The 72,089-nt window shown below is 38.3% G+C and overlaps 1 long non-coding RNA gene, 1 other non-coding gene and 1 pseudogene across 3 annotated transcripts; 2 read left to right on the forward strand and 1 right to left on the reverse strand.

The window, feature by feature from the left end:
• Nucleotides 1-22,991: 22,991 nt before the first annotated feature.
• On the forward strand, nucleotides 22,992-41,535 carry LOC145095803 (callose synthase 9 pseudogene; annotated as a pseudogene). Its single transcript, XR_013703729.1, has 4 exons — nucleotides 22,992-23,049; nucleotides 40,013-40,671; nucleotides 41,050-41,123; nucleotides 41,324-41,535. The product of XR_013703729.1 is annotated as a callose synthase 9 pseudogene (transcript).
• Nucleotides 41,536-49,565: 8,030 nt separating this feature from the next.
• On the forward strand, nucleotides 49,566-50,383 carry LOC145094702 (uncharacterized). The gene is made up of 2 exons (XR_013703501.1): nucleotides 49,566-49,677; nucleotides 49,812-50,383. It is a non-coding gene; the product is annotated as an uncharacterized LOC145094702 (long non-coding RNA).
• A 1,431-nt stretch (nucleotides 50,384-51,814) lies between these two features.
• TRNAH-GUG (transfer RNA histidin (anticodon GUG)) lies at nucleotides 51,815-51,886 on the reverse strand. The gene has a single exon. It is a non-coding gene; the product is annotated as a tRNA-His (tRNA).
• Nucleotides 51,887-72,089: the final 20,203 nt, after the last annotated feature.

Raw genomic sequence — 72,089 nt, forward strand, 5'->3', positions numbered from 1 at the left:
TCGGCTACAACGTTAGCCTTGCCCGGGTGGTACAGGATCTCACACTAGTAATCCTTCACCACATCCAACCATCTCCTCTGGCGCATGTTCAGGTTGGGCTGATCCATCAAAATAGTTCAGGCTTTTGTGGTCCGTATATATGGTACACCGAACCCTATACAGATAGTGACGCCAGATCTTGAGGGCGAACACCACTGCCCCCAACTCCAGATCGTGGGTAGGATACCTCATCTCATGAGGCTTCAGCTGCCTAGATGTGTATGCTATCACATGCCCTCTCCGCATCATCACCGCTCCCATCCACGATATCGATGCGTCACAATACACCAAAAAGTCCTCCATCCCCTCCGGAGGGCTAACACTGGGTCTTCGCACAGTCTCTGGTGAAGTGTCTCGAAGGAGGCCTGCTGCTCTGGGCCCCAAGAAAAAGCAACACCCTTCCGGGTCAACTTGGTGAGTGGCACGACGATCTTGGAGAAATCCCTGATAAATCTCCGATAATAGCCTGCCAATCCTAAGAAACTCCTGATCTCGGTGGGGGATCTTGGCACCTCCCAACTCATCACTGCCTCAATCTTGGCCGGATCGACCAATATCCCATTCTGGTTAACGAGATGCCCAAGGAATTGGACCTCTCGTAACCAGAAATCACACTTGGAGAATTTGGCGTAAAGCCTCTCCGGTCTCAAAACTCCAAGGATCTCCCTCAAATGCTCCTCATGCTGCTCTCTGGATTTCGAATACACCAATATATCATCGATGAACACGATCACCGAGTGGTCCAACATCGGCCTGCACACTCTGTTCATGAGATCCATGAACACCGCCGATGCATTGGTGAGCCCGAAAGGCATCACCACGAACTCGTAATGCCCGTAACAAGTCCTGAACGTTGTCTTCTGGATATCCTCATCTCGCACCCTCATCTGATGATATCCAAACCTCAAGTCAATCTTGGAGAACCAAGATGCTCTTTGTAACTGATCGAACAAATCGTCGATTCTTGGCAACGGGTAACGATTCTTGACCGTCAACTTGTTCAACTCCCGGTAATCATTTCACATCCGTTGTGAACCATCCTTTTTCTTTTCAAAGAGGATAGGCGCTCCCCACGGCGAACTGCTCGGCCGAATAAACCCCTTCCCCAGCAGCTCCTGAAGCTGCGAGGATAACTCTTGCATCTCTGTAGGTGCAAGGCGATAGGACGCCTTGGCGATAGGTGCTGCCCCCGGAACCAAATCGATATGAAACTCCACCTGCCTCTCAGGTGGCACGCCTGGCAACTCCTCCGGGAAAACATCCGGGAACTCTCGCACTATCGGAACCTCATCAACTGACCTCAGCCTCCCTGAATCAACCCTCGTATCCATCACATATGCCACAAACCCACTACAACCCTGCTTAGACTCTGTCTCGCTCTAGCGGCCGAACAAAATACTGACCCAGAATGTGTACCCTCGCCGTACACCGTAAGAACTCCCCCATTAGGGTCTCGTATGGTCACCAACTGTCTCTCGTAGTCGATAACCACTCCAAATTTTCTCAACCAGTCCATGCCCACAATGACACAGACATCTCCCATCGCAATAGGAACTAAATCAATCGGAAACTCAATGTCGAAAATCTTGAGTACACACCCTCAGATCACCTCGGTGGCATGCACCTCCCTCTCGTCAGCTATGGAAACTCTCAGAGGTCGACTCAACGCCTCTCGGCTAATACTGATGTGCTGACTAAAAGCCAAAGATAGAAAAGACCGACTCGCACCCGAGTCAAATAACACCAAGGCAGGTACAGAACTCACAAGAAACGTACCTACGCATAACATAATCTAAACACAATATCTCAATAACCAAAATAATTACATGAAAGAATACATACCTGCAACGACATCGAGCGCTACGCGGACCTCCTCCGCGGTCAATTGGAAGGCTCACCCTCGTGCCTTCGGTGCCTCGGCCTTTACGGGCCGACTGTCTGTAGCTCTCACTATAGCAGGGGCAGACCCCTGAGATGCTCCCTGAGCTGTCCCTCGCAACTGTGGACACTCTGCCTTCTGGTGTCCGGTCTGGTTGCAGTGAAAACATACTGCAAACCCCTTGGGGCAATCCTAGTCCATACACCCCTCCTTGCCAAACTTGTAGCAAGACCCCGCTCTGCATAACCCATCCTGGCTCTTGTCGCACTTGCCACAAGTGCGGCCCCTCTGACTCCCAGATCTCGAATCAGCGGGCTTGGCCCGCTTGGCTGCCGGCTGAGACTGTGCCGGTCGCCGATCTCTCCCCTGAGACTCAGCCTCCTCCCTAGTCTGGGTCTCCAGATCAATCTCCCTCTTCTAGGCATTTGCCTGAAGCTCAGTAAATGTCTGGTACGTCGAGTTCGCCACGAACTCTCGTGTATCCCTCCTCAAAATGCTTAGATATCGGCTCATACGTGCCTGCTCGGAGGACACGTGCTCTGGGCAGAACATTGCCCACTCATGAAACATCCTCGTAATCATTGTAACAGACTCAGTACCCTTCTTGAGGTTCAGAAACTCCTGGGCCAAACGCTCCCTCTCCACCTAGGGAACGTACTTATCTCGGAACATAGCAGTGAACCCCTCCCAGGTCACTGCAGCAAGCTCAGCAGGCAAATAATGCGCTATCACAAACTTCCACCAGTCCTTCGCTCCCAAGAGAATATGGTTGAACGCGAACCGGACTCTCAGATTCTCTGGAGATGAGCAAGTGAAGAAACAAACCTCGATATCTGAAATCCACCTCATCGCTGCAATCGGGTCCTGGGTCCCATCAAACTCCGGTGGTTTTGTGTTGCTGAACTCCCGGAACAGCAACGCATCACCACCCTGCGGCCTAGACGTAGTTATGGCTACAGTGGCCACAGCAACCGAAGCCTCAGAAAGAGCAGTGTATCTCTCGTCAAATGTCTCCATCAGGGTGGTCTTGATAGACCCGAACATCTCTGGTATCTCTGTCCTGATGACCATAGCCACCTCCTCATGAAGGATCCTACGGATCTCCTCATCCCTATCACTGCTGCTCCCTGGTGTGTAGCGTGTCCCAACCATGATCTCCCTCTGAAATACGACATAAGAATATTAGGGACTCGCTCGATTATAACCACACTCAATGACTCCACCCTACTTGTTCATTGGTACTCTAAGGATTCTTACTTGGGCTGCGCACTGACTCGGTGCCTTCGGTAGTACGGGCCCAATACTACCGTCCACACCGCATCAGCATTCATCCCAAGTCCTCCTCCCAAAGTCCCAAATTCCAAGCACTCTACTCTCTTCAATCATATGCTACTCACTAGCAGATCTCTCATAAGCTCCTTGCTGCTATCTAAACACTTTCAAGCATCCCTAGCAACAAAACTCCTAGACTAAGGCATCATATATCAGGCCACTCTCGTCCTAATAAGAATACCTAGTCTACTCTAGCATGCATAGTATAGCTCATCATATAACATAACATAATATATCTCATAACACTTATTGCAAGGGTATTTTGGGAAATCACCGTTCGAGCGCTGGCTGATCGTACACATGGCTCTGCTCTGTTTGTCTCAAAACTCTTTTTACTCTTTTAAAACTATTTTGTTATCAAAATTTTTCTCAAATCCTCAGTTTGAGTTCAGATGCGCCCAAAAATGCATCTGAATCCCTCAAACCAAGGCTTTGATACCAACTTGTAACACCATAAATTTTAAAACAATTTTTCGCTTTTTAAAACCATACAAATTCATTCATAATTACTTTTAAGAAAACATTGTATCAACATTATCTCATTACAAATCCCAAGATCAAATCATAATAAACTCCACGAGTGTGTGTACAGATCATGTCGGCGCCTTCCCGCGATCATCGTAGGTACCTGAGACACATAACACAAAACAATGTAAGCACGAAGCTTAGTGAGTTCCCCAAAATACCACTCTAACACATATTAGCCACTCAAGGCTATAACTCTGCTGACCCTCTGATCAGTGTGTCTCAGTGGGACCCTCCTGCCCCAACTCTCTGTGCGCCCTCTAGCCCTAACTCTATGGACCCATTGGTCCTATCTCTGGAAACTCTAAATCATGCATATCAGATATCACAATAACACATAAATAGCATGCAGATACACTGTCACATAACTCAACAGTACACTAACACATAACTCTGTTACCACTCTAGGTAAAGTATAATGAGAAGACTCACCTCATCTGTCTCGGTAAATCTATGACTCGGTAGAAATATGATCTAGCCTTCGCCTTATCACATAAAGTAAATACTCTGATAAATATAACTCTCGACACTAGACTCAACCCTCTCTTGGCACCCTCAGAAGGGTAAAAGACCATCTTACCCTCACTTGACACAAAGGCCCCATTGTTGTCACACCCCCAAACCAAGGATGGCGGAAACGTTTGGGGGTGGAGGACTTCATGTAGAGTATCACAACAACGAGTATAATAGTGCTCTAGTAAATACAACCATCATAAATATAATTGAAAAAGTTACACCAAAGTATATGTTTACATCTTTCAAAATCAATTACATTATGATGACAAAAATAAATTGTTGACGGTTTAATGTCCCATCCTCAAAGCGCTGAAGTTTTCCTGTTTCACTGATTTCCTGAGAATACAAGTAGTTTTGAAAAAGTTTCAACAATTAAGTTGGTGAGTTGATAAGAGTTTTGTTTGAAGTAGAAACCGTTTTCCTTGTAAAATCGATAGAGTTTGATTTCCAGAAAATCCAATATTTTCTTAGTTAAGTGTGAACAGAATATTCCTATATGATGTGTTAATGAACCCCAGAATGACCCGTAGATTTCCCCTATAATCGTCCAGCGTATATAAGTTATATAAGATTTAAGTTAGATAAAACGTTGAATATAATGGGTCTGCCCTAGGTCCACAACCCAACGAGGAACAGGAGATGAGGCGGGCCCACCAATTCTAAGCCAATCGAGACTAAATTCTTATACAACTCAAGCATATACGCTCAGCGATTATAGTTGAAGTCTATCAATTCTAGATGAAATATAGTTTTAATATAATAATAACTATTTTATGTGAACCTGGTACTTTGTATCTGTACCCCTTTTTGTAATAAAAACCCGGTACTTTGTATCTGTACCCCTTTTTGTATAAAAACTCGGTACTTTGTATCTGTACCCCTTTTTGTATAAAAACCCGGTACTTTGTATCTGTACCCCTTTTTGTATAAAAACCCGGTACTTTGTATCTGTACCCCTTTTTGTATAAAAACCTGGTACTTTGTATCTATACCCCCTTTTTGAATAAAAACCCGGTAGTTTGGAATGTACCCCATTTCGTGTGAAAACCTTTTGTAATGTAAATGATCATAATCTATACATATTATAGTTTATCAAAATGTTTGAAATGTATATGCAACCTAACTATACTTATTATAGTTTAGTATGATTATTTGTGGTGTATAAGAACCCTTTCTATGTAAGTCAAATGTATAGTACAATATAGCTATGTTTATCTTGCTTTGTTTTGTACTAATGGTTATCATGGAGGATTCTTATAAATTCAGCAAGTAATTTCCTATTATATAAATATATCATTACAATAAATACATGTAATATATGAAGTCATCAAAGATTTAACACTTTGCTCAACATGTTACAAAGTGTTTTGAAAGTTATAAGTTGTTAACTAAATTTAACCTTTCCGCACTGTTTTAGAAAAATCATACGAAGTCGAAAACTAGATCCGTAAATTCTGAGAGTTCCTAAAATGTGTCTAGTTTACTCATAATTTTTATCATGAGTTTTGGAAGCCTTTAACTTGTATTAAAATTCTCATATTCACAGACTGGTTCGGATTTGTGTTTGAAAAGACAGGCTGTTTTGTAAAAATCACCATAAATTGTAGAAAAATCGTGTGGAGATGTGCAAGTAGTCATTTTAAATCTAAGAAGTGGAACTACTTGAACCTAAAACATTTTTGAAAACTAAAATGTTTAAGTTGTCCAAAACAGTCCGTGAATGGAGTTGAACTTTTCTGATGAAGGCTGTTAGAAAAAGTTTAGTTATGTTCTTGGTGTTTTAACTTGTATTCCCCCCCCCCCCTAAATACTTGAGAAAAAATGAAAATGTAGGGGTATGAACTCACCTTGAGTGATTTCAGAAGATGGATGATGGAGAAAAGAAGTGTTCAACTCAAGAACACTTGAAGAATCACTTGAAGGTTCGAAGATCTAACAAGAATGTGATGATGTTTGTGTAAGAAATCAATGATTTGAGTAGAATGAGGTGTAATAATCACAAGGAGGATGAATTATACGTACCAAGAGAAGAATAAAGCTTGAAAATCAGCCTTGGAGTCTTTAAATAGAGAGAAAAAGTTTGAGAGAAAAGTTGTGTTATATTTTTGGTGAAATGAGAGCAAGTGAAAGAAAATGAGGAGAGAGGATGAATGTCCAGCTCTCAAAACGTGGGAATGACTTGTGAGAGAGGTAAAAAGGACAAGGAAGTGACAAGGTATGGTGGGGAGGAGTGTGGGTTAGTAATGGAGTGGGTATGGTGGTTGTTTGTGTCATAGAATAAAGGAAAGTCAACACTCCACCTCTTGTACTTCACCCACTCTTTTTGGATAATGTTTTATCCTTAAAAACGTGATAAATCATTAATTATGGGTCCTTATATGTTAAAATAAAGTTTTCGGTGAAAATCCCACGTTAAAATAATTAAAAACGAAGCTAAAATGAAGTCGTAGTCGAAAACCGGAAAGAAATGAATTTCCAGCGAGGCTTCTCGGAAAGGGTCGGAGGTTCGGTCCTCCTGAGGCTGGGTCCGAAGCGAGGCGAGGCAACAAGGAAGAAAAGGTCAAGTTCGGTCTGGAGAGCGTCAGAAGCGAAATGGACCGAAGTGAACAGTGACTTCGGGTTCGGGTCTTGTGCGAGGTTCGGGCCCAAGAGGACCCTTCGGGTTTGGTTCTGAGAAGGCTTTCGGGTTCGATTCTCAGCAGGTTCAGGTTCGGCTCAGGAGGGTTCAGTCCCTAAGAGGACTTTCGGCCCTAAGAGGGGTTTTGGGTCCTTAAGAGGGGTTTCGGGTCCTTAAGCCTATTTTGTCCGTTTTTGCCCCGTTTTAAGCCGTTTTTGACCCGGTTAAGGGTCGGAATGACCCGAATGACTTCAAAAAGTTACGGAAACTTTTGAGAGAGATTTGGGAGAGATTTCACATTCTTGGAGAGATTTCTCATACAAAGAGAGATTTAGGAGAGATTTCACATTCTTGGAGAGATTTCACATACAAAGAGATATTTGGGAGAGATTTGACATTCTTGGAGAGATTTGGGAGAGATTTGACATTCTTGGAGAGATTTCACATATAAAGAGATATTTGGGAGAGATTTCACATACTTAGAGAGATTTGGGAGAGATTCTCGATAAGAAGAGATAGAATGAAAACGATTGAGAGCGGTTTCGTTTGTGACTTTTTTGAGTGTTCGGCTTCGAAATGCAAGGTCCGTAAACCCTGTTAAGCCTTGTTTAAGGATCTTACACACTCCCGATGAGTATGCAACATTGTTTTATCGGTTTGGCTTGACACTTACCACAGTTTTAGGTTAAGGAGATCTAGATGTACGTATTTTTCGATTTATGATCTCTCATTAGAATAGCGAGTTGTTTAGTAAATACATAACGTAAGCCCTAGTACACAAGGGTTAGTTGAGTTGACCGGTTTGACTTGTTGACTTTATTTGACTTTGAATTGACCAGAATTTGACGGTTGTCACAATTGTTGACCAAACCCTCAAAGTCAACAAAGTCAATGGTCAAACTTTGACCCGACTCACCGAATGCACTTGGGCGACTCGGCGAGTCTACGTGTGTCCAAAGATCCTCTAGACTCGCATGACACGTCGAATCTTTTCCCAAATCGACGGGTTACACCTGGCATGAATCGCGGGGCCACCCCGATCAACTCGCTGAGTCCCATTATGAACTCGACGAGTTCCGCCTTGAACTCCAGTCCTCTAATTCCCCTCTGACTCACCGAGTCATTCCCCCAACTCGGCATGTACTCACTGAGTGAACTATGGGGAAACCCTAACCCTACTCGTCGAGTCTGCTCTTGGTATCGGCGAGTTCATGCCATGCTGGAACTCAAATGACCTCCTGAGGTCAGATCCGTTCCTCTAACTCATAGATCTGGCCTCCTTAAGCAATAAAAACACATAAAGTTTGGATATTGATGCCCATGCAAAGACCCAATGGCTCTATTTGAAGAAATGCCCTCCATGTGTCACCTAAGCTCATAATACCCAATGCCACCCCATAAAGATCAAGGGGCTTAGGTCTTTGGACCTCTTGGATCCAGATCCGAAGCCTCAACACAAGAAGGGACCAATTGCACCATCATTCATACTCTAAATGGGCTAGAAACCCTAACTCTCAAGGACTAACACCCAAAACTGAAGAAGGATCGAATATATACCTCAGAATGAAGTCCTTAGGCTCTGAAATCCATAGAATAGCACCTTCTTCAGTTCCCTCTTGCCTTGGTCACCTTCTTCTTGCAAAACACCCACACAAGGATCAAAAATGGCCTTTCCATCCTCACAAACGCTCTAGATCGCTAGGGTTTCACTCAGGGGTCTGGTAGCCGCAAATGGTGGCTATAAGCCCCTTTAAATATGCCTCAAATCCCGGGGGATTAGGGTTTCATTAAACAGCGCGGACTCACCGAGTCCACTAATCGAATCGCCGAGTCTGGTCATTAACCGGGATGGAATTCGCGACTCTACTCGGCGAGTCCGGTCATTAACCGGGATGGAATTCGTGACTCTACTCGGTGAGTCTAAGCATCAACTCACCAAGTCTCTCCAAAATAAATGAATAAATAATGTACCTGGAAATCCGGATGTTACACTAGAACACGAAATGAACCATGTAAGGAGGTGTTCTTTGTTTAAAAATGGAAAACAATGGATTATGGAAGATGACGACTTACCAATATGGGTGAAACTTTGATGAATTCCTCTTGAAACATCCACAAACTTGTGAAAATATGGGGGCGATGGAGGAGTTCTTATAGAGAGTTTGAAGTAGTTTGAAATGAGAAAAAGATGGTAATGGTGTTGGGGCCGAGAGTTTTTAAGGAGGAAGGGAGGAGAATAAGTTGGGCACTACATGGGGGTTTAGGGAATTTAGCCTAGATACATGGGATTGGATGCTTGGATTATCTCTAGATAATAAGGAGGTGGCAACTCACAAATTAACCTTTGTCATATTGTCTCTCTTTTTTTGTATTATTGTTGTTGGGCCGAGATTGGGCCAAAAGAAAAGGAATTTAGATAAGTTTGGGCCCTATCTTGACTTAGTTCGAAATTATGAGGCCCAATTAATATATTTTTTCGGCTCATTAGGCTCTTAAGGTGGTTCACGGCCCAATATGGTACAAAGGAATGGGTTTGTGGTCCATTAAGGCTAATTAATTCATTTATGGCCCAGCAAGGCCTGTTAGAGACAACCAGACCATTTTAGGTCCACTAAGGGTAAAATGAACCATTTTTGGCCCATATGGCCCAAAAGGTTGAGTTTTATGAGTGTGGGTCCATTTAGAACCCAATTAGGGTCTTTAGGCTCAAAATAGTTCAAGTTGAAGGTTTATTGGTCCATTAGGCCCAATAAGAAAATCCTAGTCCATAGTGAACTTGAACCGGGATGTCTAGGGTTTTTCAACTCATAGATGAACATATGAGATGTATTGTATTAGGTTTTGACCTTCATTCAAGAGTTTGGATTCAAATGGATGACGTTGATTGAACATAGGGTATGATATTCACTTAGAGTATAAGCCTTATAATAGATGATATTTTTATGAGAATAGAATTCCCTAGATAAAATTGTTAGTTGTGATGGTATACAGATCTGTTTCTACTAGGCCCCATCTGTCTCTGGGCTCCGCCCGCTATACGCATACAAAAAATAACATATAATTATGCTAGTACTTAACAGTCAAGCACAACTGTGACAATCCGAAAATTTTTCCGTCACGGTATCCCGTTCTCGTCAGTAAAACCGTTTGTCTTGCAATTTTTCCATTAACATTTTGGATTAGGTCATTTTATTTAAGACTTTTATTATGACCTCTTGAGTATCCAAACCCGTTAGAAAAACGTGAAAACGCCCCAAATTATTATTTGGAAAAATTTTAGTTTTATTCCGTCGGGTTACAAACAATTAAATCGGGTACGACCAAAAGCCTCGTTTAACGTCAGTGTCGGGTAGATTTCCACCGGGCCACAAACTCAAGCCTTATATAAAGGATGAGTGAACTTCAATTTTGCTTTTTACCACCACCTCATAGCTTTCTCTCTCTCTACTCTCTCTCATCAAATCCAAGTTTTCAAGCTCCAAATTGGTAAGAAATCCATCCTAGCTCATAGTATAACATGTTTGGCTTTCAAATTCGTGTTTAAATCATGAAATAGGACCAAGAACTTGTGTTTACGGTCTAGGAACCTCCCAAAACCGTGAACACCTATAAATGGGGTTTTGGAGCCCCAAAACCCTTCCAAATCACTTCTAGTGCTTAGATAAGGCTTAAGAACTTGCATGTACGAGATTTGAACACCAAAATCTTACCATTTGAGGATTAAACATGAGTTTACGGCCCAAGACCATGCCTGGACCGTAAACCCTCATTCATAGAACATAAACTCCTTTTAAGTTGTTAGATTGCCCCTTAAACACCTCCAAAAGCTTCCATAAGCTTCCATGAGTGCATAGAACCTTATATTCCTTCATGAGATGCACCATAACATACACAAATGAGTCACACTTGAGTTTACGGCCCAAGAACATTCTTGGACCGTAAACACCCTTCCTTAGACCATAAACACCTCCAAAGGGTGTTAAATTGCCCTTAACACCTTGTATAGCTTAGAATTGGACCTAGAACTTTGTATGCTTAACCTACAACCACCAAAACACATGATTCATGGACAAACATGAGTTTACTGCCGTAAACTCATGTGTTTAAGGTATTAAACTCACCAAGAACATCTTCATAAACCGTAAACTCCTTTCCAAGGTCAATTCAAGTCCCGATCACTTCCTAAGCCATGGAATCAACCCTAGAACCTTCCCTTGTGCATTGTCAGACCATTTAGCATCCAAGAACACACCACCCATGAGTTTACGACCGTAAACTCATGGGGATATGGTCATTGGACCGTAAACTCCCCTAAGGGCATACTCTTGAAGAGTAAACTCCTTATCTAGGTCCTACACACCTTTAGATGCAACCCGGATCATTCTAAACACTTGATATGAAGTGTTTACGCACCTCAGAGTGTATATTCTTATTTAATTAGTAGTTCAAAGTCTAATTAGATACATTTATGTATCTCTTCATATTACATAGGAACCTCGTGTGTACTCAAGCCCCGAACTGACGTTTAGCATCCAAACCGTCAAATTTCTCGTCCGGTGACTTCATACCCCTACTCATTTTTCCGTGTTTTTCAAATATTTTCAGGGGGAATACAAGCAAAAGTACAAGGAAATGTTGTACTCAAACTTATTATTTCAGTTCAAATGTTCATATTTTGTATGCTTTTAATATCGACAACCTTATTAACCAACAGTTTGACTTGCAGAGTTAGCTTTCAGACTAATTGTAGATTTCTTTATAAAATGTTATAATCTATGTTACATTTTATAATTTACGAAGGATTCATGCTAATCATAAATTAGGATTATTACTAATAAAATACGCCTCCGAATAGTACCAGAACTTCGAAAGTACAGCTAGTGCACGCCTTTGGATGGCACCAAAACTTCGAAAATACACCTAGTGTACGCCTTGAGTGTCACCAAAGTTTCGGAAATAATTCGAAAGTACGCCTTTGGATATCGACAAAGTTTCAAAAATATACGCATTTGGATATTGACAGAGCTTCAGAAATACGTCTAAAATGCGCCTTTGGGTGTCACCAGAACTTCGAATATACAGCTAGTATACATCTCTGAGTGTCTCCAAAGATTCGAAATTTCGGATAAGTATAGTAGATATTCGACATTCGTGTATAGGATAACCAGGATTTTAGAATACTTATCTAATACTTCAAGTATGATAGATACTAGTACATTGCATTCCGAACCAAGAACTAACCACGACTTTTAGGAAAATAAGGGTTTTTCCTGGGATAACATAACTGCTCTTAACCACACTATGTAACAAACGGATAACTAAACTTTGCTTATAAGAAAATATGGGATTTTCTTGGATAACGACTTTTTCATAAAAACCAAAGGAAACTTGTTCTTTTACGAAAATAAACCGCTTATGAACTCACCAGCTTTATGCTAATTTTCAAACTGCTTGTATTCTCATGTCCGCATTAGACAGGTACCCTGCGATCTTTTGGAGAAGACGGAGCATATAGAAGACTCGTCTTAGCTTTTGTTCATATGATATATATATATATATATATATATATATATATATGTATAACACTTGTAAAACTTTGTTTTCAGACAATGTAAATATTTCTATGAAATTTAATGGTTGTGTTTACTACGCTTACTATGTACATTGGTTGCGATACTACATGACGTCCTCCGCCCCGGAACGTTTCCGCCATCGGTTCCGGGGTGTGACAACAACACTATAAATACTAGTGTCAAGGACTCGCCTATCCTGGGCTCCGCCCCTACTCTACTAATAATGAGATATGGAACCCCGTCCATACTCATCTAATGATGATATACGGGACCCCACCCACAATCACCTCCCTACCAAGAACATACAAGTATCACAAAGACAACAATTATAACTAATCATGCATTCCTTCCTTGGGTACCACTCGGCATGGAACAGTAGTTCGGAAACATACATATAAACTTCCTTGGGCCTCATCCGACAGTAGACCGAAATCAGGAAACATGTAAGCTACATCAGGTTATCCCCGACATTGGATCTAATCCGGTATACACTAACATACATAAACAGGTCGAAATTGGTGTCATCGACCCGTCCCTACTGGAGAAAACTCACCTCACAAGCTGACTACAAAACTCAGTGAATAACCCTCTTGCTGCTAGCTGGCAGATCCCTGAACTGTCGATCTCTCAACTCTCTGAGCTATCATTACCAACATAATACTTAGTCAAGAACTGATAATCCTTCTTAGGGTAAAATGACCATTTTATCCCTGATCAAAGTCAACATTCTGGTCAAAGTCAATAATTGGTCAAAGTCAAAGTCTACCCTAAGTTGACCCAACTCGTCAAGTCAATCCCTTGACTCGTCGAGTTCCCACACTACTCACTAACAGGACATGACGAGTCAACTCGTCGAGTCCTTCTACAGACTCGTTGAGTCCTGTCCTTCACAGAATCGGGACAAAGCAAACCGACTCGTCGAGTTCCCCCATGAACTCGTCGAGTTCCTCTGTCTGTGGCTTCATCTCAAAGGATTAAGCCCCTAACCTTCAAATCTAAGCTCCATACTTCACTTGTACCCCGAAAACGTCCTTTTAAGGGTAAAGTTTCCAACTTTACCCATTAATACCTTCACATAAAGGTTGTAGCTCAAACCCTAACTCCTTAGGACCTAGATCTTGGTCCACAAGCTACCAATACTTCAAACTAAGGCATATTCACTGAGATCTATACTCTAAGCACTGCCATAACATGTAAAGCTTTTGCTTTTTTCCTCCATGCATGGCCTTTTAGTCTTAAAAGGCCAAAATGACATCTTAGAGCTTGCATGGGGGCTCCTGTGGCATAAAGGTTGCACCTTTATGCCATAATAACCCTTCGATGTCCTAGATCAGGAAGAATACCCACTTGGTCGTCCATTCTCCACATGTTAACATACTTGGACCAAAAACCCTCATAAAAATGAAAAGAACAGATCTAAGAAACCATTGAGCAAGGTCGGAACTTTCATACCTGAAAATGTAGCAAATGATGTGTAGTTTCTGGATCTACTCTCTCCCTCTTGAGTCCTCTAGCTTCCTTTTCTTCCACAAGCTTCAAAAGTACACAAGGATCACTCAAAATGGCTCACAACCTCAAATAAAGCACTAGGGTTTTGTGGATTAGGGTTTGGGACTTGGGGGCTGTAAATGAGGTTGAGGGTGGGGATTAAGATGCTCAAATAGGGTGCAAAACTCCGAATCTAGGGTTTCACAAACCCAGACCAACTCGTCGAGTTGGTCCTCCCCAACTCATCGAGTTGGTCCTCCCCAACTCATCGAGTAGGTCTCTGTACCCGCGTCCAACACTTATTCCTACTCGTCGAGTTATCCCCCTTGGACTCAATAAGTAGACCTTCAATTTTCTTAATATCTTTCCTTAATTAGCCTTCTGGTTTCCAGGTATTACGGTTACATACCTTTATGCTATGATTGAATAAAGCAATCTACTTTTCTTCAAACCATCCATGGAAAGCATGCACCAAAAGTATGATTCCTCTAATGGCTCACATACAATACCCTAGAAGGCTATGAACGATTTGGATATATATATATATATATATATATATATATATATATATAGATAAAGAGAGAGAGAAAGAGAGAGAGAAGGGTAAAGGAATTTTCGGCTATGGCTTCATAAAGGAACAGTGGCCGAAAATCGTAGCCCTAAAGGTCCTATTTATTGCTACTAGGAAACCAGGATAAACCCTAATTTCAATAATAAAATATTTTATATTTATCTTATTCAAGTGGTTATCCTTATGAGCTAAGGAAGGCTTCCAGATATGAGCTAAGGAAGGCTTCCAGAACCCTTTAGAAACCTCTCTAAAACCATCCACCGTATGGAAGGTTTTGGAATTGTCTCATTTGCTCAACTACTGAACAATTACAATCCAGCCCTTGCACCTATAATTATTTCTAATTAATCCAAAATTAATGTTCAATTAATTATGATTAATTTTCAATTTATTTATGAATTTCTAATTAATTAATTTTCCACAAATTAATTTCTCACACTCCTAAAGTTGTTCCTAGCCATTTCAAGTTATTGACGACAACCCAAAAAGGACTTTGTTTTTATTCACGAGCTTATACCAATTTAGTTAAAACATTAGACATCTTAATCCAACAGTCTCCTACTTGGATAAATCGTCAACAACAATTGCAAATATTGACTTTGAATAACCAACAAAGTGTGGTCTCCAAAGCCACTGTCAAACGCTGATTGAAATCAGACATTGGCCCAAAGATAAGTGACTATTCATTCGTTCTACAAGATATTATACGAACACGATACATGAATATAAATCAATTTTATAGCCTAAGATTATGTTTCTCGATTTTTGATTCATGATTACCTTATTAGACTATGAATTGAACACATCAATTTAGTCCGTGATGGACCCAAAACTATAATGTCAACATCAAATCACAGATGGGCCCAATACATCGCTTTTCCTTAAATAGGAAAAATGAACAAATAAAATTTGATTACTTAATTACAACCTTTACTCATCATGACATACAAGGAACTATGTTTCATAACATCAAGTTACAAATGCGTTTAAGTAATATCTAAGTGTGGGTTTAACGAATACTTAAAATCCTTATTTAATATCTAAGTGTGTGTTTAACCAATACTTGAAATCCTTATTTAAGAGCTCATGAGTATAGCAACAATCTCTATGTCATGTCCAGTCACCATGGACAATCTACTAATACTCCTTGACAGTCTATAATTGTTACTTACTCCCTAAAAGTATGACTGACTATGATATTTTGAATAAATTAATACTCAAGAAAGAAACATGCAAAATAAAACCCAATAATAAATAATTGAAGAAGGTAGTAAACATACTCATAAATAAATCTCCATTATTAATCAGCAAAAACAATTACAATTTTTTTTGTTACATGGTTTCAAACTATCAAGTAACTACTAAAACTAATATTATCTCTTAACCCTATACTCCTAACATGTTTGATGTGCCCATTCTTGCTTAATGCCTTGTAAAAGAATCAGTTGGATTATCCCCTGATGATACTCGATTAAGCACAAGGTCGCCATCTTCAACTCTATGTCGGAGAAAATTTCTATAGGTTCTTCGATTGATGAAACAACTCCTCGATCACCAACAAAATTCTTCAGCTATGTCACTTCTTTTTCCTCCTTTCTTGATGCGATGTACTCTCACTCATAAGTAAAATCAGCCACCAATTTCTGCTTGGAACTCTTCCAAGTCACCACTCCACCATTCAAAAGGAACACCCATCCAGATTGTGAGAAACGTTTGTCTCTATCTGTTTGAAAGTTGGCATTACTGTAACCACTCACTCTTAACTCGTCTATGCCACCTAGAACTAAGAATAATTCTCTGGTTCTCCACAAATACATAAGAAAGTTTTTAACTGATGTCTAATGGTCTTTGCCTGGATTATCTTAAAAGCGACTTACCATGCTCAATGCATAAGACACATCAGGTTGAGTACAAGTAATAACATACATGATCGATCCAATAGCTGAAGCATATGGGACTAAACTCATAACACCTACTTCTTCATCACTACTAGGACATTGAGTCTTACTCAACTTAACAGTACGATGAATAGGCAAATCCTCATTCTTAGAATTCTTCATACCGAAACGTTTCAATCTTTTATCAAATTATGTACTTTGGCTAAGTCCAGTTAGTCGAATTTTCTATCCCTGTAAATCCTTATCCCAAGAATGTATGTCGCCTCTCCTAAATCCTTCTTAGCGAAACACTTTCCAAGCCAAGACTTTACCTCTTGCAAAGTTGGAATATTGTTTCCTATAATGAGTATGTCATCAGCATACACAACTATAAAAGTCACAACACTCCTACTAGATTTGATATACACGTCAGACTCATCTTCACTTCTAGAGAATCCAAACTCTTTGACCTTCTCATGAAAGCAAAGATTTCAACTACGAGATCTTGTCTTAGTCCATAGACTAACTTCTCAAGCTAGCACAACTTATTAGGAAATTTGGCATGTTTAAAACCTTTTGGCTGACACATGTAGATGTCTTTAGTAAGCTTCCGGTTCAAGGAAGTGGTTTTGACTTCTTTTTTCCATACCTCATAATCAAAAAAGGTTGTTATGTCAAGCATTATCTTGATTGATTTGATCTTAGCTATTGGCAAGAAAGTCTCATCATAATCAATCCCTTAGGTTTGAGTGAATCATATCGCAACCAACCTAGCTTTTAACAATTGTACATTCCCATCCACTTCAGTCTTCTTCTTGAACATAAAGTTTTAACCCACCGTCTTCCGACCGGGTACACGATCAACTATAGCACACGCATTTCTCACTAGGCATTAATTATAAAATATGTATTTACGTCGGTCGACAATTGTAATCTTTTATGAAGAAATTAAAGAGAACTATTTGAATATAGGTTTATATATATTATGTACGTGGAAATTGGATAAATATTATGTGTATATAATATTTGTGTAGAAAATAATTTTTAAAGCTTAATAAATAGGGATAAAATAAACGTTAAAAATAAAAGAATATTTAGGATTATTGATATAAAAAAGCCATAGATATCATCATTACGCACTCGTGCATATAAAAATGCCAAAATCTGACTTCGTGTGAGGATATCATCTACAAAATATCGTCCACGAATTATCATCCACAAAATATCATCCATAGAATATCATGTGAAATACGTATAGTTGCCATGGGCTCCCCCATGGTCTGTACCAGGAATGCCATGGCCCCCCCCCCCCCCCCCCATGGTATGATGTCTAAGTGCCATGGGCTCCTCCCCATGGTCTTATATCCAAATTCCATGGGCTTCCCCCATGGTCTTATATCCAAATGCTATGGGCTCCCCCATGGTCTTATATCCAAATTCCATGGGCTCCCCCATGGTCTTTCATGCAAGTATCATAGAGAAAACTACCATTCCACATAACAAGTAATGGGCCGACATTGGTGCCTTCGACCCATGGATATAGTGAGAAGACTCACCTCACGCTGCCGAATCACACAAACGAACCCTGACTACTGGCTGACAAATCCCCAAACTGTCAACCATCAAAACAACACCCAATTAACAATTGGGTGCCAAAGCATAAACATAAACCCATACTTGGGGTAAAAGACTATTTTACACCTAACCTATCATGGTCCAAGACCAAGTCCCAAACTCAAACTCCGGAGGCCCAAAATATGGCCTTCCAAATCGGGCCCAAACCCTTACATGGGCCTTACCCTAAAGGCTATCCAAATATCCTAGTCCATACACTTGTTCTCAGATGTCCCAACAAGAATCCAAACACCTAAGACCAACTCGAAGCCCAAACATGATTAGGGTTTTCACATAAAATGACGATTATGGTTAAGTAAAAATACTCAACCCATTAAGGACTTAATACATTAAGTCCATCGCTCTAATAGCTCAATAAAACTACATGGTCGGGAATAATTCATAATTCCAATCCAACGGTCCAAACCGCAGGTCCCGACAAATTTGTCACACCCCAAAACCTGAACGACGGAAACGTTCGAGGGTGGAGGACGTCATGTACAGTATCACAACAATGTATAATAGTAAACAAGCAACAACATCATACATTGCATTAATAATATAATTTTAGTACAAGTGTGTTCTGTATAGTTTATAAGACACCAAAAATATGAATCAAAATAAGAGATCAGTCTTGAACATGCTCCATCTTCTCAAAAACCTGGTCATCGGTACCTGTCTACTGGTGACCTGAGAATACAAGTTATTTTGAAAGCGTAGATCAACATTAAAGCTGGTGAGTTCATAAGTATTTTAGTGTCGTTGCTTGTATGAAAGTGTTTGTAAATGTTTGATGTAAATGTTTGTAGGGATTTGTAAATGTTTGTATCTCCTAGAAAATCCTATATTTTCTACTAAATAGTAGCCTTCTACCAAGGACGAAATGTTTTGTGTGTTGTGTTGTTTGTAAAAGTGTATCTTTCCCAAGTATGACTATCATTACCAAAATATAGTTTACATTACTGTTTATCTGAGAAGATCACAATGTGAATGCAATGGGAAAATAACAGTGTACAGTAGTATTGTATATAAGTAACTACCAATGTACTAACTACCTTAAACCAGTTTGTTAATTAAGGTAAAATGTGATATGATTGTAACCATACTTGATCGACTAGTATAACATGACGCTCTAAGGCATCGAAATGGTATGACATTAGTCACCCATAGACCTGCAGGTCCCACTGTAGCTAGCAGCAAGGTGTAGGATAGTCAATCTCGTATAGATCTATAAACCAACTCACGGTCTCCCTCCAAGAGACTCTGGTTGCAAAACATGACACAGCAGTAGATTGCCATGCCATGAAGTAGTGGCCACATTAATGTTATAGTGTTCTAGTGTTTGTATAGTATGCTCTAGTGTATTGTATGTTCTCTCTGTGCAAGTGTATTGCATGTTTTCTTGTATAGTGTATGTTCTCTTTGTTTCTCATCATAGTATGTTCTTTTTATTTCTCATAATAGTATGTTCTTTCAGTTTCTCATAATACTATGTTCTTTCTGTTTCTCATAATAGTATGTTTGCATTGACTCGTGAATGAACTGACTCTTGTATGTTTCACTGTTCTAGTAATAGTATTAGAGACTTCTTAAACTATACCTATTATAATTTACTAGAAATGTTGTTTGTATGAATGAACATGTTTGTACACCTTTGCTACCTTTGAAAGAGTTTAAGTAAAGAATTTAATATGTAAAACAGTTTATAAAGCAAGTTAAAGTAGTTTGGTTGATATCACAGTTTTGAAATATAAGAAAGCCATTTGCTTCATAGTTATTAATCACATGTGATTGATATATTAACTATGATGTTTCTACTTGTATCCCCCCCCCCCATAAAAGCATTTAAAATCATTTAAAATATAAGTTAAGGGGTATGAACTCACCTATAGTGAGTGATACGAATGTAAGACTGATTGTAGGATGCTAAGTGTCAAGTGAAGGCTTGAGCACAACGAATCCTAATAAGCATATAATGACAGATATATGTATATAATTAGCATTTATACAACTAATCATGTAAGGAAAACATCCTAGGACTTAGGAAACACTTGGATTGAAGTGTTACAAGTACAAAGGGTTGCATCTAAGGGGTTTAAGGCCACACTATGGTGTTTACGACCATGTGTTCACAGCCCTTGAGTTTACGGCCATAAGGTTTACGGCCCTTGAGTTTACGGCCATAGGGTTTACGGCCCTATGAGTTTACGACCGTAAAATCATGAAGTCTTGTGCCAAAAAGGTGATTTAAAGTACTTACAAACATCGAGAAGTGTTCTAGGTTCATTCCAAGTCTTAAAGAAGAGTTTATGTCCAACTAGTAGCCTTAACAAGGGTTTACGGCCAAGGGAGATGGTCATGGACATAAACTCTTGGAATTCATGCATTATTTGATAACTCGAGGCTAGAAATCAAGAGCTTAACAAGCCTAACTATGAGATAGAAGATATACTCATGTTTTTGAATCTTGGGGAGGAGGGTTCACGGTCCATGAACTAGTAGGTGTTCTTGGTGAAATGAAGAACACTTGAAGATATAACCAAAAGAAGAGATTTCATGGATGAAATCATGTATCTTCACTTGACATAGAAGGATATCTACTTGAAAATGGAAAGATTACTTACTAGATTGAAGATTAAGATGAAAGTTCTTGATGATACTTGAGAGAGAAGCCGAGTTATTGAGGTGTAATGGAGAATAATGAAGAAAAGAGATGGAATATCATGTTTAAGTACATGAGTTTACGGTCGTAAACTCATATGGTGTGGCCGTAAACTCCAAATGATGAAGCTTGTGGCTTGCTTGGTGCACAATGGACTCAAGCAGATACTTCTTAACACCCGATCCTTGGTGGTACTAGGCTTAAAACACCCTTAATGACTCTAAATAATGCTAGAAGACACCAAAATGAGTCCAACTTTGATTGATTTGATTAACTGTACAGGATAGAAATTTCGGGTTGTCATAAAATCCCAAACTAAAGTCTCCAGAATTAGGGTTTTCTAATCCCTAATTAGGGTTTCCAACCCAAGCACATGCCACAAGGTCCAAAGTTATGTTTTTAGGTCAATTAGGGTTTCACTAGGTCGGGCACCACCCACCGCCATCTCGTGCGGTGGTGCTCAACGGCAGATCACGGCGGTAGCCACCACCTCGCGGCGGTGGTGGTAGTTTTCGAGTCAAAATCCATCATCAAGCAACCAATACATTAATTTATGTAGAAAAGCACACAGACATGTTAGCTCATGCACACAACCACCTAACACGGCGGCCGGTGACTATAGAAAAAAAATGGCGGCAACCACCATGGTTGGCTACCATGGTGGTCCTCTTGTTTTCCGGCCAACAACACCCGCCCAGCCACGCTGAAACACACACACACACATGAGCGAGAACACCCACCAAACAGTTGCAATTCATTTTTGGGGGAGTGCAATGGCCGAGGGACGGTGAACGAATGGTAGAACCAACAGCGGCAACGGCGGTGCCAACAGATGGAACCAACGACTACAAGACTATTGATCGGTGATGTCGGTGGCGTGGAAGACGGCGAGTCGGAGGGAAGAAGCATTGTGTGACCGAGAAAAACAGCAGTGGCATCTACGAGGTGTTCCTCGACGGTTCAGCGGCGGCTTCTGGCTCCAACGATGGAGAAGCGACGGCTAAAGAACTCCACAATGGTGGCGGCTGAACAAAAAGAGTTAGGTTTAGGGTTTGTATCAAGGAAACGAGGGGGAAGGGGGAACCGGGTTTATCACGTGTTCTCTTTCAAACATATGACCATATTTACAAGTTTGGCCCTCCTCCACCAAATCGTTTTCAACTTAACTCCAATATTTACCAAACATCTCCTAACTACGGAAATTCTTTACAAAAACTACCCTGGGAATTACACTTTAAGTCCCCAATTCCAAAATTATGACATTTATCTCACGTATCCAATACCCTACTAAATTATTATGGATTTAGGGCTACAATAAAATAATATAAAATATAAATTTACATCTCAGGGTTTAGGGTATATTATTTATTTACTTAATTTCAAACAGAATGTTTCAACTCTCCCCCACTTGAATTAGATTTCGTCCTCAAAATCATTCCTTACCTTTCTTGACACATCCAACAACCTGAGCAACACGACCACAACCCCGAGCATACCACCATCTTTCCAAGGCAACTGAAGCCAACCCTCGTAGGGATCTCCAACCCAAAGATGAACAAATCTCATCACCATCCATCGGTAATCCCTTACAAATCTCATCACCATCCATCGGTAATCCCTAATTAGGGTTTTCTAATCCCTAATTAGGGTTTCCAACCCAAGCACGTGCCACAAGGTCCAAAGTTATGTTTTTAGGTCAATTAGGGTTTCAATAGGCCGGGCACTACCCACCGCCATCTCGTGCGGTGGTGGTCAACGGCAGATCACGGCGGCAGCCACCACCTCGCGGCGGTGGTGGTAGTTTTCGAGTCAAAATCAGTCATCAAGCAACCAATACATTAATTTATGTAGAAAAGCACACACACATATTAGCTCATGCACACAACCACCCAACACGGCGGCCGGTGGCTATAGAAAAAAAATGGCGGCAACCACCATGGTTGGCTACCATGGTGGTCCTCTTGTTTTCCGGCCAACAACACCCGCCCAGCCACGCTAAAACACACACACACACATGAGCGAGAACACCCACCAAACAGTTGAAATTCATTTTTGGGGGAGGGCGACATCCGAGGGACGGCGAACGAATGGTATAACCAACAACGGAAACCGCGGTGCCAACAGATGGAACCAACGACTACAAGACTATCGATCGGTGATGTCGGTGGCGTGGCATACGGCGAGTCGGAGGGAAGAAGCATTGTGTGATTGAGAACAACGGCAGCGGCATCTGCGAGGTGTTCCTCGACGGTGCTTACTTCATCGACAACAGTGCAGCGGCAGCTTCTGGCTTCAACGATGGAGGAGCGGCGGCTGAAGAACTCCACAATGGTGGCGGCTGAACAAAAAGAGTTAGGTTTAGGGTTTGTATCAAGGAAACGAGGGGGAAGGGGGAATCGGGTTTATCACGTGTTCTCTTTCAAACATATGCCCATATTTACAAGTTTGGCCCTCCTCCACCAAATCGTTTTCAATTTAACTCCAATATTTACCAAACATCTCCTAACTACGGAAATTCTTTACAAAAACCACCCTGGGAATTAAACTTTAAGTCCCCAATTCCAAAATTATGACATTTATCTCCCGGATCCAATACCCTACTAAATTATTATGGATTTAGGGCTACAATAAAATAATATAAAATATAAATTTACATCTCGGGGTTTAGGGTTTATTGTTTATTTACTTAATTTCAAACGAAATGTTTCAACTCTCTCCCACTTGAATTAGATTACGTCCTCAAAATCATTCCTTACCTTTCTTGACACATCCAACAACCTAAGCAACACGACTACCACCCCGAGCATACCACCATCTTTCCAAGGAAACTGAAGCCAAACCTCGCAGGGATATCCAACCCAAAGATGAACAAATCTCATCACCATCCATCGGTAATCCCTTACAAATTAACCACAACTACTCAACCTGAAATATGAAGTCTCAGGATGGTCTGTCTCCCTGACAGGCCACCTATACCGAATCATTATTGAGTCCATTCCACATAATTTTCCATCTGACTACTAAACTTATGATACATGAGATTCCCATTAGAAAACATAATCAGAGACCAAACATTACTGCTGGAAACTTATGCTTGGCAAAAGGCTTGGATAATCTTTCGAGTGGGAGACTTATCCCTGCAACGGTTAGAGTTATACGAGAGTTGTGCAACATGAGTAAATCATCTACTCCGAGATTATCCAAACCTAACTGCGAGTGACCTACCATCTCCTTAGAATAACAAGCTACTCCACACTCGAGTTACCAGAAAACATGATAAATACTTTATCAAATCATTTCCTGAAGAAATGTATTTTATTCATTTTAAAACATTTGGGATGTCTTGGTCAATACAGACGCATAAGCATAAATAGAACTTACATTTATTTACTCTAATGATTTACATCTCCTTTAATCTCTTAGTGAAGTACGTCTTTGTATCGATACCTGTGATACAAAGAAAACTGAGTGGGTCAGGCTTGGGAGCCTGGTGAGCATATAGGGTTTTCAACCCACAATAATACAATTATTATATTCAATCATCCAACAATCAACCCAATTACCCATCCTCATTATATGCTTTATTTCATAAGGTTTTACCCTAAGAATCAACTATCCTTCATTCATTTATTCCTAAGGATTGACCTAAGGAATTTATCTAAAGCCCATGGCTACCACGGTTCATACAACAGGCACTACGTTACATAGTCGCCAGGGTTTATACAATAGGCACTACGTCACATAGTCGTCGGGTTTACACAATAGGCGCTACGTCGCATAGTCGCCAGGGTTTACACAATAGGCACTACGTCGCATAGTCGCCAAGGTTTACACAATAGGCACTACATCGCATAGTCATCAGGGTTTACACAATAGGCACTACATCGCATTGTCGCCAGGGTTTACACATACCATCTCTCATCACACACCAACTATTCCATCAACCCATGTTCTACCCAACATATTTGTAGATATAAAATACATATACATGTTAACTCATTTAAAAACCTATATAAAACATTCATTCCACCCATATCAAATAAAAAACAATATATAAACACATAGCACATATTTCATAGCAAATGATTCGTATTTATGTGTTAGAAGAACTATACACTCACTTGATTAGACGATGCTTGGACAACACTACGGCTCTTTAAAGTAATATTCTCCAATGGAACCTGGATATCTTCTCAAAATCAGGCTTCACGTGGGCAGAGTTTCAGCTCGAGACACTTTTCTTCTCGGGATCTTCGGGGCTCCGGGACTCGAGGAAAGAAATTGAGCAACCAAATCAGCTGGACTCGAATTCTATTTATTGGAAGGGTCTGGCCCTCGAACGTAGGGCGTTCCATTTGAACGCGAAACGTAGGAGCGGGGTTCCAGTCTTATCTCTTATCCGGTTGAGTCAGCATCGACATGGCCAATCCGGGGCCATGCTATGAACACAGGGCGTTCCCCAATTGAACGCGGGGCGTTCCCCCTTTGGGATGTGTGCCTCAAACTTTAGAAAATCATAACTCTCGCATACGACCTCCATTTTCGATGTTCTTTATATCCACGCGTAGGTAAGATTATGCTCTACAACTCTCGTGTAGACTCCATCGGCTAATTTTGAGTTTATTTTTATTATATTATTTTTAGAAGGCCGGGACAGGAAAACTCTGCTAGAAATTCATAACTTCTTCATCTGACGTCCGTTTTCGTTTGTCTCTCTTCTGTTTCACTACTATCGACGAGATCTTTGATTCTCATCTAGATTGTCTCGGCTAGAACTCACTCGATCTCAAATTCGAACTTCGGGCTGCATACCGCTAAGCTGAAACTTAGAAAAAATCATGACTTCCTCATACGAAGTCAGATTTGGACGTTCTTTTTATGCACGCTCTCGGTTTAACATATTATACGACTTTCTTTTATATTACTAAGGTTAATTATCACTCTATCGTAAATTCACTATTTACATCGCGCAATGTCGTGTCGGTTCTGTCGCGAAACTTAGACATGTCATAACTTCTTCGTTATAACTCGGATTTCAGCGTTCTTTATATGTACGAGATCCTTGTAACATATACTAAAACTTAGTTAATATTATTCCTTCAAAATAATCTTCCATCAAAAAGTCATTTTTGATGCTCATTGTCTCTAAATTGACTAGCCCTGATCTACGGGCATTACAATTATCTCCCCCTTAGGATGATTACGTCCCGAAATCATCAATGAAATATGGCTTGAATAATGATTCCATACGTTTTCTCTTCATCCTAGGTAATAACCGTAACTTCTATGTTTCCTCGAAAGAGTATCTAACTCTAGGGCTTCTTGACTGCAGATGATGCTCAATCTTGCATCTGCTTTTCGTACTATGTTGGACTTTCAATCATAACCTTCAAGTTACAAAATAAGTCCTTATTGTGGACTCCCTCTTGTTCTTAGGATAAATACTTTCTTTTATCTATTGTAACAGACCGATGGGTTGTGCTTTAATGGCCTCTCATCATATGATGCAATGCTTAGACTCATATCTTTTAGAGTTAAAGCCCAAAATGGAATATACCTTCCTTCATGTTCTAATGCGATATAACCACATTTTAACATGTAGCATTTCTAGCTACAAACTTCATTAATAACGAGCGCAATACCAATAATCGTATTGATTTCAACCTTCTGACTTAAGTTAGATGTTACATCAAACTTGGTCCTATGAACTATGTAACAAGCTCATCATAGTCAAACTCAATTTGATATGACCACTAGGGTCGGAATAACAACCATCTTACTGGTCATTACCAAAACAATGGTAATGAAATACTTGAATAAAACGGAATCAATTACTAGCTTCTTGGTAACCTTGTGACTTTCCTCGATCTAAGTGTGAGTCCTGTGCTTCCGGTAGTATAGGCCTCTACTACCATTCACACCTACTCATACTCGTCCCAAGTATTGTCCCGCGGTCGACCAAGTCACCATTCATACATCATACAATAATTCAACACATCAGATAACAAAACCAGGGGTTATATTTTTTCTTGAAACTATTACATAGAGGTTCAAGTTCACCATATACTATGCCTCTAATAGGCTACACCACAAGTTACTATTCATATTGTTACTTCATAAATTGATCTTCGGGCATCAAGTCTTCACTTCTAATTCCTAGCGTTGTTATTTGCTTCATCGAGGATCATGTGGAATACCCTTGGCTGTGGCGGTGCATTTTTACTTGGGCAGTCTCTAGAAATACACCCTTCTTTGTTACTCCCGTAGCACACCTTTTTGTTAGATACACACTTGTTGGCGTAATGCCCTGTCTTCCCACATTTGTAGCAAGTCATCTCCTCGCTACACTTCCCGAAGTGTTTCTTTTTACACTTCTCGCACCACTTAGCTTCATATCTTCCTCCAGATCTCGAGAATTTTCTTTCTTTGTTGATCAATGAAGATCCCTCATGCTTCCTTTTCTCCCCAACTTCAGCTCTCTCTAAGCCCTTCTTTCTTATCTGAGTCTCGACATTCTTAGCAGCTTAGATGGAAGCTTTCAGAGTGGTTGCTTGCTTGACTATCGGGCCAAAGTCCGCTGGTAATCCGTGGGCAAAATTGTTAACCTTGGAGAGTTCAGTTGGAATTAGATAAGGAACAAGCTTCATCTTTCCCTTCTTCAAATTCTGAAACTCGTTATTGATTTCCAGAAGATCCGGCTCAGAGCAATATTGCATTTTCAGTTGCACCATGAAGTCTTCCCAAGACATCTTGCTAGCTTCTCCCTTGGGCATCGAATCAGCTAGCAACTTCCACTAGCTCAGTACACCATATTTTAACAGAGGGACTGCGAGCGCGGTCTTTTGTCTATTGTTGCATTCACAACTTTCAAACATTGTGTCCATCTCGGAGATCCAGTCCATAACTTGCACCGGTGTCGGGTTCCCAGAAAGACACGGTGGCTTCGATGCCATAAAATCCTTATATTTGCATCCCCGTCCATCATTTCCTCCATCCTGGTTGTTTCGCTTAACTATCGGTGGGTTGGCTTGACCAACAGTCCCACTGTAGTTTCCTCCTTCCGACTTCCCTTCATTCAATTTGGGTTGTTCAACAGGGATCGTAGTTTCTTCCCTATTCTGTTGTAGTAATCAACTTGTCTCCTCCATTTGGCGATCCAGCATCATGTGCATCATTGCTTGTACCCCAGTCATCTTCATTAGCTCAGGTGTAGCTGCTACAACATGTACTTGCTCAAGTACTTGGGGTTAAGGTTGTTGGTTCCTATTTCTGTTCACATTTCCAACTCCACTTCGAGTTCTTTCCATTTTGATCTACACACCAAATTAGGCAAATTTAGATCCTTATCCATGGTAGATACTTAGATTCTTCTGATCACTCCGAAACGTTTACATGCTAGTTCTAATATCGTAGCCGTACGCTTAGAATCCTAAACACATAAGGTTTCCAGATCCGGTCGGCAACAGACCATAGATCTAAACAAATAACATCATATATGGCAAGCATATAAAATTTAGCACATAAAAGCATTTTAGGCAACATTCCTAAGATATACTAGTGCTTGTGTCAATTTAGGTGTACTACCTAACATATTTTAGACACACTCCTCACGATCATTACTTAGCATTCTAAATTTAAGTCTAGAAATTTCCTACAAATTCCTAGTTCGCTTAAACTAATGCTCTGATACCAACTGTGACATCCCCAAATTCATGGCCAGAAAAGACCGATTTCTTTATGCTTTGTTTTATAAAATAAGAGTAATCCTTTGATCAAAAGAGTTGGTGAATTTGTTCCCAGAAAACATGATAAATACTTTATCAAATCATTTCCTGAAGAAATGTATTTTATTCATTTTAAAACATTTGGGATATCCTGGTCAATACAGACGCATAAGCATAAATAGAACTTACATTTATTTACTCTAATGATTTACATCTCCTTTAATCCCTCAGTGAAGTACGTCTTCATATCGATACCTGTGATACAAAGAAAACTGAGTGGGTCAGGCCTGGGAGCCTGGTGAGCATATAGGGTTTTCAACCCACAATAATACAATTATTATATTCAATCATCCAACAATAAACCCAATGACTCATCCCCATTATCTCCTTTATTTCTTAAGGTTTTACCCTAAGAATCAACTATCCTTCATTCATTCATTCCTAAGGATTGACCTAAGGAATTTATCCAAAGCCCATGGCTACCAAGGTTCATACAACAGGCACAACGTCACATAGTCGCCAGGGTTTATACAATAGGCACTATGTCGCATAGTCACCGGGTTTACACAATAGGCGCTACGTCGCATAGTCGCCAGGTTTTACACAATAGGCACCATGTCGCATAGTCGCCAGGGTTTAAACAATAGGCAACACGTCGCATAGTCGTCAGGGTTTACACAATAGGCACTGCCTCACATAGTCATCAGGGTTTACACATACCATCTCTCATCACACACCAACTATTCCATCTACCCATGTTCTACCCAACATATTTGTGGATATAAAATACATATACAGGTTAAATCATTTAAAAACCTATATAAAACATTCATTCCACCCATCTCAAATAAACAAACAATATATAAACACGTAGCACATATTTCATAGCAAATGCTATTGGATTAGTGTCTAAGCCCGTAACTATATTTGGTATGTACTTAACCATAATCTATCCCATCCCGTCGATCCCCACACACTGACCCTATACAATGATCTTACGAGATCTAGCCTAAGGAATCGATATGAACAAAAACTGACAAAGCTGCTTCGGAAATTCCCTGGCAGAAAACGAGGATCAATAAAGACATCAAATGAGGGGATGGGAATAAGTTCCACCACGAACCTTCGTTCGTAAAAGAAAGAACCACAAGACAATTAAGTCAGGGGTAGTTATCTAGATAACAATGCCTAGGCGTGGTCCGACTATCATGAGGTATTATACCCCCAGAATCTACCTATCCCAACATCAAAGTTTTCCTAACAATGGCCTGAATACATGAGGTATTTCACCCCCAGATGCACCCTATCCAAAAATATAACACCAGACATACCAAGCAGTGGTCTATTACCGACACACTTTATTAGGCAGTCTACGAAGTTCCCTTAATTACTTCGTGAAAGAAAACGATGACATATGAAGCTTGGTCGATCACTTCATAAAAGAAACGCCGACTCCAAAGCTCTCTCAAAATAAAAGTATGGGGAAATACTACTAGAGTACTCTCGTACGCTCCCGTAGCTGACACACAAAATTGTCAAAAGACTTTGTACATGATAGTACTTCTGGCACATTATAGTACTCTGGTATGCGAAATACTCATACTCGAGAACATAATATTACCCTGGCACAAGCAGCACCCAAGATACAGAGCTTTGAAAAGGACTACGTACATAAAATGTATTTCTGTACGTAGGACGTACTCCATCGATCATCAATCTCACCCCACACATACTCTTAATAAGAGACTACCCAAAGTCCAATCTTAATTGAACTAAACATCCCTATTTAAGTCTTAACCCATCACTAGGCAAGCCTACAATGCCTATAATCAATTTTTGATACTATCCCCGTTTAGGCAACGCCAACTAGTGTATACTTAACACAAGGTGTTAAGTAATAATATCATATATACACATCTTAACACATATTGAACCATATCTGATTCGCACGTTGTATATCATCAAATATATCTAACACGTATTTTGGACAATAACAAATACTTCACATACATATGTATATTTCATACTTTAATCAATACTCTTATTAAAATCACGTTCCTAAAAGGGACTATACACATGACACCTTATCGAATGAACACGTAGTTCAAAAATACATAATCCGTACTCCCGTATCTTAAATTTGCCTCATTACCTAATCCATATTCCCGGATCTAAAACTAACCTCTTGATCTGATCCATACTCTCGGATCTAAAACTAACCTCTTGATCTGATCCATATTCTAGGATCTAAAACTAACCTCCTGATCTGATCCATACATCCAGATCTAAAACAAGTTTATCTCTTTATCCTTTTATCTCATGGTCCAACCCATCTTTTATCAACTACCAACAACCTCATCTACCCATGTTCTACCCAACATATTTTTAGATACAAAATACATATATAGTTTAACTCATTAAAACTTATATAGTTCATCCATTCCACAATCATCTCAAATAAACAACAGTATATTATACACATAGCACGTATTTCATAGCAAATACTTAATATTTATGTGTTAGAAGAAAGTGACTACACACTCACTTGATCAGAAGACGATCGGGCAGCACTACAGCTTGTAGAAGTAGTATCCTTCGGTGAAACTGTGATCTCTTCACACACTGGACTTCTCGCGGACAGAGCTTCGACTCGGAAACTCTTTTCTTCTTGGGATCTTCGGCCTTCGAGACTTGCTTCAAGTCTCGGGGTTGATATCGGGGATTTGGGGGGTTAAAATAGGGCTTAGAGAGAGAGTATTGGGAGTGAGAGAGAAGAGACGGAGCAACCAAAATCAGCTGACCCTTGATTTCTATTTATAGGGTGAAATTTCTGCACTCACGTCGTGAGCACAGTAGGTCACTGCGTTCGCTACTCATCCACTTGCTCTGGAGGCTCCAGAAGGCGTCAGAAGTCAGTTCACGTCGTGAACACTGACAGTTTTGGGGTTTCGCACCCGAACTTCAGAAATTGATAACTTTTGCATACGAACTCCGTTTTTGACGCTCTTTATATCGACACGAAGGTGAGATTATTCTCTACAACTCTCGTTTAGACTTCGTTGGCTAATTTTGACTTTAATTTTAATATATTATTAATATATTATTTTTAGTAAGCCGGGACAGGAAAACTACGTTCGAAATTCATAACTCATTCATCTGAACTCCGTTTTCGTCTGTCTTTTATCATTGGACTACTATCGATGAGATCTTCAATTCTCATTTAGAAAGTTTTGGCTAAATATCACTCGACCTCGATCTCGAGTTTCGAGTTGCATACTTCTAATGTTGAAACTTCGAAAAATCATAACTTCCTCATACGAAGTCGGATTTAGACGTTCTTTTTATGCACGCTCAATTTAACGTATTCTATGACTTTCATTTAGATTGCTAAGGCCAAATATCGCTCTAACGTAAATTCACTATTTACGTCGCGCTGTGTCGTGTCGGTTCTATCGCGAAACTTCGACAGGTCATAACTTCTTCGTTATAACTCAGATTTCGGTGTTCTTTATATGTACGGAATCCTTGTAACATATACTATACCTTAGTTAAGATTGATCCTTCTAAATAATATTCCATCAAAAATTCATTTTTGATGCTTATCATCTTTAAATTGACTAACCCGGATCTACGGTCGTTACAACACTTGAGGTGCTAAGCTGTTGAAAGGCCAAATTCTACAAGCTACAATATAGAGGTATTCATCTAACTTGATTTTATGTTGCAAATATCAAATTGTATGCTAGTTCTAGGCTTCATGCTTTGGATAACTTTTGTTACATGCATAACTAGAGAAAACTTAGATCCAAAGCATTAGGGTTGTATGTACACCATAGGAGTGTTATATTACATAAAACCCAACAATTATATCTTAAATGTCTAGCCCGAATTTGTGGGGGTTCCAAATACCTCCCCTTAGGATGATTACGTCCCAGAATCATCAGCAAAACAGGGTTGGATAATGATCCCGCAAGTAAGGATTGTTTCTTTATGACTAAATCATCCTTTTACCACTACGGTTTTAAAGGGAAAAGTTACGAAATTTACTATTTCGTTTTCCCTTCTACCAAGATCTTAACTCTAACACATTTCTTTAAGAGTACCAAGATCTTGTACATCTTAGTTGCTGCTGGTGCTCAAACTTACACCCACTCTTAATCCGCTGTTGGACCTTTAGACCTGACTTTTGAGTTATAAACTCGACCTTCATCAGAGATTCCTGCTCCTTCTCAAACATACTCAACCCATGATAAGGTATTTACTTTGGCTACCATAACAGACTCAATGGTCCCGCTCTAATGACCTTCTATCATATGATGCACTGGCTAGAATTAGGTCTCTGTGAGTCAAAATCTAGCATGGAATACACATTCCTTCATGTTCTAATGTGGTACAACCACATGATAGCAGGTAGCATTTCTAGCTATTGGCTGCTCAGCCTTAACGACGACTGCACTACTTTTGTCGATCGCTTCGATTATCTTTTCCTTCAGTATTTGGATTAAAGTTGGATACTACATTGAACAGGGTTTTGTAAATCAAGTAACTTACTTCACATATTTAGTTTAATCGGACTCGATTTGTTATGACCACTAAGTTCGGAATAACATTTATTTTCTCAGTCATTACCGAAACGATGGTAACGATAGAAACAGACAAAACAAACTCAACTACTAGTGCCTTAGTAACCTAGTGACTTTTCCTAATTCGAGTACAGATCCCGTGCTTCTAGTATTACATGCCTATACTACCTTTTACACCTATGCATACTCATCCCAAGAATTTCCTCGTAGTTCCCAAGTCACTTCTATACAAAATAATCACAAAGCAATATAACACATACGAATGTGTCCAAATAACTTCTGAAAACAATTACAATAATTATTCAAGGTAGACCATATTCCATGCCTCTTACATCAAGTTACATAATATAATATTATCTATATGGGATGACTATTTCATATATCTGGAACTTCTAGTAAGTAGCTTCCTCATCTAGTTTGCTTCATCTTTTTCTGCTTCTAGGGTCATCTGAAATTCCCATGCCTTTGGTTTTGGTGGCGCATTTGGATTTGCAACTTCCTTTTTCTTTGGGCAGTTATTCCTGAGATGCTCTGCTTCTCCATACCTGTAACATGCGCTTTGGGCATAGATGCTACCATAATGACCAGTCTTTCCACAATTAAAGCAAGTCACCTCTCTGTTACCCCCAGATTTCTTCCCGTTGGGGCCAGACTTCGAGAATCTACTTTTCTTATCAGACCTTGAAGATCCTTCTCACTTCATTTTCTTGCCAACTTCAACTTTGTCGGCGATTCTTCCCTTCATCATTTCTTCAACAGATTTGACAACCCAGGCGGCTACCTCAAGAGTGTGTGTTGGACGTACTGGCACATAGTACTCCCATGGTAGTCCCTTCGCATACCTATTAATTTTCGTCAGCTCGTCGGTTACAATGCGCAAGGTGAACTCCATCTTGTATGTGAAGGTATCGGTATACTCATTAAGGGATATGTTACCCTTTTTTAGTGTCAGAAGCTTGTTCTCCAGCTCTAGCACGTTTCGGGCCAAGCGGAACTTGTGTTTGAAGTTTACCAAAAACTATGTCCATGTTAGTTGTAGTGGCTCGTTAAGGCTTATGCTCTTCCTTAACGTGTTCCACCAACGAATAACCCCGCCCCTAAACTGACACACAACATAAGTGGTCTGACTTGAAAAAATGGTTTGACTTGAATGTAACTATTAAAAATTGGTATTTGTTCTATTTTAAAAATTGAAAAAATTATTCCGGATTTTAGGACATTACATCCATGCTATGATCGAATATAATAATCTACTTTTCTTCAAACGTTCATTGGAAAGTAAGCACCAAAAGTATGATGCCTCTAATGGATCACGCCAAATGCCCTAGAAGGATAAGAACGATTTAAAGAGAGTGGAGGGAAAGGAATTTTCGGCTATGGCTTCACAAGGGAACAGTGGCCAAAAATCCTAGCCCTAACGGTCTTATTTATAGTTGTTAAGAAACCAAGATCAACCATAGTTTGAATAATAAAATATTCCATATTTATCTTTTTCAAGTGGTTATCCTTATTAGCTAAGGAAGACTTTCAGAGCCCTTCTTGAACCTCTCCAACCATATTGAAGGTTCTGGAGTTGCATCATTTGCTCAACTATTGAACAATTGTAGCCCAACCCCTTGCATCTTTAATTAATTCTAATTAATCCAAAATTAATTTCCAATTAATTATGATTGATTTCTAAATTAATTCTTAACAATTTCTAAATAATTTATTAATCAAAATTAACAAATTAATTTCTCACTCTCCTAATGTTGTTCCTAGCTATTTCTAGTTATTGAGGACAACCCAAAAAGGACGTTGCTTTTATTCACAATATTATACCGATTTAGTTTAAATCCTTAGACACCTTAATCTAACAGTGGTGACTTCTCAAATTGCATAAATCAATAGTATAATTATTAACATTAAATTAATACTTATATGACTAACCTAGGGACATCTTCTCCGGTCACCGCACACCTCAACTATAGAGTTATGGGTCATAAATTTTCATCCATAATATAATACAAGATATATAATCTGAACCTAATTTTAGATTATGCACTCATTTACATAGACATAAAATTACAAATATTAATATTGATATGGATGGATCTTTAATAAAACATTCATAATAAATTGAATAACTACTAATATTCCTTTCAAACAAATAAATCATAATTCAGTCTGATCATCTACATCTAAACAAAAGCAAAAACTTATTCCATAATCAAAACTAAGAAAACAAGAAAACTAAATAAATCTAATATACAACAAACCCAAAACTCATGTAACAGTCTCTTTGTTGTAATTCTTTAGCCTTTGACCCTTTTTCTTGTTCTCTGATGATTATAAAGTATGCTTTATTAATTGAACAAATTTAAGGGTCTATTTATAGCATTTTTAAGACCGAACTAAATCGCGATGCATCCTTTGGCTCTATCTGTATCCCCATGGTGTTGGGATTTTGGGAATACATTTGAAGACCGGAAATTCTTTCTCATAACTTTTCTTTCTCAAGCTATGTTTGTATTTTGAACTTAGTTTTTTCTCTAATTTCTTTTTTGGTTTGTATGTACTCTTTTGTGTTTCCAGCTTCTCGCTGGTTGCTTTTTAATTTAATTTCGCTGTTCAAAAAAAAAAAAAAAAAAAAACTAAATCGCAATGCAATGGGATATTTATGGTGAGATATCTTAAAATTGATATTTATCTCTAAAATCTTTAAAATTCTTCATAATATTCTTCATGCTAATTTCCAGCTATTTTCCCTAGTCATTAAGCCATGAAATTATGCTCCATAATTGGCAATGCATTAAATGTAAATGTGAATGCCGATGCATAAGTGTACCTTATTGGTGTACTTATGCACGTAATTTGCATTATATTTTAATCTCATTTGTTTTGAATTCCTATTTTATTGTCTTACAAACAGGGACTGACCCAAGATTTCGTAGTAGGTGTTGCTGGTGACACATTTTTCCTTTTACGTAGTTGTACAAATATAGAAAAGACGAAAAATTCGATAACTTTTACATTATATCCGAAAAAATAAGGGGTCGTCAGTGCCATTATGGGCACCATAGTGGAACCGTCCTTGCTTACAAACCATTAACTTTATGTCAAAGGTTTGTCAAAATATAAATTTTCGATAAGTTTACAAATCAGTACGAGGTGCCATGGATGTTTTTGTTTTTTGGAAACCAAAAACTAATTCAAAAATAAAAACACCACGATTAGCAAATGACTAGAACGTGGGCAACAAAAAACAAGGTGAATGTTTTAAAAAATAAATAAATAATAATAATAATAATAATAATAATGGAGAACTACTATTCTCCATTCTACATCTATGTTTAAGCTGATGAAAGATAAGGAGATCGATGGTGGACTGGTGGCTAACTATGTGAATAAAACTTTTGACATTTGTAATTCTTTGTCTTTTTGTGTCATTGGTTGTTGGCTAGTTGTGTGAACACACACAGATCATGATAAACTCGGAAACCATCCTATGATTTATATCAACAAAAAAAAAAAAAAAAAAAAAAAAAACAAAAAAAAAACAAAATCAAATATTAATAATCTAAAATCTGGTCTTGATTTCTTAACCAGAACAATCACCTTCTTCATAATTCTAATAAGCTTTTTTGATAGGGAGTTTAATCATATTTAATATTGTTTTTACTATACACAATAATGACATGCATTTTTAGCATAGTACAATCTTATTAAAATATAAATTGATGTGTAGACAAAAACTTGGTGCGTACTAATCAACTTTTTCAACTTTTTTTTTATAACATTGGAAGAGCGTATAAGTCTTTTATCTTTGTCCGTATATTTTGACGACTTAGCATACATTTTTTAAATGATGAAATATGAACGAAAATATATATAATTGAATTTGGGTTAATGTGTTCCATCCATGAAAAATCTATGGATTCGATAATGGTGGTGATTGTAGTGTCGCCGTGTCATTTTATGTAATTGGAACTAACATGTGAGCTAAGATGTTTCATAATTTGTACTCTAATATATGTACGGGTTTGTGCGGAGTGCATGCATGTATATGATCGAATTAGAAACTAGTTCGACGACAAGTCGGAGGTCCAGGGGTTGCGACCCTAGGTCCGGGGTTTCCAAAGGGGTATCGCCCCTTTGACGGGGTCTAGGGGCAGCGCCCATAGCGGGGTTCACCGGGCAGAGCCCTTGGCTGGGGTCTCTGATGTGTGTAAAACCAACTACTTTTAATCCTACTAACTTAAACACAAAGGAGAACACACGAAAGGTAGTGTACCTATCGATTAGCAGTTTAGTTCAGGTAAGTAGGGTATCGAACGTAGGGAACGGTAAACAATTAAAAGAAATGCTAATATTATCTATATAAAACAAGTAATAGAAAAGGGGTTTCTCTAGTTTTGCAAGACTAGAAACTTAAACAATTAACTAAAACTTACACTAAGAAACTAAGAGCTAAGCAAATAAAAATCAACTAAATTCAATAATAAAGAGGACTTCTGTTTAGGATCGACTCATTTGTTCCCATGGATGATTTTAATTTATCGGATTAATTCTTCATTGGCTACCGACTAAGATGATTAGTTTCACGTTCGCTATTACTAATCCTTAGGAAACAAATTAACTCAAGCAGTGGCCAGTTGTCTAAATTAACGGATTTCCTAGTTATTGATTCGGGTTAAATAAGACTTGTAATGGTTAATTAAATTGGCTCTTAAATTAACCTCTTGCTGATGTTCATCAAACAAGCTCACACATTAACTTACCTATCTTCTAGTTAATTCTAGTTTCACATTCGCTATTCCTAGACATACAACTATGTGGTCATAATAAATCATATGAAATTAATAACTAAGAGATGTTCATACAACTTGATTACTGATTTATTAACAGAAGAATAATTATTGTTAACACATAAGGTTCTTTAACAAGCTTAATAAAACATAATCATCAAATAAAATTAATCCTAATCAAATAATCAATCCATGTTCATAAATTCATCTACCTAAATAGAAGTTATGAGTTTTAGCTCATGATTACAGCAGAAACAAGCTCAAAAACGAAATCAATTGGTAAAAACATAGTTCAAACAAGAGATTAGGTAAGAGTAAACTTGATTTTGACTTGATTCTCCGTAAAATTGAATGTAAGGTTGATTCCTTAGCTTCCCACGCTCCAGCAGCACCTTTAGTCGACAATTGGCCTCCAAGGGTTCATCTATATCCTAGGGTATCGATCAGGAATGCCCTTTATATATATTTTCACAAAAAAGAGGTGACTCGTCGAGTCCAGTGACCTACTCGGCGAGTCCGTCACTTAAAACTCGTGTACGGCAAGTCAGCACGTCCAGAATCGCGAAAGTTCGAAGTGACTCGTCGAGTTTATGGCCTACTCGTCGATTCCGTTTGGAATCAACATTTTCTCAAAACACGAAAGTCGTCCGAAATTGTGTCTAGCTTTCATAACATTTTGAATCTCATCAATTGGAGTTATGGTTCATGAGATATGGCCAAAACACTAACGAGGGGTCAAGCTGTCCAGCAACATCCTTCTTTCTTCAAAATCCAAGATCCAAGCTTCCAATCGCTAGTTCTGCTTCCTTTTCCATCCGAGCATGTCATTGTTGCTGAAAAATGAAATTATAAACTAATTAAGCACCTTTTGTTCATTAAATGAGACAACAATAACATAAACTATTAAGATAATGCATGAAATATATGATTAAATATGCCCATATCAGTCCCGCTAGGTAAAACTAACGAAATTCTTGAGGGTGATTATGGGAAAACTAAAAAAATTTGTTAGTTTTGGAAACCCTAAATCCTCTTTAAAATCCGGATTTCTTTGACTTGCTTCCAAAGCAACCCATGATGGCCAACCCTAAGAGGCAATCCTTAACCCTGTTTATTATAAATAAACATCTCTTCTCTTTGAGAAGATACATACGAAAAAACCATTAGCTCTCTTTTTCTTCAAACGAACATAGAATCCTTCTAGAAATTTGGCTTACGGTTTCTGTACTTAGATTCGTAAGTGTCCTCTTAGATTATCCTAGGATGAATTTCTTGTAACCATGGCATAGGATAGAAATATCAGTTTAGAAAGTGTTCACACAATCCAAGGGGTATCCAGATCTTTAACATAAACCTTAATTTATCCAACAGATAAGCAAAAAAATGGAGATTGTTATTTTTTAGCAGTATACTAGAAGGTCATAAACTTCATATTTACCTACTAAAAAGGTAAAAAAGACAATTATTTGTAATAGTTAGTGTCGTCATGCCAAAACCCACCTTCACTTCTTTTGTTATGTGTTTATTGCTTTTATATGTCATCAATCACCTTTATCTCTTTGAACTAAGAATGTCTTGATTTTATCCAAGTAAAATCTACCATATTCACTTCAATCGAACTCCCCTCTACCTCATTCGTCAGTCGATCCCCTCAAGTCTCTACCACCTAACTTCTCTATCTATGGCATCATCATTCATTAATGTTTTGTTGTTGATTTTCAACATACCCTACATCTTTATTGTGTTCCCTAACTAAAAAGAATCAATATATATATATATATATATATATATATATATATATATATATATAGAGAGAGAGAGAGAGAGAGAGAAAAAAAAAAGAGAGAGAGAGGGAGAGAGAGAGAGAGCTAGGTTCAGGTGTTTAATATATCTATTGTGTTATTGTATGCATCAATGTGGGCCAATCAAAATTAAATAAAAATTCAATTAGTTCAATAAATAAACAAGGGTATTTTAGTAATTTGATAAATAGCATCAACAAATAGTCCCTGTAATCACGCTGCCATTCAATTTTAACCTAATTCGCACAGCTCAACCCCACCATCAAAAGCCTCCTACCTTCTTCTTCATCAAACTGGCCAATAAGCCACTTATCAATGGCTTCCAAGATCTCGTTTTTCGTGTACATCCGCCACACCCAATCCACCAAATTCTCCATATCATCACCCTCACTTTCTTTCACAATCGGCCTCCGCCATTTTAAGAAACCCATATTCGAACATTTGGGGGGAGGGTTATGGAGACGATTTTGAGGCTAAGGTTTTTCATATTCCAGTATGGTGTTGAGACGATTTTGCCACCTCACAATCCTTTTCAAGATATTCACATTCTCCCAGAAAATCTTAGCGAACTTTCAACTAATCTTACGGTTTGTACAAGGCGTTGCTTTCATGCTAGCAATTGCGCAAATATCCCTGGCTATCTCCCTTTCTCCCCTCACTGTCACTGATGTCTTTGCCTCCATCTTAGCCTTTGTTCCCACCGGTTGGGGGTTACTTTCGATATGTGTGGCGTGGAAGCCGATGTTGAAAAAGATCGGGTTATGGAAATCAGTGAGATCGCTTGCTCGATTGTATGATGCGGGAATGGGAATGCTGATATTTGTCCCAATTGCTTTGTGTTCATGGTTCCCTTTCATCTCAATGTTTCAAACAAGGTTAATGTTCAATCAAGCGTTCAGTAGAGAGCCTGAAATCTCACTCATTTTGGCGGGAAACAACCCTAATTATGGATGAAATCTCACTCATTTTTGTCTTTCTTGCTTTCCTGTGTTCCCTAATTTTCAATCACCAGAAAACATAATCAACACAAAACCCTAAATCGAGAAAGCCAATGACACAGTTCAAGCCCACAGAAAGGATAGGTAATCCTGCAGTTTGTGATCTTTTGAATTCTCCACATCGGTCTGTTGATGGCAGCATAGTGTCTTGTGATTTTGTGATCAATTCTTCCACCATTTTGATTGAAATAGGATCATATTTTTTTATTTTTACTATAAAGATTGAATCTTTGGCTTGATCTCCCATTTGGGGTTTCTTGGCTGATTGTTTGTCTGTTTTTGACACTTTTGATTTTCTGATTCACGTATTCTAACCTGATTCATGGACTTGTGGTTCCAATATCACATTGTTGAAGAAACTTGAAATCCAATTTCGCTTAATGTTAGATCACACTTCTTATTTGATAGATATCTACAATTCCTCATTAATATACAAGATGTTTAATGTTATAAACATTGCAGGTATCAATAGTAAACTCGAAATTGGATCTATTTTGATGCACACCAAGCGCTCGCTAAAATGCTTCAACTGAATGGTATTTCTTCGTTTATAGCATTCTATCAGAAAAAAAAATTTATGATAATCAAATTCATATTCTGTTAGAATGCCCCGAATTAATATAATTATTGGTAAATGAATTCCAATTCTGTCAGAATGGAATCACGAATTCCAACTATGCTGGAATGGAACATAGATATTTTTTCACTAATTTATTCATTGGATTTGTTTCCACAGAAGTTGATGCTTGAGGAACAGACCACGAAATTTGAATGATGCCTCTTAGCAATATTATTTTTTTAGAATAAATTAGTGTATTTGTTAGATTTTGATGTTTTTTTTCCGATTTGAAAGTTTTTTTGTTTTATTCTTTAACAATAAATGTAATTCTTAGCAATTGTTACGTGTATTCTATAAGAATTAATATAATTTTTGTTTTAATTCTTCAATTATTGGTTCGAAAATTGTTATTCTACAAGAAATATCTTCAATTACATGTATTCTATAAACATATTCTGTCAGAATGTCCGAATTAAAAGAATTATAATTCGTAAAATCGGATTTTTAAAATTAATAGAATCTATGATCCCTAAAAAATGCAATTTTCTTTTATTAAATCTATATTAATTGACTAAATTACCCTTGTAATTAATTAAGTTGATATTTTTCAATTATATTTAATTCAATAATATATATTAATCACTTTCTTAAAATAAGTAATTTTAATTGGCTCACATTTATGCATACAATAACACAATAATTATTTTGAATAGAATAACCTAAGCCTATATATATATATATATATATATATATATATATATATATATATATATATATATATATATATATATATATATATATATATATATATATATATATATATATATATATATATATATATAGGGAGTGGTTCAAATGAGAACCAAAAAAGGTTAAGAACCGTAAGAACCTCTAACTTTAGATGTTTATAAAGGGTTTAGGGTAAACCTAAACCCTAAACCCTAACCCCTAAACCCTAAACCCTAAACACTAACCCCTAAACCCTAAACCATAAACCCTGAACCTTTTATAAACACCCTAAACCCTTTATAAACACCCTAAACCCTAAACGACAAAACTGCAAATTTGATCCTTGTGGTTTGCAAAAATCTTTGGATGGGGTCCAAAAAGTTTTCAGTTTGCACCGAAGGTCCAAAATCAAGGTTTTTCATTATTTTTGGTCCAAAAAAACTTGAAAAGTCGGTTTTACCCTTTTCCATTTCTTTTTTCTTTTTTCTTTATTTATTTTGGTATTTAAATAATTAAAAAAAAATCTTACCCTACACACACACTCTCTCTCTCTTTCTCTCTCTCTCTCTCTCTCTCAACTGAAGAACTTCCCATCTCGTCTCCATTGGCAACCTCCAAAGTCTTGATTTTAACTCCGACAAACTCACTGGAAACAGGTGAGCATGGGAACTGCCGGAGTCTCAAGAATCTAAAGAGAAATCAAGAACCTACAACATTTGGGCCAACTACAACATTTCCCCTCTCAACCTTAGTCAACGTCTCTCTCCCAGAAGGTATCACGATGGTTGGTGATTTTCGTCATCGGAGAACATAACCCACCACCTGTAACTCATCAAAAAATCAAGCGCCACCATCGACTTGATCTTTGCTTCCTTTTCTCCTCATCATTGAATCACCCCACCTGGAATCTATTATCTAGTACCAAATCTGGAATCCACAAAACCTAAATACACACGAACGAAAGGCAAATTGAAGGGAGCTGAGGTGCAAATGGGAAATCGCAAGGAGGGGCAAGGGGATCTGTCAAGACCGACGACCCTTTTGTGGGTTTACTCTTCATCTTCACTGATCGGGAGAAGTAAGAAAGAACACAAATAGAAGAAGCAGTCAAGGTGGTGATCTGTTGGTCAAACAGATCGCGAGAAGGAGTCGATCTCCGACGAACTCCCCTAGGTTCTTCGCTTGTCATCGGCGGCCCCAAATCGAGGGGGAAAGGGAACCGATTGGATCGAAGGGAGAAAGAAGAAGAGCAAAAGCACAAAATGGGTGGTTCGATGGAGTTTTGGTCCATCGCTAAAATGAAAGAAGAAAATGAAGGTGGCTTACGCTGTTGGGTGACTATTACAGCGAGGGGGCTGCTCCGGTGGCCTCCTTGGTTGTTCTCCTTCTATTCCGTTGGCAAAACACGAGGGGCAAAGGGAAAGAAACACCGAAGTAGCAGCCGAAGGAAGTGACGATACTCAGGGGTGTTTGGTTATTTCCAATTGACAGGAAGGAGGGGTGGAGGAGGGTTGCCGGTTCCCTCTTTTTTCTCGCTGATGGTGTAGAAACGAGAGAGAGAGAGAGAGAGAGAGAGAGAGAATTATTTCCTTTTCTATTTATTTTTAAATTAAAGTAGTATTTGAAAATTAAAAAAAATATAAAAAAGAAATTAAAAGGGTATAACCGTCATTTTAAGTTTTTTTGGACTAAAAACACAGAAAAACCTTGATTTTGGACCTTCTATGCAAGTGAGAAACTTTTTGGACCCTATCCAAAGTTTTTTGAATACCACAGGGACCAATCTTACAGTTTTGTCACCCTAAACCCTAAACCCTTTATAAACACTCTAAGCCCTAAACTCTAAACCCTAAACCCTTTATAAACATCTAAAATTAGAGGTTCTTACGGTTCTTAATCTTTTTTGGTTCTCATTTGAACCTTTACCTATATATATATATATATATATATATATATATATATATATATATATCAACCCAACACAGATATAAGAACGGTTTATCAACTTAAATTGTAGTTATGTGGTTGATGGGCTATTAACGGATAACAATGTGAAAAAAAAAAAAAGATCACATTAACAGTGTTGTTTGAATCTATTAATTGTTATGCCACAAGTGAAAGCAATTTCTCATGTGACAATTCAGCCACACTTGAGCTGAGCTCATGTTCATTTTGTTTCTTAACAAGAGAACATTACCTACAACAAATTGCACATATTAATCATCAAAATGAAATTTAAAACTTTATGTTCCAACAAATGATAATAAAAAGACAAAATTGCAAAAATGGTCCCTGTGGTATGCATTTTTTTGGAGTTTTGGTCCAAACCACGACTTTTTTGGATTGGTGGTCCTTTTGAGCTAGTTTCGTTGCGTTTTTGGTCCCTCAAAAAACTAAAAAGATTAAAATGTCCTTCTAATATATTTTTTTTATGGTTTTTGCGATTTAATTTAAAGTTTTATTAATAAAAATTATGGGGCCCACATCTCTCTCTCTCTCTCTCTCTCTCTCTCTCCCCCTTCTTGATCACAGCCAAAGCAACAATGGACGTTCTTCCTGCTTCAACCACTGCCCAACCACCCATTGTAGTTGCTTTGCTCCATAGATTCGTGAGAGCCGGTGACGAGATTCGACCAACAAAGGAGCACCGGTCTCGACGGACCCCTCCCCTTTCTTCACGATCTGCCTCACAAAACCACCCCAATCAACCCCATGCCCCTCGCTATCACCATGGATCGAAGGCAATAGCCCCATTGTCTCCATCCACTACCTGTTGTGTTGCCTCCGATTTGTCCACCCTCTCCCTCCCTTTGTGTTTTCTTCTAATCTAACAAGGAAGTAACCACCAAGAGACCTCTCTATCTCCTTCGGTCGATCTTCACAGCCCCTTCCCTTTGGTCGATCATAACTCAATCAGAAACACATACATTTGGTTGAACAGTTGGCGGGAAAGATTTATGCAGCGCTCTTCCTGACAACACCTTGCCTCATGCTTTCCTACTTCCTCCAAAACCCTGTAGGATAAGCAAAAGTGTGGTTTAAAAGCAAGGAGATTGAATCAGAGTATATTTATGGGTGATTGGGGTTTAATGGAAATCCACAAAGACTAATGGAAATCGAAACGAGTTGAGAGGCAATGCGTTCTTCGCTGGATTTCCCGTTGCTAACTTCACGTATGTATCACATTGAATCTACTTTATGATATCCTCGTTTCATTTATACTCTGTATTTTTTTCTGTATTCAGGATTGCAAATGACGTTCCTGAAAATGAAATGGGGGAAGGGACACCCACATCGAGTTTTGTTCCATGAGAAATTTGGGGATTCCATCGATTTTGTACACCATATGCATCGAAGAAAACCCCATTTGGATTCCGAAAAAGATGAAGTTGAAAGAGGAAGAAGATGCTATGAACCTAAACAGTGAAGAGTAGCGGGCTGGAAGAGAGAGAGAGAGAGAGAGAGAGAGAGAGAGAAATGTGGCCCTTTCTTATATTTTTAATTATTAAAATAAATATATTATTATTAGATTTAAAAAGAATTGAAAGAAAAATGGAAAATAAATACCCCAAGGGTATTACAGTCATTTCACTATTTAGAGGGACCAAAAACGCAAGGAAACTAACTCAAAAGGACCACTAATCCAAAAAAGTCGGGGTTTGGACTAAAACCCCAAAAAAATGCATACCACAGGGACCATTTTTTCAATTTTGTCTAATAAAAACTCAAATCCAAGAAAACTTCTATTTTGCCAGACCCAAAATTAACACAATAATTGATCTTGTAATGTCTGTTAAGCTTAATAAGTAACAAAAGAAAAAGAAAAGATGTTTTACAAAAATGTAAGGCATGGTTAACTAATCACCTAAAATGCAAATTCTCAAATATAGTTCTATTGATATCAGTATTTTTTTTATTTTAAGAGTAACTCCACATGTAATGACAAGAGGATTAATGCTTGATCTTCAAGTCATGATTCATACCTAAAAACTTCCGAAATAATGTATGAGGTCCTTACAAATCGAAAAATTTGTGCTTATTGTTGGTGATTTTAATGTCACCATTTCATTTTATGTAACTGGAACTAACATGTGTGCTAAGGGGCTTCATAATTTGTACTCTAATATATGTACGGGTTGTGCGGAGTGCATGCATTATCAAATCGAATTAGAAACCGGTTCGACGACAAGTCGGAGGTTCGGGGGCAGTGCCCCTGGGTCCGGGGTTTTCAAAGGGGCAGCGCCCCTAGCGGGGTCCAAGGGGCAGAGCTCCTAGCTGGGAACATAGTGGGAAATTCAAATTTTTGAGGGTGATTATGGTCAAACTAACGAAATTCGTTAGTTTTGCAAACCCTAAATCCTCATTAAATTTCGAATTTCCTGGCTTGCTTCCAAAGTAACTCATGACGACCAACCCTAAGAGAAACCCTAATCTCGTTTATTATATAAACGATTCTTCTCTTTGAGGAGAGACACACGAAAATTATTAGCTCTCGTTTTCTTCAAACGAACACAAAATCCTTCTAGCAATTTGGCTTACGTTTTCTATGCCTAAATTCGTAAGTGTCCTCTTGGTTTATCCTAGACTGAATTTTTTGCAACCCAGACATATGGTAGAAATATCAGTTCAGAAAGTGTTCACACGATCTAAGGGGTATCCGGATCTCCAATATAAACCTTATTCCGTTCTACATATATTACCTAATTAACCAACAAAATGTTTGTTTTGAAGGATAATTAGAGTATTTCTTCCCAAGAATTAAATTAATTTCGTCTTATGTAACATTTCTTCGGTCTCCGGCAAATCCTCCCGATTTTGCTGCTCTCCCGATGGTATCATGGTAAGGCCATTTCCGATGATTGTTCTAGCAACTTTTACAATAGAGAATAGAATTTAAATACACGTGTGTTTTAGGGAAATCAAAATTGAGGAAAAGAACCGACTGTCCCCTTAAATTATTTGATAATAGTTTTTTAACACACAAAAATAAACTTTATGTTTTTAGACCGCCAAAAAAATAAAATTATGGATAATTTAAACTAAAAGCGGAGAATTTGTATAACTACATTAACATTATCTCTTAAATAAATGACACAATCCTACTCAAGATTCTCTGATAAAATATTTCGTAATGTCAAACACTTTGCAGCAATAATGTTACATTTCTTTTTGTAAGAAACACCATTTCATCAAAAAAAAAAAAAAAAAAAAAAAGAAGGTATTCATTATGAAATAAAGTTATTTTGAGATATTGGTGCAATATGTGGTCATTTTGTTAAATTTAATATGATGTTCTTGTGATTTTCCATATATCAAATTTCTACAAAATACAAAGAAAATTCAACAAAAACTATTGACTAAAATATTATCTGACATGGGTCATCACTCATCACTAGTAATCAATTAGCATATCATTGGATACATAATCCAAGCCAAAAATGACAAAATTCGAGTGAGATTTGCATGGAGACGAGCATGAGGTCCCTCCTTGCAGCTTAAAGATAGTGTGGTTGACAGTGACACTGGTGGTCGTCACTTTCGCTTTAAGTCCACAAAAGAAACCTTCTTTCCATGTCACTTCCTTGGCTTACTTCGTCCCACTTGTTCATATTATAACCATGCACCATTTTGGCTAAACGTGTCTCTCTTTTTATAGTTTGTATTCAAAATATTATAAGATTTCATTTTCGGTTTCTACTACATTTTAATCGTTGTTTCAAGGGGTCTCACCAATTACTAAAAATATCGACTGATTTAATAAGGAAATGATTTACATTAGCCATATAAGTTAGAGAGTTTTGAGATTACGATTAAAAACCGATTCTCATTAATGAGTTTTGAGGAATTGTATTTTCATAATCAGTTTTGGAGATGATGCAACAAAAGTTACTCGACAAAAATTACATATACCTAACTTTTTTAGGATTCATCTACCAAGAGATTATTGGGTCCATTTTGGAAAGGGGGTTTGATTGGATTATCATAAGCTAAAAAGAAAATGTTGTGACATAATAATGCACTTGCTTTTTTGTAATGACGAATATATGGTTTCCTATTTATTCCTTGTTGTTATCCGAAAATGAGATAGGTATTATTTTTTATTCATTGACTTCAAACATTCAATGAAAGAAATAGTCATATTTTTTACAACAATTTTGATTTCGTAAATCTATCAAGAAGCTTAAATAATAATAAAAAGATACTTAGAAATAGCGAATAAAGGATTTTGTAACTACAAAATTCAATTGACTTAATTTGCAATTTTTATAAATAAACCAATCAAACTATAATGAATATATATAGTGTAAAAAAACCATGTGGAACCCCGTTACTATATGGGGTATTAATTTTACTACGTTTTCAGGTTTGGGGACCAAAAAGTTTTGCCCATGTTTAGTTTTCGGGGCAAGGTGGGCAACTCTGTACTGAATATCATGCGGGGTTTCTGAAATAGTTATCATACATTTAATTATTTTGATTTTCTTTAAACGACAAATATCATTAAATGTCATTAATTAGCAAGCAACTAAATTGCAACAAGAAACAGTACATAAATTTTAAACGAAAAAAAAACAAAAAGCAATTACAAGGATAAATGAGAAAAATGAGAGCAAATCCAATTGCCCAGTCACCACAACCATTTTCACTCCTATGTCTATACCATGAGTCTAGTTTACAAAATGAGAACACAAAACAAAAAAGTAATCAAAATTCACTCTTTGATTAAATGAAAAAACTGACTCAAAACCAATGTTTTACAATCTATTCTCATAATCATAAACTCGATTATAGATAGGTATATATAGACTAACAAACCAACTTGTATTAGACTAGGAAACTTATGACCAACTTGTCATAAACTAAACTTTCCATAAATTAGATTGCTTGGTCTCTAAGTTCTCACGACTTAGGATTCCAATAATGAGTATGAGCTAGCCATAATCACATCTGCAATCTTTGTTAGGGAGACTCGAATCCTCTTAAAAATCCATTCATTTTTGGCATTCGAGATGCTTCAGATTGTACAGTAATATATACCACTACCAATCACTTCCTTTGGATGACAGTTGTGACATCCACACCTGAGTTTAGGGATTCCAAGATACACAAACACCTCTTGTTTCCCGATTCAAGCCATTTGAAAATCCAAGAATATCCGGCTTGAGTAAACTCACACCAAAGAAAAATATGGTTAATGGATTTTGGGCAAAAACATGGCTAAAGGGGGACCGGGAAACTGGGGACCAAAGGTGATAAAAAATTTATTAGAAGGGGGGACGGTTAAAATTCCCAACAATCACCATTTTTAAATTAAGACACGGTTAAAAGAAAAAAAAAATCCCAATGGTACTGAAATATATAACTATTTATATTCGTTTAAGCTTTCTTTATACATCTTTTTTTTATTAGAGCATTGTAATTAAGAATCTATCAAATAATAACAATGTCATTGAAATATATAGCAATTTTCACTATTATAATTAGATTTTCTGACAAAATATGATGTCCTAATAAAAATATAAATATATATAATGTTATAAATATATAGATTTTTCAAGATACAACGACTTAATAAAATATTTATAAAAAAAAGTATATTATATTAAACAAATAAATAGAAATGAGTTGTTTTCGTACCTTTACCCTATTTTAAATAGCAAAGTATTGGCACTACTTTCCAACTAAAAGTCAAACATCAAAACTGTGAACAAATATATGGTGCATCTCTCTCCAATACATTCTTTGTGAAATCCATACGTTATTCATTCTTCTTCCTCAACCACCATCTACATTCTCTTAAGGTAATTGCTCCCTACCCCTTGTTTCTTTTTCTACTTTTATCATAAAATCTCTAATCTTTTTTCTTTTTTTCTTTTGCTTTTAATACACATATACAAGTATGTTCATGATATGTTTTCAAACGGGTTGTCTGCAGATAAAATCCTATCTATTAGGGAAATGGTTTTCAAGAGACTGATGGTGTCATTGAAGACGAAATTGATGTCTTTGAAGATGAAGAAATCAGTTCCTAGTGATGACAGTTCGTGGAGTAGTTATGACAAGATTGAAAAGAGTGAAAGCATGAGAATCGAAATACGTAGCAAGAAAGCACGAAAACTTATCGAAGAAACTCTCAAAGTGGCTGATTCTCCCAAGACAACCAAAAGTTACTCATTTTGAAAGTGATAGTATGTTACCCTTTACATGAGAAATCGGATATCCTTCTACTTTTTCTTCCTACAATCTAGATTCAGAAAGAAAATTAATGGATTTCAAATGTTATGATTTAATATGAAAAGAACATAACAGGAAGCAATAAGTAGGATGATATCTAATTTTTCTAATATCATAGTTTGAACTATGTTCGAACAAATTTGTATAAATTCTCATAAAAAAACGGTTTGAATATAAAGAATCTTCAATAGGGTTGGTTGTAGTGTTGCAAGTATTATATTTTAGTGACGATTTTAGTACGTTACCCATACTAATTTGGGTAAAATATCACAAGTGTTGGTTAAACTAACACTTTATTGTTGAAGATATACGTTTTTTTAAACTTATTGTTCTTGTTACAAGTTGTCATACGTATTTTATTTTTAGTTGGGTATACGTTTGGATAACTCTATATTTTTACTCATTTATATTTCATGAATTTGATTAGTAGAAATGTAAGAGTTATAAATGAATTAATTTTTTAACTAACTTACTTGTAATATTAATACATGCTAATCGTCATATTTCCAAGAAAAACAATAATAAAACACTGAAAAGTTACAATTAATAATTGTACTGAAGACCATGATTACTTTTCAATAGAGCTATAAGGTCATGGGGTATGGTTCTTTTTTCACGCGTAAAAATCATATGTGAAGCCTATGTGGAGGAGATGTTCACTAGTGAACACCGCCCCCATTAGGAGTAATGGTGGTGTGGAGTGAAGCCAATTACGGGTTCTTACACCCAATCAAAACCTTTTCTTTCTATTCTTTCTTCTTTCTCTCTGTCTCTCTCTTCTGTCTCACTCTTGTTCACTAGTTGTTCACTAGTGAACACCACCCCCATGAATAGTAAATAAATTGTGAAGATATATAAATGATGATGTGGAACGACTTTCACCCGTGTTGATACCCCATGGCCTAAATAGATGATTAATAGTAAGATCAATACAAAAAATAGCAACGGATTTTTATTTTTTGTATTATTATAACCTATTTTCATTTGTATTTTAATTATATTTTTTATTATTATAATACATTATTTTAACAAATCCACTAAGTTATAACATTGTATATTCATTTTTTCTATAAAAAACATTACATTATAAAAATCTATATATAATATAATAGTACAAGCATTAAAAAAGTATTATAATAAACAAATCAATGAATATAATACTATGAACAAGATTTTACATAATTAATAATAAACATAAAAAAATCAATCAAGTATTTCAATTTATTATTTTTTTTTATTCAACCCTAATTACACTATACCAATATATACCATGTATGTGAGAAGCCACCCAACCACCACAGACATGCCAACGGTGTGCATGCCGGAGAGTGGAGGCTTGATGATCACGGCTCTTTTACTTGTATCATTACGCAATCAAATTACAAATTAATTCCATCAAATTCAATCCAACTTCAGTCCCTAAAGAACATCATCTTAATGCAATGATTGGTATTGATTTATATTATATAAACTAATTATGACATATTAAATAAAATCAAGATCTTGATCTTAATTGCATATGGTCGAATAACTTATTTGGAAGATTCTATATTCAGATCTTGATAGATATAACAACTAAAAAAAAAAATTAAATTGTTGGAAGGAGAAATTAAGATATGAAATTCATCAAATCGGATTTGGAAACAGAAAAGAACGCCATCGATTTATGTAAAAAACGGATTAAATTAAAAAATAAATTTTTTTTGTGGCTGCTGGGATTCGAGCCCAGGTCTCCACGGCCACAACGTGGAATTCTTACCACTAAACTACAGCCACATTTGTGTTCATAACCAAATGTTTAGTAATATAATAAATTTATGCATCTATGCCAATTTACACAAACATAAAAACATATGCACAAATATGAAAAAAGTTATGAAAAATTAACTAAAATAGCTATATTTTATGTACATTTAAAACCATTTTTTTCTCGGTTTTTGCAATATAATCAACAAATATGGAATGGGTATTTTGGGACGGACAAAATTACTTATTTAACAGTAAAAAAGTATATTCCATATTAATATTTCAGATTTATGATTGAAATTTTGAAAAAATTTCATTTTTTTTTTTCTAAAATCTATAAAAAAAAATAAGCAAACACAGTAATGAAATTTATTTATAATATTAGAGCTTAAATCAGACATAGGATGGAAAACGGTGTTTTAGACATTTCAGAATTAATATTTTGAGAAAAATCGATAGATTTATTATTAAAAAAACTCTGAAATTTTAAAAACGAGTTTGTAATGGGATATTCGGATGAAGTAGTTATTTTTTCTAAAACTAAAAAAGTTATTTTATTAAAAATAAACAAAGGTTAGTTTAGTTGATTTACCATAACTTATTACTACTACAAGGTTGATTTGAGATACATGTATAATTATGAAATTAATAGTGAAAAAAGTTTATGTGAACATGGAATATTCAAAATCATACAAGTCAAAACGTTTTTAATTACAGTACATTTGTTTATGGTTTTTGACAATCGGCATAGTCCTTCATTGAGTTGAAGTGATGATAAGTTATATTGCTTTACGAGTTTTAATTGATCCTTGTACATACACAATCCTTTTTGTTATATTTTATTTTATTGGGAATTTTTGCCTCCAATGTTTTTGGAATTTATGTAATCACTAAATATTTTTTGGTGATTTATGAGGACATAAAGTGAATTATGGTCAGAATGTAACACTCGATCCTTGCAGGTAAAATCTTTCTTTTAATTTATGTTTAATGTAGAGGTTTTGGTCCTATGCGGGGTGTAGGGTAGCCTCCTATGCAGCGCGTAGGAGGGAAACTTGGACACAATATTTGAGTGACCTACGCGGCAGAGCGTAACTTCCCAAAACCAAAACCTTAATCATGGGGTTTTGAGTCCTATTTAAAGACTTTAACTCACTTAAGGCCCATCCATCATGAGCCTCCATCCTCTGACACAGACTCCTTTGAAACCCTAATCCCTATTTGTGAGTTTTGAGTCTTGAGAGTGTTTTGTGTTCATTTTTGAAGGAAAAAGAAGATTGTGGAACTACTTGGGAGCTCAAATGAGTATAGATCCAGAAGTTTCATCCTCTTAACCATCTCCAGAAGGTATAAAGCTCAAACATTGATGTTGTTTTATGATAGATCTAGTTTTTACTATAGGACTTCATGCTTTTGTCCCCATATCCATGGTGTATATGAGTAAGAGCTACTATATACCATTGGAGTGCCTTTTCTAGACGTTTTTGGGACTGTTAAGTCATAAAAATGAGAGCTTGGTCACTCTCACCCATCCATGCATGAACTTTTGAGCAATAAAAGGCTTTTTGGATCTAGGTTATGGTTTAGTGCTCTTTATATGCATGCAAATGGATAAATTCAGAGACTTTATCCATTAAGACATCCATCTTATTTAGATTTGAAAGTTTGGAGGATTGACTTTCTATATTAAGCACTTAATGGGAAAATTTCAACATCAGCGTACTATATGGGGCATAGTTTTTGTGTCCGTTTTTGCCACCTTAAGCTCTACGTTGGGCGTAGAGCTGTTACGCTTGGCGTAGTCTGACCATAGTGGACCACTGACTTTTGATCATCGACCATTGACTTTGACCAAGTTTGACTTTAGGTCAATTGGAGTATTTTGAGTTGTAAACCAAGGCTTGGTCCTTGTATGTTATATAGGTGACATGTAGAGACGGTATTTGGATTAGTGATCAATTCAGCTATCTTCTAGACTTTTAGGTGAGTTTTCCTCATTATACTCGTGAGTCAAAGGCACCAATGCCGACCCACGAGATTGTGTATTGTATCCTTGTGTATAAGATGTTGCTATGATGTAGTGATCTATTAGATTGGTAGATCTATTTGATTACATATACTTGTATGTTATTGTTTATCTGTTGCATATATCGACATAGCGCGGTTAGGTTGAGGTTTTATTGCTTTGTGTTGTAAGCCAACAAACTCAGGGCAATCCAGTCCGATGAATGTGGGTCTGGACAATCCAGTCCGATGCCTGTGGGTTGGGGTTATCTATTCTGATGACTGTGGACCCAGTTTGCATGCTTTGTATATGTATTGTCGCGTGGAGTATTTTAAGGAAACTCGGTAAGCTTTGGCTTACAATTGTTGGTTTCAGGTACATCAGATGATCGGGGCAAGGTGAAGGCGTGATCGTAGACATCCTCCTGCTGATATATATTTTGAGAGATTTTGATACACTGATTTTATGGATTTGTCTTGAAAACAATAGTATATTATATTATGGTTTGTGGAAATGTTTTACAAAAAATGAAAATTTTTATCATGATTTTTGGGATGTTACACAAAGGTGGATTTATACTATAATAAGGATATGCAGTTACATACCCTCGAGTTTTTAGTGGAAGTGTTAATTTTTTTATAGAAAAAATAATTTATATATCAAATATATACTTTGCATACCCTAATATGATGTTTTGCATACATGGAAGAAATCAATAGGCTCTGTTTTATCATAGGGACATCAAAACTAAATTGATTTTCTAAAATACTTAACAAGGTCTAATCATAGGGGGAGAGAGAAGTTAAAAGTATTTTAAAATCAAGATTCAAATTTCAAACCTCTCTCACGATTCATCTTCTAATGTCACTCAAAAAAGTTATTATATTCTAAAAAATTGAAACTCAAAACCACATATACTATCTGGAAATCACAACTTTGAACAGTTTCCGACGAAGTTTCCTTTCCACCACCATCTTACGTTTCCTCTTCAACAAAGTCGTCGCCACATTGCCTCTCAATTTGTTGCCCAAACTGCAAATCAGATCAACCATTAAAGGCCACCATTTGCGTTTCACTCATTGTCTCACCCTCACTGAGATTAAGTATAGATTATGAATGTAGATTTTTATTTAATTGACTTTACATAAAGTACATGCTACTAACTATAGTGTGTTATATTTTTAGTCACTAGTGCCATGATTTCCTTTTCCTATTTCCATTGTTATTTTTTTTTGTAATTTGAGGAATCGATAGTATAAGAAGTTAATATTTATGATAGTTTGTGTAGGGTGTAACTTTTTAGACTCAATTGTGTTTCTCATTTATATTCCTTTTCCTAAGAGTTGTTTTTTTAAAGATAAAAAACTTCTAAAAAAGATTTCGATAACACTAATATGTTTTTTATTACTATAAATAAATAGTAATTACTTTGTAATTTATGACACCAATTTAATTATCTTACGAAGTGGTCGTTGTTTGAATACCCTAATTTGTTTTCTTAGATCTGTCATTGGTTATGACATGCTCTTTTAGTCCTGTTAACCTTGAACAACCGGTACACCATGCCATATGTATACTTCTAGAAAAAAGAAAAGAAAAGAAAAAGAAAACCTCTTCCATGTTCCTTGCACCGGGTCCATTTTCTTATTTTTGGAACTTAGAAACAGTTTTTAGGAATATCACATAACTTTGATTTCGTCCATGGTCACTCTCACCCACCAAATGGGAAACAGGTGATCAGGAAATCAAGGGCCACAGTAATAGATCTCAACGAATAGTGAAACAACTGATTAAGGAAGGGAGAAAGAAGAAGCAAAGGTGGTTTTAGCCGGAGATGACCCAATGGTGTTCAATTTATTGCTGACCTTGATTGGGTGTATATGTGTAGGTGAGCTCCTATGAATCTCACTATGGCTGTAACTCCTATAAAATTCAAGCTAATTTAAAACTTTTTAAAACATTTAAACCCATTAAATTATTACAATTTGTTTTCAAAATAGTTTAAGCATCAAAGTATCCCCATAATCAAATCATGAAAATATAAGGAGGTGCACGATCACGCCTTCGCCTTCCCGCAATCATCAGAAATACCTGAAACATAATCAACAACTGTAAGCCCGAAGCTTAGTGAGTTCCCCCAAAATACCAACGTCATACAAATATAACCATATCATATAACAAAATACAAAACAACATGCATAATGAACCTTCAGCCTGACTGGACCGCCTCGTAGGGCCTACAGCCTATCTGGACCGCTCCCGAACCTTCAGTATGACTGGACCGCCTCGCAGGGCCTACAACCTATCTGGACCACCCCCGATCCTTCGGCATAACTGGACCACCTCGTAGGGCCTACAGCCTATCCGGACCGCTCGTCGGGTATGTTGGCCTACAGCATAAAGCAGGACCGCCTCAACCTATCTCCCAACCAAACTAACATGTGCACATAAATTGTTAGATTAGTGTCTAAGTCCACAACTATAATTGGTATGTACTTGACCCGACTTGGCATGGTCCATTTGGGTTGCATGGCATCATGCATTTGGATAGACTAAAATGAGAGAAATAACACTTAAGGTTTATTAATATATTATAAGTTCTAATATATTAATAAGATTATTTAGTTGATCAAGAATTAATCTAGAATTAATTAAGTGATCAAAAGAAGACTAATTAAATATATGGGTTGGTTGTGTAAATCATCCATACTTGTATAGTGGGCTAAGACTCCATGGATTATCAAGTTGGGCTAAAACCCATAGGATGCTCCATGGTGTATTTGAACCCATGGATCCAAGGAAATGGAAATCCATGACAACTAGGGTTTACCCTAATTGTGACACTATATAAAGATCATATTCTTGGGGAAAAATCGGCCACTATGTGTGATAGAAGGGGCTAGCCGATTTTCATGAAGTGTGGATTTCTCTCTAATCTATTCCATGTGCATTTGGTGCTGCGTGAACCATTTGAGGTGTCACACTTGGGGCACTAGGCTCTCGAGCATCATGGAGTCATTCTACATCAAAGAGGTGTGTATTCTAACTTGTTATATTTCATGTGAATCAAAGCTTTGTATGCTAGTTAATATAATACCTTAGATAATCTTATTTGCATGTATAATAGAGAAAACATAGATCCAAGGTATTTAGGGTTGCATGTACACTTAGGAGTGTTAGAATACTCAAAACCCAACATAAATATCATATGCTAGCTCATATCATATAACAGTGAAACCGATCTAACAGATCACTAATCATAGCAACATCCTAATAACCGGGATATAGGCCTAACCGGTCACTAACATAACATCATCCTATAACCAGGACATCGATCTAACCAGGTCACTAAGCATAATCATATCACCATCCTAACTACCAGGATGTAATCAATTAACATATCATGCCATAATCCGGATACAATCCATAAAGGGTTGACCTTGGTGCCTTAGACCCTATTGATATAGTGAGGATAACTCACCTGGCACTGCTGAAGTCCCGCGGATGAACTCCCAGCTGCTGGTTGACAGATTCCCGAACTGCCAACATCAAACAATACCCAATTATTAATTGGGTTCCAAGCCTATAACAACCCAACATTTTACTAAAAATTTAAACTTTTCAAAACCAATCCGAGTAATCAAAATTATTCAAACATCAACATAGTTCACAAATTGTTTCAAATGATCTCATATCAGAGTTCCTAGAAATCCAAAATCATAAAAATGTGAGGATGTGTGCGTCATGCCTTCACCTTGCCATGGCCACCGGGAGTACCTGAAACAAAATCAATAAACGTAAGCTCGAAGGCTTAGTGAGTTACCCCCAAAATACCAACATATACCACCCAACAAAATAATAACAAACAACATGCAAAATGAGCCTTCAACATGACTAGACCGCCTCCTCATGGCCTACAGCCTATCTGGACCGCTCCCGAGCCTTCGGCATGACTGGACCGCCTCGGAGGGCCTACAGCCTATCTGAACCGCTCGTCAGGCCTTCAGCCTGACTGGACTACCTCTTCAGGGCCTACAGCCTATCCAGACCGCCCCGGGTATGTTGGCCTACAGCACGAAGCAGGACCGCCTCAACCCAACCCTCAAACAAAAAATCATGTGCACATGTATAACATATAAACAATAACATGCATATAACAGTCAACCGATCTAACAGATCACAAACATAGTAATGGTCCTATAACCAGGACACCGACCTAACCAGGCCACTAAGCATAAACATACCACCATCCTAACTACCAGGATGTAATCAATAAACATATCATGCCATAATCCATATATAAATATATATATAAAGGTTCGACCTTGGTTCCTTAGACCCTATTAATATAGTGAGGATAACTCACTCGCAAGTAGTGCAGAACTAAACTGGGAGTCTCCCACCGCTATATCACCGACCACCTTGTCTACCTAAAATGGCGAACACTCAATTAATAAGTGGGTTCTCCAATATCGCCAAAGGGTCCATATTGTCCATTTTCCCAATTTGGGAATAAGGCCCAAGATTAATTCACTTAACCCAAGTCCATATGCACAAGCCCAATAATGGCCCAATTTTCCTAATTGGGCGTAACTTCCTAATTGGGCCTTACCATGGAACCCTTTATCAAAACTAGGCCTACTTCAAATATTCAGGCCCAACAAGGCCCAAGTCCAAAAGTCTAACAGCGACCCAAACCAAAGCCCATGAGTCAAAAGTCCAACTGAGGACGTACGTGGGACGTACTCCTCCAGTACGCTGGGCGTACGCCTGCCTTATGTTGACTGCCATCCGGGTGGTTGACCCCGTACGCTGGGCGTACAGAAACTACACGGGGCATACGCGAGGTTTCACCAAAACCCTAATAAGTGCTTAATGGCTTAAGCACTTAAGCCCAACTTCCAGATCCATCGACCAAATGTGCCATTGAACCATAAAGTTTCGAACTTTATAACTTTGGACATCCATAAAGTTCTTAACACAAGGTCTTAATCCATTAAGACCTTCCTACTTCATGCATGAGACAAATCTAGCTATTGGGACCTCATTTTTATCACTTAGGAAATCTTCTAGGGTCTGAAAGGACAACCTATTTTGTCCAATACATCATATGCACCATTTTGGGACTTTTGGGACAAGAAAGCTTCCATAAAACAAAAATAACTAGATCTATAACACACAAGCATAAAGTTTCAAGCTTTTTACCTTCTGGAGCTTCTTGGACACAACACAACTTCATATCTATAGCCTTGCTCACTTTTTTCAACTCCTTTGAGCAACGACTTCACCTTCAAATGTTCAAAATGCACACCAACTCACACAAAAATAGGGTTTGGAACGTTTTTCTGGGGTATGGAGGCTGAGGATAAACAGAGGAATGAGGTATAAGGTTGTTTATATAGTCCCCAACCCTAAATATTAGGGTTTTCTCCTGACATGAGTACGCCCAACGTACATGAGTGTATGCCTAGTACGCTCAACATACCCTTATGTACGCTCATCGTACTCTTTCCTGACTCAAAGTGGCAACTTTAGTCCTCATACTTCTCATTGCCCAAATCAACCAACTCCAGGGACTTTAATTGGCAACTTATAAAAGAGGAGGGATTCAAATATACCTGCGAAATTCAGGATGTTACAAAGCCCAAGGTCCCACTCACACTCCAAAGGCCCAATAGTCAAGTAATGGGTCAAAGTCCAACATATGGCCCAATTTTCCAAATTGGGCCCAAACCTTTACATGGTCTCACTCTAAGGCCCAACCATTTATGCCAGTCTAACATTTGACATTCTAATGGCCCAATGTCATATAATCATTAAGGCCCAAACTATGGCTCATCTATGGCACAATTTTCCAAATTGGGCCCAAACCCTCATATGGGCCTTACCCTAAACCCATCAACATATTCTAGTCCATATGATTATTCTTGGATGGCCCATTAATAATCCAATTACCAAAGCCCAATGGAAAGGCCCAATTGAAGGCCCAAGTAAGATTAGGGTTTCACATAAAATGACAATTAGGGTTAAGTGTTTCTCACTTAACCCATTAATGAATTAATCCATTAAGCCCATCACTCTACTAGATAAATCATATGGTGTTATTGGTTGTAATTCACAACTGTATTCCAATGCCCTAAAAGTGGGTCACAATAAGTCCAAAGCCCATAAATCCATTATTAGGGTTTTCAAAACCATAATTAGGGTTTCCAACCCCATCTTAGCCGAATAGGCCCAATAGCTAGGTCTTTTGATCAATTAAGGTTCATTAGGCCATTAGGGTTTATTAGTCCCTTTGTCCAAACATCCTAACAAATCAAACACAACAAGCACACCGCCACACAACATGGCGGTTGGTAGCGGCAGCCACCACCTCACGGTGGTCGTTAGGGTTTCTTTTTCATTATTCCACTTTCTAATACATTTTACAAAGCTTTCATCCCAAAATAAACACACACAGCCACCTTGTGGTGGTCGGCGATGGTAGATGGTGGCAGCCACCACCTCACGGTAGTGGCGGTGGCTTTTCCGTGAACTCCGGCTAAACAAAACACCCAAACACACACTTAAAAAATAGCACACACTCTAGCCACCCATCTGGTGGCTCACGACAGCGAAAACAACGGATTTGGGGCCAAAAGATGCTCCTGCAGCCTCATACCATCACAACACACTAACCCACACACCACAACACGCCCGCAGCCACCTTTCACGGTGGCTAGTGGCGGCAGAAAAGGGTAGCACGGTGGCAACAACAAAATTATCAGCAACCGGGCGGCTAAAGGTGGTAATAGCAGCGGCGACCGACGCCCTGGGGCGTTGCACTGAAGAAACGACGACGAGACAAGATGGGAGGAGGTTGCGACGGAGGGACGGGGCCCGCTGGTGGTCTTCGTCGTCACCAGAAAAGGGAACGTCGACGGTGCTAGATGGTGGTTTGGCAAAAATGAAACAGTAACACGAACATCTTTTGTCGGCGGCTAAATGGCACGACAGCTCCTTGGTGGTTTCCGGCATCTATAGCAGTAGCGGCGCCGGTGATGAAGAAAGAGGGTGGCGGTTTCCACTCTCTTTAAAGTTAGGGTTAGAACCGGGGGTGATGGGTTTATATACCCCGATCCCCAAAACTTATTTCCATAATGACAAGTTCAGCCCCTCTCTCCAGAGATTATTTCGAAAATCCCTTTCAAATCCAATCCAAAAATTACCCAACAGACCCTCCCTCTACAAATTATTTCCATGTGAAGTCTTTATGTTACCAAATGACCCCTCCTCTATAAAAAAAATTTCAATTTAAGTCCACATGATACTAAACACCCCCTGTCTTCTAAAAATCTTTACAAAATAAGTCTCGAATTTTACACGTTAATCCCCACCTTCTAAAATTATGATAGTTAACTCCTCGAGACCAACACCTTGCTATATAATTATAAATTTTAGGGCTACTATCCATTCATTAATTTTTTTTATTTATTTATTAAATAAACAGGGTGTTACAACTCTCCCCCACTTAAATTAGATTTCGTCCTCGAAATCATTCCTTACCATTTCTTATGCGCCAAACCACTCAAGTAACATGGTCACCATCTTGGGCATACCCTAGCCTTCCCAGGGTAGCCGTGCCCAATCTTCGTAAAGCCCTAAAATCCACGGGTGAACGAATTCCTTGCAACAAGATCACATGTACTCGGTCCGAAATCTGCTGTCTTGAGATGGTCTGAATCCCTGACAGACCACTCATAATGAATCATTATCGTTGAACCCAGTCCGCTTTTCTCTCATCTAACTATTCAAATTCTGATATCTAGGGGTTCCAACATCTAGATACTTCTCATACACCTGAAGAACCAATTCGTCAATACCGCCTTAAACACGGAAATTGTTTGACAGTGATCTGACTGAAGTTGTATGCTGCCACATGGTTGCTTTCCAAAATCTATCGAGACCTCCCTGGTCTTAATTCGTTCACCAATCATCTGACATATCGAGTTCCGAACCGGTTGCGGAGCTAAAGGACTCCCACTTAGTTGCCTCACACGACTTCCGAACAAAATCCTTCCTTGGAACTAGTTGCCACTAGTTACCATGCCACTGCGACTCTAATAACCTCTAGATCCAACCGATCGGATCCATGCGTCAAATCCCATTGTTACCAAATCCATGGCTAAAAGCGATTGCTACATGGCCAATGGTAGCCTTACATCACAAGCAACCTTAAGCAATTTATTGCTTCCTTGATCTCATAACTGTAGTGACGTTCCTATAGTCTTATCACTGGCTTAACCAGGTTTAATCCCTCTAGGGAAACCCATAAACAAATTCGTGGATTTTCATATCCTCACTACTACACCTGAACTGGTGGGTACTACTGTCCCTTCCGCATCCTAACAAGACGCTCATGCTATCTACTAACCTAGTGAATGTTGCGGCTACATCCACAGACTTACATCACTCTAGCACTATCTGCTAACCTTGTGAATGCTATGGCTACACCCACAGACTTACAACACTTCTCACACTATCGGCCAACCTGGTGAATGCTACGGCTACACCCGCAGACTTACAACACTTCTAGCACTATCTGTTGCTAGTGAATGCTACGACTACCCCCGCAGTCTTACAACAATTTTCATACTACCTGATTGTTAGTGAATGCTACGGCTACCCACGCAATCTTACAACACTTCCCATACATCGCTAGTGAATGCTATGGCCACCCCCGCAGTCTTACAACACTTTCCATACCGGTCGAACAAGCACTCGACCTAACACACAACTGAACTTAATTCATGGCTAGAATCCCAACCTGATTCCCCAAATTCTACAATCAAGCACCAAGAAGACACGATTAACATGTTGTGGAGTTTTACCGAACTCCCAACTCACACAACCCTCAAACCAAACAGCCACGTGGGTTGTCCTCCTTCCTGACAACGTTGTGAAACTTATCCCATTTTCAAAACTGCTCCTACTTCTAAATCCTGGCATAATTCTCCCCCACTTAGATTCGACTAAGTCTTCACAATACATGAAAGTTGGAGAATTCCCAATCGTTCTCACTTTCTAATGATCGATCCAATGATAACTAACTCTTTCCAACTAGTGCTCTATTACCAGCCAATCCCAAGTGATCACACATTTCTAAGAACTAGCTGAATACGTCCTGAATCCCAGTGAAACCGATAGCCACTATTACTTGAATGATCCCACACTTAAATCTTGAAGACCTAAAATAGGTGCTCCAACTAATATCTCAGCAACGAGCTACTTCCCTTGGTGTTTTCATCCGCCAATCAATAACGGTTACTAAAACCACCGAATCTTGACAATGCTGAATAACCATACTGTGGGACCCTATCCGCAGACCTCCCACATAATACCCCTCTCCCAAGGTGCTCCAAACAAATCTCCCGCTCTTGGGTTCTAGAAATCATATCATTCAGGGTCTCACACCCTGAATCACTCACCAACTCAGTCGTCCTCAGCTGAACTGTAGTAGCTGAAGCAACGTCTGCCCTATATCGGGCTACAAACCACTCTCAAGACATAGTCTCTGTCACACCCTAAACCAGAACAGCGGAAACGTTTGGGGGCGAAGGACGTCATGTATAGTATCATAACAATGCACAATAGTAAAACAAGCACCAACATCATCCATTGCATTAATAATATAATTTAATACAAGTGTGTTCTGTGTGTAGTTTGAAAGACACAAAAATATGAATCAAAATATAAGATGAGTCTTGAACATGCTTCGTCTTCTCAAAACCTGGTCATCGGTACTTTTCTACTGGTGACCTGAGAATACAAGTTATTTTGAAAGAGTAGATCAACATTTAAGCTGGTGAGTTCATAAGTATTTTAGTGTCAAATGTTTGTATAAGTTTGATGAAAGTGTTTGTAAGTGTTTCAAGTAAAGTTTCTAAGTGTTTGATGTAAATGTTTGTATACTTCCTAGAAAGTCCTATATTTTCTACTAAAAAGGAGAGTAGTCTTCTACCAAGACCTGACTGTTCTGAATGTTTGTTCTATTGTAAAAGTGAGTGTTTTTCCCAAGTATATGACTATCTTTATTAGAAAATAGTTTACATTACCGTTTATGTGAGAAGATCGCTATATGAATGTAATGGGAAAATGACGATGTACATTAGTATTGCATATAGTAACTAAAGATGTATTAACCACCTTAAACCAATTATTTAATTAAGGTAAAATGTGATGAGATTATAACCATACTTGATTGACTAGTAAACATGACGTTCGAAGACATCGAAATGGTATGAAATTAGTCACTCGTAGACCTGCAGGTCCCACTATAGCTAGCAGCAAGGTGTAGGATGGTCAATCCCGTATAGATCTATACACAAACTCACACTCTCCCTCCAAGAGACTCTGGTTACAAAACGTGACACAACAGTATATTCCTATGCCATGAAATAGTGGATCACATTAATGTTATATTATTCTTGTATTAGTGTAGTATGTTCCTTCTATTCTAGTGTATAGTATGTTCCTTCTGTTCTTGTTATAGTATGTTCCTTCTGTTCTAGTGTATATTATGTTCCTTCTGTTCTTGTGTATAGTATGTTCCTTCTGTTCTAGTGTATAGTAGGGGTGAGCAAACCCAAACCAAGAAACTGAGAAACCGACTAAAACCGATGAAACCGAAACCAAAGCAAAACCGACGGTTAGGGTTTAAATTTTTTAAAAACCGAAGGTTTTTACTCAGAAACCGACCCATTCAACTCGAGAAACCGACCCATACTTAAAACCGACAAACCGCCCCAAGAAACCGACCCATCCAACCCAAGAAACTGACCCATACTTGATTGTTTTTTGGTTGTAATAGACTATTTCGGGCGTTGGTTGTAACTTGTAATAGACTATTTGTTGTAAGACTCATGTTTTTTGAAGTATTTAACTTGTTGCTTCATTTATGGAAAATGGGTTAAAACCCAAAACCCATGGGTTTAAACCCAGAACCCGTGAATGTATGGGTTGAACCCAAGAAACCGAAAAACCTCCCAAACCGACCTTAGAACCCGAGAAACCGAACCGACCAGAAACCGATCCTATTGGGTTCTGAAAACCAGAAACTGACAACTTATGGGTTGGGTTGGGTTTGGGTCCAAAACCGACCCATGCACAACCCTAGTGTATAGTATGTTTGAACTGACTCGTATATGAACTGACTCTTGTAAGTTTCATGGTTCTAGAAATAGTGAGTAGTAATCCTCTAAACTATACCTATTATAGTTTACTAGTACTGTTGTTTGAATGACTGTTCATGTTTGTAAACCTTTGCTACCCAAAAGATATTGAACTGATTGGAAGAAATTTTATATCTAAATACATATACATAATATATAACTAAGATTTAAACGACACTCGGAAAAATAACCGATACTCTAAGTCCATAACCAAACAAGGAACAGGAAATAAAGCGAGTTATCAGTCCTAAGCCCTTTCAACCCTATTTATATAACTATATCTACATAGACATGATTTTGACAATATATAAGTTTAAAAGAGTTTTGTAAAACGATAAATATTTTTAACCATTTGAATGGTTATTGATGACTTGATGTCAGTTTATAAAATGATTTGAAATAGTTTGTTTGATAACACAATTTTGAAGTATAAGAAATCCTCTTGTTTGATAGTTATAAATCACATGTGATTGATACTATAACTATATTGTTTTCAACTTGTATCCCTCCCCATAAAATCATTTAAAATCATTTAAAGATAAGTTTATGGGTATGCACTCACCTGTAGTGAGTGATTCAAATGTAAGATCGATATAGGATGCTAAGTATGCCAGGTGAAGTCCCGAGCACAAACGGATCCTATTAAGCATATAATGACACATATATGTATATAATTAGTGTATATAACAACTAATCATGTAAGGGAACAACCTTAGGTGCTAGGAAACACTTGGAATGAAGTGTTACAATCACATATGATTGTATGAAAGGGTGTTCACGGCCACACAATGATGTGTTCACGGGCAAGGAGCGTCCACGGACAAGGAGTGTTCACGGCCAAGGATTTTACGACCATCGGAGTTTATGGCCATGGGTTGAAGTGTTCACGGCCACCATATGATCTTATGAAGGGTTTACGGCCCAATGAAGGGTTTACAGTCGTAAACTCTTGAAGATCAAGCATAAAGTGGTTGATTCTTGGATGGAATTCAATAGCTTCTAATGGATAACAAGTATATGGAAACGATACTTATGTTTTGGAAGCTTATAGGGTGATTACGGCCCAAAGAACAAGTGTGTGTTCTTGGTGTTCTTGGTGATTTGAAGATCTAAACCCAAAAGAGATGAATTCATGGATGAAATCATAGGGTTTCACTTGAATAAGAAGGATATCAAGAAAGAATGGAAGAATCACTTACAACTTTGAAGAGAAATGAAAGTGTTCTTGATGATACTTGAGAGAGAAATGAGTTTTCAGCCTTGAAGATGTGAGAAATGAGGAAGAAATGAAGGAATTATATACTAGTAGGAAGGGGTTTACGACTAAGCTTGGGTTTACGGCCGTAAACCCACTTTGGGCCGTAAACATCCCTTGATGGATGATCTTGGCTCTATTTGAAACATCCCATAAATTCCTTACTCACAATTCATAGCATTAATTCCTATGGGCACAAGGCTTAAAAACTTCTAGAATAACCCTTAGCAAGGCTAAAAGGTAACAGAAACTAGTCTGACCTTTGATTGAATCGAATGGATTTACAAGATAGAAATTTCGGGTTGTCACATCATCCCCCCGTTAAAGGGAATTTCGTCTCGAAATTAGAGTTTAAGAAAATACAGATAACTAAGGAAAAAGATGAGGGCATTTCAGTTTCATTTGATCTTCCCACTCCCAAGTGAATTCAGGTCCCCACTTGGCATTCCAGCGAACCTTCACTAACAGGATACGACTTTGCTTCGTTTGCTTGACCTCACGGTCCATGATCTCTACTGATTCTTCCACGAAGTTGCGGCTCTCATTGATCTCGATTTCGTCGAGTGGGATAACAAGAGTCTCGTCAGATAGACACTTTTTCAAGTTCGAAACATGGAAAGTAGGATGCACGTTACTAAGTTCTTGAGGTAGTTTGAGTTTGTAAGCTACAGGGCCGATTCTAGTGAGAATCTCAAAAGGCCCTACTTAGCTTGGATTTAACTTCCCACACTTTCTGAAGTATATCAAGCCCTTCTAGGGTGAGACCTTCAATAGAACACGGTCACTAACCTGGAATTCCAAAGGTTTCCTTCTATTGTCTACGTAGCTTTTCTATCGGTCTCTAGAGGCTTTCAATAGTTCACGAATCTGAATGATCTTCTCTGTCATTTCCCGAATGATTTCTGGACCTGTGAGAGTGCTATCAGGAACTCATCCTTTAGCTAACTGTGTGTCACCCACCTCAGCCCAACACAGATGGGATCTGCACTTTCAGCCATAGAGCGCTTCAAATGGAGCAGCCTTTATGCTCGTGTGATAACTGTTATTGTAGGAGAACTCGACAAGGGGTAAATGAGTATCCCATGCCTTCCCAAAGTCTATCACATAGACTCGCAACATATCTTCCAAAGTTTGAATAGTCCTCTCACTTTGTCTGTTGGTTTGCGGATGGTAGGCTGTACTCATGTCCAGCCTAGTTCCCAGGGAACTTTGTAGCGACTGCCAGAACCTTGAAGTGAATCTACTATCTCCATCAGAGATAATGGATATGGGGTCACAAGCCTGCTCACTCCTTCGAGCTCGAAGATTGAAAGGGCACAATCATTGCCCTATAAAATGACATTCCAATCCATCAATTAACCATTCTACTTCCAACTTCAAAACTCCAGCTGAACATAATCATCACTCCCTTCCAGAGTCCCCACAACTCGCATTCCAACCTCGAGCAAAACCCCCGAAGCCTCAATTCCAGAAACTCCTGTGACAGCCACTCCCACTCAGCCCGCGGAATGTAATGAGTACATAATATCTCCCTAGTCCCAATTAACTGCAGTCCTCTGCTCATCAGAATATGTCCCAGTAACAAGTCCCGATACTGGAAAGCTCGACCAGCTCGTTACAACGGCTATAGCTGCCGCGGCAACCGTTTCGACAATGGTTGCATATCGATCATCGAAAGGCTCAACCATGGCGGTCTTAATAGACCCAAACATCTCCAGCAACTGTCCCTGGACAATCTTGATCACCTCCTCCCGGATGATCCCACTGACACGATCCATTGTCAATACTGGCCTATCTTGGCTATCAGCTCCCGGTCCTGATCCGGATACGGTCTCAACATCTCGTAACCACCATTTTGATAATACACTAGATAGATCTCGGATAATCCACATAATAACAGGGAACCAACTCCCAACTAAACTATAGGGGTTGTGACTTCCTTGCTACACGTATGGTTCCTGTGCTTTCAGTAGTACGGGCCCATACTACCTTCCACACCTACCCATATTTGTCTTAAGTATCACCACAACACCCTAACAATATATATAACATGGCGAGCGCTCAATCCTCACTCCTAAAGGAATGCTAAATATCTCATACTGGCCTATCGGCCTCACACAACCCACCCATCCATGAAACTTCCACCAACCCTGCAACACTAGTGTATGTTAGACATACATAACGTTGGACCCTATAGACATTCGAATACTCGGTCCTACTCTAAGCCCACAACCAAACAAGGAACAGAAAATAAAGCTAAACTAAATATTCCCAGGCTATAAGATCTTAATTATGTATAACTTATGATACATACACTGAGCAACTACAGTAATGATGTCAACTTCATATAAGGAAAACTCTATACTATCAGGCATCATACAATCAGGCAATTCTATCATGCAATTCCTGAAGATCCCTAGCCTAGTACTAGTATGTTGTTCTAACATATCACAATATCAAATAACCGTATGGTATTTTCGGGTCTACTTATTGGCTCCGGCTGATCGTATACTCTGCATCCTCCTTTAGTATTTTGAAAACCATTTAAAACTCATTTTGAAAATCTTTTCCTTGAGTTGAGACTGGATTCACACGAGTGTTCCTCCAATTCACTCAAACCAAGGCTCTGATACCAACTTGTAACACCCATAAAATTCAAGCCAATTTAAAACTTTTTAAAACATTTAAAACCATTAAGTTATTACAATTTGTTTTCAAAATAGTTTAAGCATCAGAGTATCCCCATAATCAAATCATGAAAATATAAGGAGGTGCACTATCACACCTTCACCTTCTCACGATCATCAGAAGTACCTGAAACATAATCAACAACTATAAGCCTGAAGCTTAGTAAGTTCCCCCAAAATACCAACACCATACAAATATAACCATATCATACAACAAATACAAAACAACATGCATAATGAGCCTTCAGCCTGACTGGACCGCGTCGCAGGGCCTACAGCCTATCTGGACCGCTCCCGAGCCTTCGACATGACTTGACCGCCTCGCAGGGCCTACATCCTATCCGGACCGCTCGCCGGGTATGTTGGCCAACAACACAAAGCAGGACCGCCTCAACCCAACCCCAACCGAACGAACATGTGCACATAAATATCATACGCTAGCTCATATCATATAACAGTCAAACCGATCTAACAGATCACTAATCATAGCAACATCCTAATAACCAAGATACAGACTTAACCGACCACTAACATAGCATCATCCTATAACCAAGACACCGACCTAACCACATCACTAAGCATAAGCATATCACCATCCTAACTACCAGGATGGAATCAATAAACATATCGTGCCATAATTCAGATACAATCCATAAAGGGTCAGCCTTGGTGCCTTAGACCCTATTGATATAGTGAGGATAACTCACCTGGCACTGCTGAAGTCCCGCGAATGAAACTCCAGCTGCTGGTTGACAGATTCCCGAACTGCCAACTTCAAACAATACCCAACTAATAATTGGGTTCCAAGCCTAAGCTCCAACTCACACTCCAAAGGCCCAATAGTCAAGTAATGGGCCAAAGTCCAACATATAGCCCAATTTTCCAAATTAGGCCCAAACCATTACATGGTCTCTCTCTAAGGCCCAACCATTTATGCTAGTCCAACATTTGACATTCTAATGGCCCAATATTATATAATCATTAAGGCCCAAACTATGTCCCATCTATGGCCCAATTTTCCAAATTGGGCCCAAACCCTCATATGGGCCTTACCTTAAGCCCATCAACATATTCTAGTCCATATGATTATTCTTGGATGTCCCATTAATAATACAATTACCAAAGCCCTAATAGAATGGTCGAACTCAAGGCCCAAGTAAAATTAGGGTTTCACATAAAATGACAATTAGAGTTATTTCTCACTTAACCCATTAAGGACTTAAACCAATAAGTCCATCGCTCTACTAGATAATTCATATGGTGTTATTGGGTGTAATTCACAACTTCATTCCAATGGGCTAAAAGTGGGTCACAATAAGTCCAAAGCCCATAAATCCAATATTAGGGTTTTCTAAACCCTAATTCAGGTTTCCAACACTATCTTAGCCAAATAGGCCCAAATAGCTAGGTATTTTGATGAATTAAGTTTCATTAGGCCCATTCGGGTTTATTAGTACCTTTGTTGAAACATCCCAACGAATCAAACACAAGAAGCACACCGCCACCCAACACGGTGGTTGGTGGCGGCAGGATCGGCAGCCACCACTTCACGGTGGTGGTTAGGGTTTCTTTTTCATTATTCCACATTCTAATACATTTTACAAACTTTAATCCCAAAAACCACACACTAAAAATAAACACACACACACACATAACCACCTTATGGTGACCGGCGGTGGTAGATGGTGGCAGCCACCACCACATAGTGGTGGCGGTGTCTTTTCCGTGAACTCTGGCTAAACAAAACACCTAAATAAACACTTAAAAAATAGCACACACTCCAGCCACCTACCTGGTGGCTTACGGCGGTGACAACAACGGATTTGGGATGGCAGCCACCACCTTACGGTGGTAGCGGTGGGGTTTTCTTCATATCTCCGGCCACAAGATGCTCCTGCAGCCTCATACCATCACAACACACGAACCCACACACCACAACACGCCCACAGCCACCTTTCACGGTGGCTAGTGGTGGCAAAAAAGGTAGCACGGCGGCAGCAACAACATTATCGGCAACCAGGCGGCTAAAGGTGGTAACAGCAGCGGCGACCGGCGGCCTGGGCGTTACACTGAAGAAACGACGACGGGATAGGAGGAGAGGAGGTTGCGACGGAGGGACGGGGCCCGCTGGTGGTCTTCTTCATCACCGGAAAAGGGAACGCCGACGGTGCTAGATTGCGGTTCGGCGGCAATGAAACAGTAACACGGACGTCTTCGCTGACAGCTAAATGACACGACAGCTCCTTGGTGGTTTCCGGCATCTACAGCGGTAACGACGCTGGTGGGGAAGAAGGAGGGTTGTGGTTGGCACTCTCTTTAGGGATAGGGTTAGAACCGGGGGTGACGGGTTTATATACCCCGATCCCCCAAACTTGTTTCCATAATGACAAGTTCAGCCCCTCCCTCCAGAAATTATTTCGAAGTAAACCCCCATACTTATCATTTAAACCCTGTCCTCGAAAATCCATTTCAAATCAAATTCGAAATTTACCTAACAGTCCCTCCCTCTACAAATTATTTCCATGTGAAGTCCTTATGTTACCAAATGACCCCTCCTATATAAAACCTTTTCAATTTAAGTCCACATGATACCAAACACCTCCTGTCTCCTAGAAATCTTTACAAAATAAGTCTCGAACTTTACACTTTAATCCCCACCTTCTAAAATTATGACAGTTAACTCCCCGAGACCAACACCTTGCTATATAATTATAAATTTTAGGGCTACTATCCATTCGTTAATTTATTTATTTATTTATTAAATAAACAGGGTGTTATAATTGCAAATCAACAAACACTTTGAAGACACAACATTCCTACTTATTGGACATAAATTCACTCTAATCAGTTGCCCTTCTTCTTCTCTACATTTCTATTAAGTGTATAAATCATAGCTCCCTACTTCAAAACTTGATCATAGGTTTGTGTTTTTAAGGAAAAATTAAAAACCAGAACCTAGTAGATAGAGGCTTTTGTGGTGATGTAGATGGTATGGTGTAGGCTCAATGGTGGCGGTGATGGTGTTTCCAGTTAAAAAAGGTGGAATTTGATTCCATCCAACCACTATCTATGTGAC

Source organism: Lactuca serriola, chromosome 3 (assembly GCF_051521515.1).
Source record: "Lactuca serriola cultivar US96UC23 chromosome 3, Lser_US96UC23_V15, whole genome shotgun sequence".
NCBI lineage: Eukaryota > Viridiplantae > Streptophyta > Magnoliopsida > Asterales > Asteraceae > Lactuca > Lactuca serriola.